The sequence below is a fragment of the Cinclus cinclus genome, chromosome Z, assembly GCF_963662255.1.
Source record: "Cinclus cinclus chromosome Z, bCinCin1.1, whole genome shotgun sequence".
Lineage (NCBI taxonomy): Eukaryota > Metazoa > Chordata > Aves > Passeriformes > Cinclidae > Cinclus > Cinclus cinclus.
Genome location: NC_085084.1, coordinates 4,297,529 through 4,369,617, shown reverse-complemented (window position 1 = coordinate 4,369,617; position 72,089 = coordinate 4,297,529). Strand labels below are relative to the sequence as shown.

The following is a 72,089-nucleotide window of genomic DNA, read 5'->3' as shown; positions in this document are numbered from 1 at the left end:
GATGGCCATGTGCAGACAAGTGGATCCTGCACTCCCTACTTCAGTGGGAGCTCCCTCTCACTTGGCACCTTCTGCAGCCAGAGGACAGGGACAGCTGCTGCTGTCCCAGTGCTGCCCCTCTGCCTCACTCTGTGTGACAGCAAGAGGCCACGGGTGTGAATTCACACCTCTTCCAGCCTGCCCTTCACTTCAGGGCACACGCAGTGCATTGAAGGTTTAACTCACACTTTCACAGCAAAAATGAGTCAGCTCCATAGCCGTGGCAAAGATGTAGGGTCAGTGAAACACAAACTTCTTTCTCCATTGTTGGGGTGTCCCCAAAGCTTCCTCTCTGCTCAAGGAGCAAGGTGACAGGCAAGCAAGGTGACATCTGAGTGCAAAACCCAAAACCTGCAGAATAACCCCACCCCAATCGTGTGTCTGTATCCATGACAGAGACTGGTCCATCCAGCCTCACCCTTGCCCTAGGTTGCCACTCATTTTCAGGTCAAACACTGGCATGGGTTGCCCAGAGAGGTGGTGGGTACCCCATCCCTGGAAACACTCAAGGTCACTTTGGGTGGGGCACAGAGCACCCTGATCTAACTGAATATATTGCTCACTGCAGGGAGGGTGGACTAGGTGGCCTTTAAGTGTTCCTTCCAACCCCAACTAGTCTTTGTTTTTATGAATATAGTCATAAAATTGCCCCAGGCACAAGCCAACTAGCCTTACTGCAATCACACAGATCGTTTGGGACTCATCCATACCTTTCTGCTCCTCCATTCACTTCCCCATTACGTCTAAGAAAGTGGAGTTTGCTGGGATGTTTGCTCTGGATGAACATAAAAGCAAATAGGAAGAACAAGATACCTGCCTATGCCCTGGAGCAACAGGAATTATCCTCGAGATACAAAGGAGAACAAGGGGTGGGGAAGGAGAAGCCCCAGCTCATCACCCCACTTTCATGGGGCAGAAAAACCTCTTCACCCAGGATAGGCAGCTTTAGGCACACTCCACCACTTCTCTCTGCCAAGTCCCAGGAAAGCTCAGCTATTGCCCAGACCAGCTCACCCCAAACAGTAAGCTGGCTCAGCAGTGGGCACCTATTGGGTTTTTAAAAGCGCTGAGAATGTTTCAGCTAACAGGATTGTCCCATAAATATTAATAAGCCAGCAGTGGAATGATGCGGTTGCTCTCTGGAGAGAATGAGCCTCTGGTCCCTGCCGGGGCAGAGCTGCTCCCTGCAGAACTCGACTGGAGGTTCAGCCCTTTCACACGGTAAATTAACAGTGGCACTACAGCCTGAAAGCTGTGTCAACCGCTTCATTTAGCACAAGTGTTATGTTAACTAAAGGCCCTATTCCAGAGGGGCCTTTGGCCTCACAGAAGCCTAATTTCCATGTAATTTACATTGGAGGGTTGAAGAGTGCCCCTCTCTGTTACTTCCTCCAAATTATTATGTACCCAAAACCTGCCCTGAGATGCTCCAGCCAGCGGTAGGGCAGCAGTAGGGAAAGGGGCTTGTAGGTCCAGAAAGGGAAGGGAACTGAAGCTCTTGATCCCTGCCTGCTTGGATATTTCAAAACCTGTCCAGACAAAGCACTATAAAATACACAATCAGGAAGGCTTCTTTCCCTGCAGGGAGAGGGATAGGATGGACTGCTTTTCATTCCCTCTCAGGAGAGGGTTCAAGCATGACAGCACTGTGTTCTGCACTGCTGGGGCACACCAGGACGCACTGCCAGGCACTGGGAAGGAGGTCCCAGGTCCAGAGCCAGCACTGGGAATGCTGATGAGATGGTAGAGGTTTGCTGACTTTTACACCAGCTTCATGGGTGTTCTTCACCCTGTCAAAATGCTCTGAAGGGGTCATACCTCAGAGTCTGCTTCACTGTGTCTTTATTAAGCTTCCTATTGAGCTGTGATTACTTGGCAGCCATGAACCACACCAGTCTCATTCATCTTCCTCTCCATAACTGTCAGTGACCTGGCAGCAGGGGCAGCACACCACCAATCCATCCCTGTACTCCTGGCATTACTTTTCCACAGACCAGCCCATAGTTACCAGGATAGTATAGCTCAGCCAGGAGCAAGAGCTGTGGAACCAACAATGCACCCTGGTCTTGCTCCTCATCGCAAAAATCTCTGCTGGGATACATCCAAACAGTTTCCCTGGAGTCTGGAGCAATTCTTTACCTGCAACAGGTCTGGTTTTCAACAGCCACCCATTACCAGTCCATGAAAATTGAAGTGGACACCAAATGCATTTTGTAAGATGTGATACTAGCAGGTCCCTTCAGCCACCTCACCGCTGCACCACCAGGAACTGCTTAACCTGGATGAAGTAGGACACTGTGAGTGCTCTTCCTTATGCAGCTGCACTTTCCACGTGTGACTCTATGAAGTGGGACACTTGAGATTTGGCCATTTCGAAGAGGTCAAGAATGTGTGGGTGGCTGCAAAGTGTGAACATCTCAAAACTGTGTCTCTTTGAATTTGGCATGCCAGGATTAAAATTCCAGCCCCTGAAACAAACTAGGGCCACAACCCTTGTTGTTCCTCTTCCTAAAAGAAAGAAAAGCTGTTTCTGGCGTAAAGGTCTGTGTGGTATGACAGCAGGACGAAAAGGCTTTATTCTGCTGCAAAATTTCCAGGACCAAGAAAAGCCTCTCCAAGACAGAGTGATGGTCAGATGGGCAAACAAATATTTATGGTTCCCACTGGAACACAGTCTCAAACTCTATTTTTCTCTTACTTGCAAGTGACCAGGATATTGCAGGGAATCCTGCCTAAATACCAGCAGAGATTTCAAAGGATGGGCCTGGATTCATGCAATTTTTTTTCTGCCTTGTGAGGTGACCCAGGTGAGCCTGGTGAAAGCAGCACACGCAGAGTGATGGGCAGGAAGAGGACAGTGAGAGGCTGCAAACACACAGCTGTGTTATCACTGTGAGTTCAGAGCCCTGCTCTACATATGCAAACAATAAGAAACAATTACGAACATCTGGGCTCCTGCCCTTTAAAATCATAATTTAGATTAATAGATTTTGAGTACATTGAGCTGGAGGAGGCTGCTTGAGGTTCAGAATAGCAGCTGCCTCCAGACTGCTGAAATACTAAACTTTTATCATCTGAAGCTTTTTCGTAGCATTTTGAATCTCTTATTAGTGTTAACAAAACACATTGGGGGGAGGTGTTTTAAATTCTGGCCACACTTTCTGGCTTAATTCCAGAAGCCAAAAATCTTCTCCTTTTTAATGCTGAAACTTGCTGATAGCATTGAAGAAAATGTTTAGCCACAGAATGAAGAGGCTGAAAACCTAATGTGCCTCTAAACCTTTTCACTAGGAGCAAGGGGAGAGACAAACAGCTCATTTTCCACTTGACACAGATGCACCTCAACATTAAAAGTTCTTAGAAATCATCTAAAATAGAGGAAAGCAAGTCAGGCATCTGAAAGGATAAGCAGCTGCCACTTTCAGGGGCACACAATGTGGAGCTCAGCCAGGTTGCATGCAGCAATAAGGCGACCACATCAGCATCACTCAAAACAGAGATTCAAAGAAATGCGAAATTGAATTTAAGAACATCTTTCCGAACAGAGTAAAAGCCCCTAAAGGTCTTTGCTATAGGCACGCCTTCCACAACAAACTTATAATTAATGACAAAAAGTTGTCAAGAGACCAAGAGCTTTAATTTCCAGTATGACTTCAGGCAAAACTCTCAACCCCCAGCCATCTGTATTTGATGTGTTGGGGATCTTCAGGATTTTCCACAGTCTGGCAAGTCCTCTTCCTTCATGTACAAGTCTTTGGAACCACGTAGCTTGTTCTTTGAGGTGAACTCTTGTAAGATAGGAGGGAATTTGCTCTGAATCTCTCCAACATCTCTTAGTGCAGGTTGCTGCATGGGAATGGCTGAGGTTGAAATCCTCAAATGGGAGGTCCCAGGCTTGGTCCCTGGGGCTGCTCCTCTTACAGGACCAGTAGTGCATGTATGTGCAAAGGGACACTCCAATGAAGCCAGCCTTTCAGGAGTTCATTATGATTACACAGTTCATTTCATATAGCAAAAACAGATGTGCTCACTATTCTAACTCTTAAGGCCACTTTCTTCCTTCACTTTTAAACTTATTTCATTGTATTACATTGCTGAATTATGAATGTAATCCCATATTGCTGCCTTGATGGTGGAGAGGTAGTATTATTTCAAATTTCAACAGCTTTGTTTCTATTATTTTTAAGTTCTTTCTGATAATTTTTTATCAATTCTTTTTAAAGTATTTCTGTATTTCAGGTGCTCAGCTGGTGCAAAGGGATGAACTTTCATCAGTTACAGCACAGAATGGTGCTGACTTGCAGCATGCAGCAGTCACCCCATTACTCTTTTAATTCACTTGTGTTCCATCACATGATCATGCTAAACATCCCTTTACTTTCCACTGCCTCTACAGAAGCCAACAGCAGACAGAGAAAGGAAGATGAATTTAAGACAAAATTCCTCCAAGTGCTAATTGTGCAAGATGCATATCTGATCACCTGCATTTTCAAAATAATGTTTCAAGGTCAGGCAGAAGCTCCAAATAGTTTGGATTAGGGCATTCATTTTTCCAACCTGGCCACGAATATTGCTCCTGCAGAGCTCATGTCCCAGCCTCTCACACTACAGCACAGGGAAGCAGCTCCACTGACACCAGAGAAGTCCTTTGTGTACACATCAGTGTGTCCCCACCCCACCTGTATCTGTCACCTGAGCCCGTGAAACTCTGATGTGCCCTGTGACCTGCTCTTCAATCTCATCAAATGTGCAGGATATGAACCCTGTTTGTACAAATTTTAAACAGCCCTTGAGACATCCCTGCCTACGCTGAGTGAACAAGGCATAAATATCAGGATGTGTGTTAGACAATGGAGAAGGATTGGGGAGCAAATTCTCTTGGCCATCTGTGAGTACCAAAAGCCCAGTGCAAAGCCCTGCTTGTACCTGCCACAACAGAGGCAGCCTCATCCTTGTCACAGATTGCATTCATTCAGGAGTCCCTTACCCACAAATGTAGCTCAACTTGGTTTTCTGGCTCATTTTCAGTGGGCACACAAACAACTAACAAGCTCTCAGCTCCTCTGTTTTAGTTGCAACTTACCTCTCTTTCCTTCTCCAGCTTTCTGGTCCAGTTGGTAAAAAAATACCATCAGTTCTCCCTTGATGAAAAATGTGGCAGCCTCAGAGACCAAGTGAGAGCCATAGGCCACATTTGGAGCAATGGTCAAACTTGGGGAAGGTGCTGGTGTGACTGACTGCCTGGGCTCCTGGCCCGTGCTTCAGGGAGACGCAAGCCTGTACCAAACCCAGAGCCAGAGGAGGTGATTACCTTGCCTGCATTAAAGCACGGGAGCAGGTTTGGGCCAATACAAGTCCATGCTTTGCAGGCACAGATCAGTTTTGGTAAGCTATCCTTTCCTTCAGTTCGATCACTGCACTCAGGGGCTGAGTCCAGGCTGATGACAGCATCTCTCAACCAAAACTTGTTTGAGGTGCTGGGTTTTCCACTCTTAATGAAGGAACTCATAACACATCACAAATGCAAAGTAACAGGCAGGAATCACAGAATAAGCTGAGTTGGAAGGGGCCCATCAGCCCAACACCTGGCCCTGCACAGTATTGTCCTCAGGAGTCCCACCATGTACCCAAGAGCATTGTCCAAGCATTTCTGGTCTCTGTGCTCCAAGGAGGTTGGGGATGCTCTTCCAGCACACCAGAGGTACTATCCTGGGGCAAAGTGCTGATCTCCAAGAAGGCACCAGCACTGCCCTCCCCAGCCCAGCACCAAGGCACTGTTCATGATGCACACGCAGCACCCACTCCTGACCTTTGCTTTACTGGTGTCTCCCACTGCTTGGCCAGGCCAGAATGCCTGCCTGCCTGCATGGAAACAAAGCCTTGCTCCCCTGCTCCTCATCCCAGCACCCTCTGCCCACCCCTTTCAGCAGTGCTGCCTTTTTGCAGTTTAAATGTTCCTTTTTAGAGTGCCTTTTATTTCCAGCTTGGAGAGCAGGGGGATGAGAGATGGGATAGGGATGCTGAAGTAGTAATTTACATAATCTGATTAACAGAGGATTATCCAATGGCTGCTGAACAGCCTTAGTGTGCTTGAGCTAAAAACCTTACTATTCATTGCTCTCACCACCCTGCAGGGCGGCTGCACCTGCAGCACCAGCTAATATTCTCCTGGGGACTTCAAGGAAGGAGAAAAGCAGGGGCATATTTTTATTATTATCTGGGGGAGGGTTGAGGAGCTGCAGCTCCTTGTGTGCAGCCCCTAATTGATCTGTCTGCATTAGTCACTGGGAAGATGAAATGGAAGCTGAGCCAGTTGGCATTATCAGGAAAAGCCATTACCTTTGAAAAGGGACAGCTTGTGTGGCTCCTCCGAGGTTTCCTGTGGCCAGTCCAGTGGGGCCCATCCTGGCCTGCCATGAAAGCAGTTGGGTAGAAAGGTCCTGCACATGCAAGGACCTAAAGCACAATTTCCCCTAAGCCTCACTCATCTGGGAGCAAACCATGCCCAAGCCTTGCTCTAGGACCTCTAGGATCATCAAGCCCAGCCATTAACTGCCAAGTCCACCATGAAACATGTCCCTAAGTGCCTAATCTTCATGTCTTTTATATCCCTCCAGGGATGGTGATTCCACCATTTCCCTTAGCAGCCTGTTCCAGTGCATGGCAAAGATCTCAGAGGAGAGATTTTTCCTGGTATCCAATCTAAATCTCCCCTGACACAACTTAAGGCTGTTTTCTCTTGTGTCCTGTCACCTGGGAGAGGAGATCAATTCCCACCTTGCTACGACCTCCTTCCATGTAATTGAAATAAATATAAGGCACTCCTGCCCCAAGCCTTCTTTTCTCCAGGCTAAATGTTTACTGTTCTCATAGTGGAGAGGAGCAAAACTCTCCTGTACAATTCGGCAGGCAGGCTGAAATAAAAAACAACCTGAAGGGACAGATGAATGCCATAACTCCTTGAACACACTACAAAACTCAGCGCCGCATAAGGGCATCGAGTGGGGCTGAGTCCAGCTCTCCCAGAAGGAATGGCAGACAGGTGAAATTCAGGTCTAGGCAAGACAAGATGCATTCAGCATTTGCTGGTTTCAGCAGAAGCGGGTCTGCACCCCAAGCATACACTCATGATGAAGGGTTGAAACTCCAAACTGAGAAACATGTGAACTCGAGAATGGAAAGAACTGGGGACACAGAGACTTTCAGCTCAACAGAAAAACCCGTCAGTGTGAGCTGGATTCTCCCACACACATTCACATCAAAAACGGGGAAAGAGGAAGAATTTGAATTCGCCCTGGCCCCATTATACAGAGGGACATCTGTAAGGCAGACAACTATAAAAGGTTTTAGAACATTCCAAAGATATAAAAACTTCATAGAAGACTTCCTAGAAGAAAAGAGATACATCCAAATTTAATCCCTGCCCCCAGTAAAAATGCTGCAATGTAATCACCCAAGACTAATTGTGAACCTTTGTTTCCAGGAGCACACTTCAGTCTCACAGCAAGGTCTGGAGATGCTTTGTATATTCACTGGTGACTCAGACTGCTGCATTTGTCTCTGAAGACCTCCTGACAGCTGCCATTCACAGGCACCACCTAAACAGATTTACAGCTCAGTGTGTCTTCCTTACTCCTACCTACAGTGTGAATGAACAATGGAACACAGTGGCCTAGTAAAGCACCGAGGTTGCAGAGTGTGATGAAGTCATCCTGCCTGTTTGCTCATCCAAATTTTCCTCTTCTTCTTAATCAAGAAGGGGAAATGCTTCTGACTTCGGGATAGAAAAGACAAGAGCAAAAGCTGAGAAGCAGCCACCAGGGGACACACTGTGTGCACAGCCATCACCAGTGAGCGGGTTGGTTTTTTTCAAGGAGCTGTGACACCGAGAAATGTCCTCTCACTGTCCAGCCCTCAGTGCTGCCTGAAAACAATGACCCTACCAGCTGCTGGCTGACCTGCCAGGCTGGGCAGCAATTGCACCTGTGGGATGTCCAACAAGGTGTCCGTGGCAGTGGTACCTCCATGCTCCTCAAAGACGTGTTTGCCAAGATATCTCCTTGCTTTGGTGTAATTATTATTCCCGGGTTTAGGAGTTAAGTAGTATCTACAGAAAGGGATAACACTGCATCCTGGGGGTACACAAGCTCTCCTGCTTTGAGAAAGATAATCTCTGTTGCTAAACTAATCCTTCACGGTGGCATCTTCCCAGATGTCAAGAGGATGAGGAACCAACAGCAACCCCATTAGAATTTCTCTATGCCACATGCGGTGGCAAACCTGTTTCCTACAGAGCCTTATTTTTCTGTACAGCTGCAGCTCTGTGAGGCCTCCTTACACCTCATGATTGTTGAATCTACACCCTTGTCTCCTGATCAGAAAATCATTCAGAATGGCAAGACACAAAATAGATGTGAAAGAGACTTGTATGTGCTGGTGGGCAAAAGCCAGGCCCCTTCTTCATCTGACCTTGTTACTTTGGTACAGGAATTGAAGGGCTAGAACCTAATGCAGATCATCTGCCATGTCATGGTATCCAGGAAAGCAGAACATTTCCACAGATCACAGAGGATGCAGAGACAACAGCAGCATCTGTGTACTCCGTTGTGTGTTCCCAGAGAGGAACTTTTATATATATTCCCCAGAGGCTCAGCAGCCAGAAGAAAAACATTTCCTCACAGCTGCTATTACCTTTTTCCATGCTTCTGTCCCCAGAAAAAGCAGCAGAGCTATTTAGCTGCCATCCGTTCCCCATGCACACAAACTTGTCCCACATGAGGCACAGCAAACACACAGCACAAACAGAATGAAGGAAAAAAAAGTCTTTCTCCTGAGCAGCGAGCACATTTCTCACGATAAATCTTCAACATACAAATAGCAGCAGCTCCTCCCCAGCAGACAGCAGGCAAAGTTATGGAGCAAGAATCATGCCATGGAGACATGTTCAGATGTCAGGGTTTGGGTCTGCTCACACTGGTGAGAGGGAGGGATGCATCTTCTGAGGAGGTTGTGCTGCTCCAGCATTAGGTGTCAGCTTTAACACGGCCTGTCCTCACAAAGGTGCCACAAACCAGGGGCTCTCCCCTTCCTCCCTTGCCCAGCCCCGTGCCCGGGCACCGTGGCTGACTCCAGCTCCCTGTGCAGCTGAACAACTGTTTGGGAACACAGGACAGCTCAGCTCTGCAGCCCTGCGTTATTTATGAGTTTGGAAATCAGAGCTGTTCGGTTCACTGCCAGTAAATGGCAGTGATTGGAGGGAGGCGGGGGGGGGGGGGAGGCTTGTGTGCAGCTCTTCATTCCCTATTCCTTGTGAAAAGGGAATCACTCCAGCTAACTGGCCCATGGAGATAAGGATTTCAGACAATCTGCATTAGCCTGATAAGCCAGGTTTGCATTTCATAAAGATTGTTTGTTAAGAACCTCAGTAAAATAAAATACAGTCTGAAGGGCTTATCAGCACAACTCATTTCCACTCACACTGCTCTGCCTGTCAGCGCTGACTTTTTTTCCCCCTATAAATTAAGGACCCTGCTTGTGTCCCGAGCCTCTGGGATGGAACATGGATCAGGGAGGAGGTGGGGAGGGCTGGAGAGGACCAGGAAGAATAGCCTGAAACCTCCCAGCTGTGACTGGTCACTGTTAGAGCCATGGTCCTGATCCACAGTGTGTGGGAGAGCAGAACTGCTCACCTGGTGGGTGGTTTGGATTTTCCTTTTCCAGTGCAAACCTGAGCAGCTAGGCTGGTATCAGCAGCCTTCCCTCTTTGCACCAATGAAAGATCAGAACAGAAACAAGGAGTTTATACACATTTCCTTCTATTTCATGTTTTCCCACTTCCTCACATAAAATAAAAACAAAAACAAAACAAAACAAAAAACAAACAAACAAACAAACAAAAAAAAACCACAGCCCCTAACATGTGAAGCTGTGGATGCTAAAGCCCCCGTCAGTTTTTCCTCTTCCCTCTTCAAATAGGTAATAGTCAGGCATTTTTCTATAAAACAGCCTTGGTGAATTATAAAAAACTATTAGAACATGCTCTCGTGCTCACCCTTTCCCCCTCTTTTTCCCAGCACCTGCAGTGTTTGCAGGGAGCACACCAAGGCCCTTCTGTTTGGACAGTGCTGCCTTTCCAGGAGATGGAAGCCCATTTCTGCACATTATTCAGGTTATCACACTAATTCAGATTCAGAAAATCCTTTTCCAGTCCCCTTTTGATGAAGAGTCCCAGAGAAAGGCTGCCACACAAAAACAATTAACAAACACAAGGGCTTCCATGGTTTGACAGCCACAGCAATTATCAAGTCACTTAATCTGTATCATTTGTTGTTTCCAGCTGCCCTTGCTGCACACACTTTATTAGGGTTTTTTGGCAGGAAGACCTTAGCATGGCAGAAAGCATCCTGGCAGGTCGTTGCATTGCTACCTTAGTCCTTGCTAATGCTGTGGAGTAATGCAGCAATTAGTGCCACAGGTAGGGATGACTCTCTCTCACATCATTTAAGGACTCCAACCCTCAGCATGAGCACTGGTGACCATCATAAAAGTTGCATTAGCCCCATTTCAAACAGGTTCCTCCTCTTCAGGCCTGTTTGTAGGTGAAATCTGGGCTCGTGTGGCCCTGCTGGCAAAGCCTTGCATCACTTCAGTGGAAGTTCTCATTATACCCCCTTGCCTCAAAAAGTGAAATGGGAGATGCAGCAGTCTGGTCACCACTCTGGCCAAAATCCAAACTATCCATCTCCAGGCTTCAATCATTCTCATGCCAGCCTGCCAGATGGAGACATTCACAAGGGCTGAATAAGAACCAGAGAATTTCAGAAGTGATATTGGGAAAGATTGGAAGATTTGGTGGTCAAAGAAAGAATAGGTAGCAATATTTCCTGGGTCTTTCCTTGTCTTGCTCACAAGAGATATCGTGGACATTTACTCAGAGGTCAGAACACCTCCACTGTGCTGGAAGGAAAAGGCAGGTCCCTGGAGGGCTGAGGGGCAGCAGATTAATTGGCTGACTTCATTAGCTGCTTGCAGCAAAGTGGCTGTAAAAGACAAGCAAGGAAGAGGCAAACGATGGTGTCAGCACATTGACCTCAACAATAGCTTTATCTCACAAGAAAGAACAGGGACTTTTTCTGATCAAACATCAAATGCATTACAGAGGCATCATTAGCCCAGAGAAGAGGTTGCAGCCAACAGCCAGGGCCTAAAGACACCAACAGTGCAGGAAAGTCATCACAGGTGGCTACAGGCAGCACATGAAGGGTGTTTGATGGGCTGAGGGAGCTGGGAAAGGGGCTCAGCCTGGAGAAAAGGGGGAGCAGGGGGGATCCTGTGGCTCTGCACAACTCCCTGACAGGAGGGGACAGCCGGGGGGATTTGGGATCTGCTCCAGGGAACAGGGACAGGAGCAGAGGGAACGGCCTTAGGTTGGGCAGATTTAGGATGGACATCAGGAAGAATTTCTTCACAGAAAGGGTGATTAGACATTGGACTGGGCTGCCCAGGGTGGTGGTGCAGTCACTGTCCCTGAAGGTGTTTAAGGAAAGGCTGGATGTGGCACTCAATGCTCTGGTCTGGCTGACAGAGTAGTGATCAGTCACAGGTCAGACTCGATGATCCCAGAGGTCTTTCCCAGCCTACGTGATTCTCTCACATGTATTTATGAGGATCACAGTGCAAAAACACCACCACTCAAGAACACCTCTAAGACAAGCCAAAATTCGTATTGCCATCCTTTTCCCAGTCTGTGCTGGGATTGAGTCACAGAAAAACACTTTTCTTCCCAAGCACAGAGCAGCACACCTTGTTTTGGAGTGAAGGCTGCATTGAACTGCTGCAGAGGATGTCAGACCCTGGGGCTGAGAAAGCATGCTCCAAGGAAAAAACACCTCATTTTCTTCCAAATAATGCAGGATACCCCCACTGCATTGCTTAACTGGAGGGTACAGGGGTATAATCTGCTCACCTCACACCCTCGCAGAGGGATGGGGAGGAGAATCAGGGGGAAAACCCTGTAAAATTCACAGCTGAACAAGTTCAGACAAGAACAGTTCAATAACTGAAAACAGAATACTAACAGTGCTGATAACAACAACGACAATAATAGTAATAACGAGACAGAGCAAACCCCAAAAGAAAGTGGCAGACAGCAGTTTGCTCACCACCCATAGATTGATGCCCATCCCACCCCCCAGCAGTGAACAGCCCTCCCAGACAACTTGCCCCAGTTTATACTCAGAGCATGATATTCTCTGAAACCCTTGGATTGTTCAGATCACCTGGCCCAAGAGCTTCTTATGCACCTGCCCACTGGTACATCATGAGAATCCAAAACATCCTTGATTTAGGGTGTGCATTACATAGCAACAGCAAAAACACAGGCATGTTATCAACATCTATTCTCATACTGAATTCAAAATCACAGCAACACACCAGCTACTGAGAAGACTATTAACTCTGTCCCAGCTGAAACCATGACAATGGAGAAAATTTTTTCCCAGGGGATAAGACACCAGATGTCTGGTCAGGCACAGAGGGACCCCTTTCCACATGACACAACTGTACCTAAAATAATATAATTAATTAAAACAAACCATAAAGAAGAAGAAAAAAAAAACAAACCCCAACAGCCAGGCCTGGCTCCTGTCTTTACCAGCTGTTCCCCATTTAATCTTCTCTTCCTTTCCATATTTGTTCAGAAATCCCTCTTCCAGTGCAGCTGGAAAAGGTTGTTACCAACAGATGACCAAGCCTGAATGCTGACAATGTGAGATAACTACAGAAGCCCAAAGAGCAAACACACAGATTTTTCAGCAGAAAATGCTGCCCAAACCAGCTGCTGAGACACTGCTCTGGACAGTGGCAGTGATAAAGAAGGGCTAGTGTCAACTCAAGAAGAGAGGCCACACAGTTCAACAGTAACTCCTTGTGGAAGCAGCTTTACTCAAGAGTTTTGACTTTTCTGACAGGTAGTGGATGGGTGACAGGCACTGTAATTATTTGCTTTATGTCAGAGAGAGCCACTTGGCTTATCCTGGATTTGAAGTGGAAGGAACAGAAATGGCTGAGCTGAGAAAACACAGTGCTATTAAGCAAGATTATCAGATGGTATAAATCATCTGCTGGTGCCACTTTACCAAAACAGCTGATGTAGATCAGTGAACACAAGTGCCAGGCAGACTTTGATGTCCTTACATGTCATTTCTCAAGTTCCTTTGCTCTGTTCTGCAATCCATAGTATGATGGAAACACATGAAGAGGAAGGAGACAACCCTGAGCAGTGAGGCAGCTGCCCCTGAGCTTCCTGAACTGCTGTGTGAACTCAGAGAATTCTGCTGGGGAGTAACAAAGGACAGAACCACATCCCTGGGAGCCACTGCACAGTGACAAGCCACTCCTTGGGAGGAAAGTGTCTATGTTGTTACACATCTGTGCAAAACACACAATTACAGTGGGCAGTGCAAAGCAGAGCCTGGTTTTCTCTTGAGCTGAAAGACTTCAGACTTCTGGAGAATTCTAAAGCAGCAAAGGATGCAAACTGTTTAACACCAGCAACCAGCATCTCCCAGGCTCTGCTTCAACAGCACCACGTTTTTCATCTGGACAGCAGAGAAGAACTCAGCCATACTTTCAGGATCCTCTCCTGCCTGTATCACCACCGTTTTTCCCATTTTCTGTGTCTGAGGTTAAAAGAGCAGCGTGGTGAAACAGGCACAGGCCCTTCTGTCAGAATATTGCTCACAGACAGGTGAAAAAAGCATCAGCATCTCCCTCAGACCCTCCCTGCCCTGTGCAGCCAAGCATTGTCCATCCCATGACTGTTCTGCAGCCTTAGTTTGGCTCACACATACCTTTTTTGGAAGAGCTGCATTTACCCTTTTGTTGCAAACAAAACATTTTTTTCAAGGGTTCAAGACGCTGCAGTTTTCTCTCATTTCCCATGCCAATTCACCATCACTCCTAGCATGAGCTCCAGCGTCCGATTCCAGAAAGTGATCCTTTGTTAAGCTCATATACAAACAATGATTCCAATTTCCACTTTGTAAAAGAAGAAAGTTTTGGAATACTACAGAATCATGGGAAATAGCAACTCCCTCCAACAGGATTAACTACAGTCAGTCCTTAGCTATAGTTAGCCTTGTCTGGCATTTTCCTGATGTGTTCTGAGACCCCCCAAAGTCACAGGTTTTACATTTTTCCACATGTTAAATACTTCCGTTTCTATGCAGGTGGATCAATTTGCATTCTTCCCATTTACTTTTATTTCCTGCCACCCACAGAAAGGGAGCACACATATCCCTTTCTTTTCTTGTAACCATAATTTGAAAATGGCCTTTTATGGTCCCTTCTCTTCAGGCAATGCTATTTCTTCAGTCTTTCCTTGCTGTAATTCAGGAGCTTTGAACACTTTTCTGTCTGGCTGTACATAAATAACATGGAAAACCTTGTTTGCCACAGGGAAGCCAAGGGACTTCACATGTGGCTGCTTAGAACCATTAGAAGAATTTAGGAATTCGCTTCAAGAACACTTCTTGAACCTCCTCTTCAGAGCACTTCCAAAAGGATGGCAGTTATTAAGCTAAGAAGGTAACACAGAATTAAGAATCTATTTCAGATGAGGCAGTTCAGGAAAACCCAAGAGGAAGCACACTTCAATCTGTCTATTTCTGTGGGAATGGCAAGGCTTCAGCCTCATGATGCGCAGCAATTCCATGATGTTCACATCACTCCTGGGCACCCAATCTGCATCCAAGCAGGAAATCCATGGCCAGAGCACTGCAGAGAGTGACAAGAGAGGTGCAGTGTGCAATCCTTTCTTCTACATGTGGGCATCTGCTTTACTCTGAGTATATTTATTGTATCCAAGTATCTTTATTAAAAAATTAATGCTCAAAGATAGGCGGTCAATAAGCAGTGTAAGAAACATTTCAGGATTTTCCTCTGTTCATTATGTCATTGTAACTGCAATGTAGTGTGTTAAATGCTGCCAAAGATGACAAAACAAAGGATGAAACAGCATCTCAAGCTGCAAATTAGACTCTCCTTTTAATCAGTGTTAAATACATACTTTATCTTCTGACGAGAAAACATTTTAACCTGAACACCTTACAGGTATAATCAACTATTCCAGACATCCTCCCTTTCAGGCACATGCATTTTTTTATCAGTCTTTTCATCTACAAAGTCAAAAATTTGACAGATTATAATTTTCTGAGAGCATCTTTTCTTTCACATTTATCACATCTGAGAAACTCACAGGCTTACTGCATGTTATTACACCAAGAATTCAGGACAACAGAGTTATGAACATGAAAACCACATGGACATTCACCTTTTTTTTTCCATCTTAAGGTAAAAGTACAAAAAAATTCTACCTGAGAAATTATCCCTTATGATGTCATGGTTACTTTAGCAAGTAAATGGTGTTAGCAGGATTTTACATCTCTCTTTTCTTAACCAGGCAGAGCAAACAAAGTTACCATCCAACTGAAGAGCCAGCCTGACAAGCTGTTGCCACAAGCTGAACAATTTACTCCAGTGTTTCAGTGGCAGGAGAAACTGAAACTGAGAGGACCATCAGAATTGCTGCTGCAAATTTGATGGAACAGTTGGTATTTGTACACATTTCTCCTTTCCCTTAGAGAGAAGCCTCGGTTCTGTGAAACAGAAAACTGTGAATAACCCCCATTTCCATCTATTTGAAGGAAAGCAGTGATAGCTGTAATTTTCTAAAAACCGGTTGAAACTTTTACAGGGAGACCACAAGGATTGGGACATTAAAACCAGAATTTTATTTCTTTTCATGGGAAAGCCATCCCAGCAGCATGCACCTTCACATTCTTAAAGAAGGACAAATTGAAAAATGTCCAATGTGAATAGTTTCTCCCTCCATTCACTTAGTATTACACCATTACGAGATACCTACTAGATGTAAAGCAGGTGGTCACAAAGGTTCTGTGCCACAGAAACATTCCACTCCCAAGAGTGACCCTTGCTAATGGTAGGGATGTACTAGCCTCAAATCAAGCACATTTGAGGTACGTGTACCTCTGGTGTTTTGAAGTTAAACAGTCACACAATCTCTTTTGAAAAAAGAGGAACTTCTCTGAGATTTTCCCATCCTAACCTTTTCTCAAGCTTGGGAATTGAACAGTCTGGAAGTTTTGATGATCCCAGGAATGTCAAAGCCACCTGGCCACTGTTTACATTTAAACAGTCAACTGCCCATGAGTGCACTGCAGTCCTCTCTAACCCCTTTGTACAGCTTTTCTTTCAGCTTCCCTTCCCTCCAGATGCTTTTCATATTCTCTTTTAACCACTTGGAAAAAGCACAATGAAGGCGAAGAAAATACCTGTTAAGCAAAAGGAGGTAAATGTCTCCTTAGGAAACACATGGGGTGTTACAAAGGGAATGGGATGTCGATGCCTTTGGGCACTGGGAAATCACAAACTGACAGTTCTGGGGATTGTCTCTGCCAGCAGCCAGGGGTCAGTAGATTTGGATGACATTGTCCCACTCATCAATAGGCCAGACTCCGTTGTCCTGCACGTTGAAGGGTGAGCTCTTCCAGTCCCATGTCTTCACAGGCACCTTCCACTCCGGGCCGTAGTTGGCCTCCACGTACTCCAGGGTTTCACAAGGCACATGGACCTTGAGTTCCACAAATTCAGTCCAGCACAGAGTAAACTTGGGAAAGAGATACCTGTGACAGAACAAAAAGGTATGGTCACTGGCAAAAGGCCAGAATGTACCTCTAGGTTCAAGGAGAAAGCAAGTAACTGCAGGAAGAGGCCATGTTACATTGATACATACTGTTTTTTTCTCTTACACACTGGACAAGGGTGTTACCAACAGTAACTGGTGAACATTGGTTTCATGTGCTTAGGAAGGAGCACTCCTAGTTCTCTACTGCTTGTACTCACATCATTCTGCCACCTGTAGGTTAGTCCCTGCCTCTGCTTTGTCTGTTACAAATGGGGTTTAATCACCCTTCTAGAAAGGTGAGGGTGATACATGCTTACAGCAGTGGCAGTTCACAGGTAAATTTCACAGGTTGATCAGAACACTACAGACGTGTCAGTCAAGGTTTTGAACAACACCAAGTCTGTCCACTATTCCTGCAGAGGATCACTCCCACTTTTTACGTTCTGAAGACTTACACACACACACACACACACACACACAAACAAAATTATCCTAGAATTCCTTTTCAAGGGTTAAAAAGAAACCATAAGCACTTCATCATTTTAAAAAAGGCTTGTACATTTGTATGATGAACTAGAACTTCCCCCTCCATCTTCCTGCAAGCATGAAGTTAATTTTATATCTAAGCTCTCAGCAAACAATATGAGAAAACAAAGCAATTTTGCTTCATGCATTAAGTGGGGGGAAAGAAAAAAGTCATCAAGCATTTCTTGGAAATATATCCAGAGACTACTAATTAAACTAAACTCTTACACAAAATCCTCTGTGTTAAAAACCTACATAATTAACTCACTTTAAGGATTAAAGCAAACAGTGTGGATTTGATTCCCAGACTCAGTTTTTGTAGATACTCACTCTCTGCTGGAGAATGCAACTGTCCAGTAAGAAATTTGCAAACAAACAAGAAGTCTCAATTGCTGCAACTCCAAGACAGTATCAGGAGGATGCATGTTTGTGTCAGGAATGCTAAGGAAGTGTTTGTGCACATGGAAATGCAAACCACATAGCCAGACTGTGAGGGTTAGAAACCAGCTCTCCAAGGAAACAGAGGCTAAAAATGGCTATGAGAAATATTTTAGGGACTCGATGAGAAATGCTTTAGGTCTCCACCCTCTAATTTAGATGTATAGAAAGTATGCCTGTGCAAAGATTTAGTTTTCTGAAGAAAACACCTTCTACCTTTCAGTTTTAATCTTAGAAGAGAACTTCTACACTTCTCAGTGATGACCTAGTAGCAATCAACATCTCTTCTGGCACTATAATTCCTTTAAAATTGTTAGAGTGGATTTAGGATTCAGCATGAGCAAACAATCACTTCTCCTCTGGCTGACTTTTGCCATTCTCCAAAACTCTTGACAGGCCTGGAGACTAATCAAAATTAAGGGCCATTCTGGTGTTGCACATATTCAGATTAAGCATGCAAAGTGCTCTCACATCTCACAGTAACAAAAGCTGTATCTCTCTTCTCTTTTTGAGGATGTATTTGGAATAATACGTCTGGAATTACTTGACTAAGAATTCTGAACAGCTACAGGTGTCACATGGCTCAGGGCCTTCATGGTGGTAAACAGGCAGTTTTCCTATTCCTTTTCTGTGCGTATTAAACTAAGAAACACCAGCTCAGAATTAGAGACTTGGCTTCCTTATGATTCTATCCCTAAGCAAAGTTATTACTGAACTAGAAAGCTATGTTTGGAACTTTCAATAAGCTACCACCAAAAACAAGTATGAGGCTACAAGGAAAGGAAAGAGTCTTGTGGAAAACAGAGTTCCTAAAGAGCTGTAATATCAAAGGATACAGAAGCTGGAGTGCAGCACAGGGTCATATTTACCCCCTATTCTCATGCCTTGGATGAGTCATTATCAAAAAAAACAAAAACGGGAAACACATCTCTCAAATATCCAAGGTCTGATGGAATTTTGAAGGAGCAGTATCAACTCCACTGACACAGAAAGAGCTACTGTGATTTAGATGCAAAAGGAGCACAAAGAGAAGGAAAAGAATTTATTGGTCAGCTTGCTTTTCAGAATGTATCACACATGAAAACTGGAACTGCTGCTGTAGTCTAAAAAAAATACTTTGCTACATGGCACATTTTCTGTGGGAATATTCCAAGAGCTCTTTCTTTAGTCTATCTATCTCTAAATGTGCCCTTTGAAGCTGGTTATCAAAATATCTTTCCCAGTCTTTGTTTATCACTTCAGAACAAAGATAATTAAGACAAGAATTTAGACATTATCTCCAACAGGATGACAGTGCTCACTAAATTCCCATTAGCTAAATACAAAAAACTGCATTTCAGGCAAAATATTAAAGATAAGAGAATCCTATAGAAGCCTACAAGGTTTTCAACTGGTCTGCAGCTATCTCCTTCTGAGTGAAGGTGAGACTGAAAGAAATAATCTAATTATCAAAACCTATATTCAGTTTGCTGAGTTGTTTGGGAAGCTTGTTTGCTGATTTAATACTGAAAAGTGTGAAACAAGAAACATGGGATCCTATCCAAAATTCCATTTTCAGAACATGAACAGTAAGGCCTGCAAGAATTGTCTGTGTTGCTGTCACAATACTACAGTCAACCCAGGATTACATTGCTACCTCAAAACCCCAAACTGTGGGTTTTTCTGTGCAAGGACAGTTGAGGCTTTTCTGCCATAACATTTCCTCATCAAGACAGACGCCTAAGGATTAATTTTCTACTACAAAATTTGGTTGTGCAATAAACACTGTTTTAGAGACTTTCTCATCTTGGGTGTTTATGTAACTGAGAGCCTGTTACAGTCAGATAATATTTGCTTGATATATGATATGCCAGGCTTACTTTTGATTTCACAAGAGACCTGACATTTACTCTCCAGTAAGGCAGAGGACTGTTCTCTCTCTGCTTCACTGGTCTCAGAGTGCAGAATCTCCACTCATTCCCCTCTGACATCCATATTTCCACAAACAGCAGAGACTTTGCCAGGCAACAGCACATGAAATTACATTAGTAACCACTAGCTTGTTCAACTTCTTTCCTACTAGTGGTACAAATTCACTTCTTACTTAAATTTCTTGCCAGATTTGGCCTGAGTTCCTCCATTCCATATGTGGTCATCCTCTTCATAGAAGAAAAAAATATCAAGTTTCACATCATCTTCTCCCTGGAAAGAGAGTTCCAAGCTGTCTTCTACCTGGATGACAAAAATACACACTGTATATACACATAAAAATACAAAGTAACTTATGCCAGCAGAAACCAAATTAATTTTCATCAGATATACAGGGTGACTTCTTTTCTAATTGAAGAAAACACAGTAACTCTAAATTATTTTTAAACTTTTTATACACTTCTGCAACTGAAGTTGAAGTTACAAATATACAGAAACACACACACAAAGTAAAATGTTCATTTTCTATGTACCTTGCCAAATTTGTGCTTCAGTGGCAACCCTGCTTTCTGAAAGGCTGGAATGATATCTGCTTTGTAGTCCCTTATAAAGATGCCCAAATCCACATCTTTGCTGTGAGGAATGACATTGCACTGCCTATACCAGCCTGGGTTGGGGGGTGGGGGGGAAATAAAACAAAAAAATCCAAAACTAGTTAATTCAAGAACATGAATACAAAAATTAACTGTCCTAAAATCATCAGGCAAAAGTCTTTGACTGAGGCCACAAACAAGACTTCTGCCTTATTTAGCAAGGGATGAACCGCATCAAAGGAAACAAGTATTACTGCACTTACAGTCATTTCTCTCCCTTCAGAAAGCCAAGAATTTGAGAGAAAACAAAGATAAAATATCTTCAGTTTCCTAATTTAAATATATTTATATAAAAAAATTAAAATTCTTTATGTGGGCCCAAATCTAATCAGCAGTTAACAGCTACTGGGCCACAGTTGTGCTTCTGATTTGCAACTATTGTTCTATACTGCATCCAAGATGTTAATCATCTTTCAATCACCACTGCAAAGCAGAAAGACACAAAGTGGGACATCCTTTTGTCTGTTTCATTAAGGCATCTTTTAGTAACTGTTCATTCAGAAAATTATATTCCCTAGGATTAAATAAATACAAGGCAAATGTGCACACACGAGTTTTCACTAAGTGTTTCAGTAAAAAAAGAATCTTCACCAGTGATAAAACACTTCTACCTTCAGCAGAACTGAACACTTGCATTACCTACTCTAATGGACTGTTATTTTATTAAAAGTTTGTTTTGAAGGAAAATACATTAATGTAAACTGAACTTTAAAAGTCGGTGACAAGGATCTAGTTCCATGTGAAGAAAAACAGGGTTAGAGTGTACTTGGACAGCAGAAATATGTGCTCATCACTGCATTCTCCAACTGACACTTCAGTGAATTCCAAGTCACACAAATTAGGGAACTGTTGATTACTTCCTTGATGAACACAACACAGATAATTGCTAACAATACTAAATGCCTCACTGGAAATTTGCCCAGCATCTCTGCAACTCAGGTTTCTAAAGAAAAAGCATTTTTTTTTCAGAAGCAAAAAAGGCCTACTGCAATACAGTTATTACCTTCCAACCTGGTATGTTTGCCTCTGTGACATCACAAGCAATGGAGGATGAAGTGTTCAAAGTTTCAGATGAGTTTAAAAATGCAACACAACACAAATTTTTACCGAGACATGTTCCACTGCTCAGCCAGAACTTCACTCCCAAGTTATTCAGTGTCAGGGCAGCCAGATGAAGCAAGGATTTTGCCTTTTTCCTGAATTCCACTGCATCAAGAGAGGCATCATCAGGATACAGCTGGAAGGCAAGAGTAAGCAAGATACTGTCAGAGAGCAAATTTGTCTCTTCATTTTTTTCAGTGTCCTAGGGTAAAATGACCTTAAAAATTTTCTTAACTAACACCTGGGCTAATATCTGTTTTTACATACACCTTCCATTTTCAGAACATGCACTGGAATGACGAGTTGAAATTGAAACTGAATCATCAATCTTCCTTTTTTTACTAACCAGAGTGAAAATTCACAGTAGACTAGAATAAGCAAATATATATTAGACACTAACTCTCAGCACTTGGCAGCAATACGGGTGAGCCCTTGCTCTGCACATGATGAAGTCCATTCCTGGCATCCAAAGGGAACACGAGGACAGAACCAGTCCCTGCTAGACGATCAAGGCTTTTCCAGCCTCCAGAACTCCATGATTAATTTATTTGGCGCCACCAAGTGTCAGAATTGGGTGTTGAGTTTTTAAGGAGAACTGCCAAGGAGAAACGGCGTGAACACAAAAATCTTCCAGACAGAGCTGTGGCAAGGTCTGCTGTCCATGCAGAGCCAAAACCGACACGGGGGCTAGGCAAACATTACCAATCCTAACAAAGGAACAACCACTCGGCTTTGTAATGGGTTTCTTCAAGAGCTCTTGGGCAACAAGAAGCAGAAATGAACTTTTCAAAAGCCAGCTGTTAAAGTGGCTCAGTGTTAAAGCTCCAGCAAAGTTCAATAAACATTTAGGGGCACGCTTTCTTTGCCTGTGGTGATTTCTGCATGGAGGCTGAAGTGGACTATATTTTTCTGTCTACCACACATGCAGGGACAACACATGGATGTCCTTGTGACCCTCCAACTACCCAAATAAGGATCTAGATAAGCCTACTAGAGTGAACAGAAGTGGTCCTCCCTTTCCCTAACACCTGAATGACTGAAGACAGGAGCCTACAGTGCCCTTTTTCCTCCTTCCATTAACTCACAGATGGCTCAGCTTCTGTGGTCTGATTCTGACTCTACAGTCTTAACTGTGAACACTTCATCACTTTAAAACTCATGTCCTTTCAAAGTTAGGACAAAATGCCCCCCACACAGCAGCAGAGACTTTTATATCTGCTAATCAAGTAGCAAAATCCTAAAAATAATGCTCTGAATAGTGGTGAAAACATTAGCTTATGCAGTCAGAAAAGCAATTAAATCAGTCACTTTGGAATGTGACGATTTCAAATAAGCCAAATGAGTAACAGGGAACTGCAGGACATGGTTCAAAAAACATAAAATTAAACACTTCTCAAAATTTTGAGGACTGCCGTAAGGACAGTGTTCAGCCTTGAAGATACACAAGATCTTAAGTTTTATTTACATGAGATCCATTTAACAGTAAAGGTGTGTAAGAACTATGGATATGTTGGTCCCTTCTTGGAAAAAATGTGCTCACAAGTTAAAAAACAAAAAGGCCGTGATCCTCAAGTAAAGTTTTGATTTCATTACCACTTAGTAAGCTCTGTGGAATGAGAATCAGGGGTTGTATTTAGCTTTGTGCATGTCAACAGTCCCATTTAGATCAAAAAAGTCCCCCCCAAAAAAGTGGACTGTTCTTAGGTTTGGGTCAATCAGTGAAAACACACATTTTCAGCTCAGAGACACCACCCAGTTACCACTAACCTGAAAGAAAGCCCGAGCTTCTCTGTACCTACATTCAAGAAATCTAGAGTGGGATATCTCCTCTAGAAAACTGGACGGATTTTTTGGAATTTGAACTTTTAAGTCATCAATGGAAACAAGCAGAAGTTCTGGCCTGTATGGAAAGAAAGATATTACTCTATTTAATTCCTTTACAAACCACATGGCACTTTTTCCATTAACTCAGGTTATAATCTTAATATACACAACTGGCAGTGATCCTTCTGTCCAAATACAGCCAAAATAATTTTAAAAAGCAACAAGAGCTTCACCAAGCTCCCCAAACATTTCAAAACTTTGTTTAAAAATAATTCCTCCACCTCCAAACCCCAAGTCAGCTTGCCAGATCGTTGATTCCTTTACTGACTCATGAGTTGAATTCATTCAGAGATACTGTTTAGTGCATTTTAAAATTCAGGTTATTTGGTTGTCTAAGTATGCAACTAAGAATCAAATTTTGTTCTGTACTTTGAGGCTTTTTGCTTTTAAAAATTAAAAACTATTCAGCCTTCATAATGATTGAAGTGGTGTTATTTAATATCTTACACAGTTTACTTCAAACATTTAGGAATATAACTCACACAGAATCCATGTGTAAAAAAGGACAAAAAAAATGGGGTCAAATTGAAGGAAAAAGTTAAACAGATTTGTTTTGACATATGAAATGTCTCAATACTTTTCTCATTTTCTCAGAAACTATGCTCTCAAAGCCTGCACTTTGGGGTCTGAATCATACCTGAGCTGAATTTTAGAACCTGACTACAGGAGAGAGGGTAGTTTAACACACAGAATAAGTAATTTTGGGAGTGTCATGATGGTTTTCTCCTCCCCCTGTTGTGAACTCACTTTTCATATGCCCCAGGGTAGCGACCAAAGTGAAGTTTCCGAAAAGGCACAAACTTTCTGTCCATGTGTTGCTTGAGTCTCAGGGGCCCATGCCAGAGGAAATTCCCACTCCTCTCATAGAAGACCACCACGTGAATGGCATGGGATGCCAGTTTGAAAATGTAGTGCAAGGGAATTTCCATTCCAGACAGGTCATCCATCCCATCCAAGCGGGGGTCCTTGTTTATAATCTTTAGCCACTGGAACCCCATCTTCTCAGCAGTTCTAAAAAGGCCCACCTGAAAATGAGAAAGACAGGAGGGGGAGCAGGCAAAACATTAGAGAAACCAAAATTGCAAGCTAAATGCTTATTATTAATTCACACCATTCCCCATTTTCATTTTTTAATCAGGCTTAGGTACAAATGAATAAAACTCTCTAAGAGCCTGAAGACCAGCAGCCACAAGCAATTCCAACCACCTTCTTTCCTTGTCTTGAATTTTGTCTTTCAAACTACAAAATAAAACAACAAAGAAATGTTGTAAGCCATGCTTGCACTAGGTTTGTTCCTTGTCATAGCATCCTACCCTGCACTCTCAAACTAGTCTCTCAGATCTTCTGTCAAATGTGATGGTCCTAAGTACTTGAATAACACCACCACAAACACAAAAATGATTACTCCAAAACCTTCTTTTGTGGGGCAAATAAAAATCTCACCAAACACAGAGCACTGCACTCAGGTAACAGACTTTCATATTTCCACAAATAAAAGGAATTAAATTCTGGCTGATTTAATTAACAAAAACAAACAAACAAACAAACAAAAAAAAATTCACTATCTGAAGAGCCTTTCAATTTCCCTCCTTGAAATGTTTTGTGTAAGCATATCAGCTTCTCCTCTGAATGACACAGAAATTATCACTGAGACACAAAGAAATGGGGAAATGGATTTATCTCAGTGTGCTGCCACACAACTTTATTCTTAGTTTCTTGAATTCCTTCACACCTACGAGTAAAAAACAACTGCCTGATCAGACCCACAGTGACACCCCTCTTCACTCAAGTTCTTCAGCAAAATAGTCACTGACCACTTCAATGTCTCCTGCTTTTTCTAATTAAAAAAAAAAAAGAAAAAAAAGCTGTTTGCCACTGGTATCTGCAGTCCGTAGAAATTAATCTAATAAATATTTCCAGATTACGTTTAATTGATGAAATAATCTTGAATTTAATTTTGTCCTTCATCACCTGCCACACCTCTATTTTTAACACAGCCATTAAAAAATGTCCTAACACCACAGAGAAGCAGAGATACCAACACATTAAGTGAAACGGCATTGAGTACAAGGATGTGCTAAAAGAAATGTAAACCAGCACATAATAATTCTTCCAGACTTGTCATATCAATACCTGCATTTCCTTCTTGATAAATCCCCAAGCTCCAGATTTATAACAGATGCATCTACATTACAGGCTCAAGGTTCTCCTCCTTCCTTTGTAATAGACCCTCTTTCTTTACTTTTGGCATAGACTCAGACTACCAGTGGGGTTTTTCTAATATTGCAGACAGCTTCTAAAAAGTTTTAGCTAAATGTATCCTATAAATATTTACACCTAATGTATCCAGGCTAGTAAATGGGCAACTTTTACTTTAAAATGAAATTTCCTCTGCCTACAATATTACCACCACATGAACTCAGATACAAACATGAAAGAATTAAGTGACAACATCAAAGAACAGCTGAATGCATTAAAATACACAAATGTGAACTGAAAACATGCACTTACTTCATGTTTCCATGTTTTGTCCAGTAGTGCAAAGGTAGTGAAGTCTCTTGGAGCACAGAAGTATTTGCATTCTGGGCTGGGGCCATCAGGAGAGCTTCTGATCTGCTCAATGTCTTTATCAACCAGCTCCAGAATCAAAGGATCAATCAAATACACTGGAATATTGTGACTGGATATTAATCCTAGGAACTTCCTAACCACGTGCTGTTTGACAGTGGACAGAAACACCATTTTAGCATTAACACTCTTTGACAGAAAGAAACCCCAACCCGCTGAAAGAAGTAAATCTTATCTCCCAATACATCCTCTGAGTTACATCTCACTTCCATGAACAGTTGTGAGACTGAGTGAGAAGGTAGGATGTAAGTGCCACACTTGCAGAATTTGGATTCTGGTCTACCCAGGGCACTCAACATTGCATAAGGAGTTAAAAGCTGCAGCAAGAAGGTTCTATGCCTGATGCAAGGGGTTATGAACTTGATTCAGTGGAGAACATTAATCAAGCACATTTAAACATACATGGCACACAGAAGCCATTTACAGTAGTCACAGCCACCCTGCTACTTAAATGTATTCAACTGCAATATTTTCACTTAATGATTTTTAAGCTCTGGCTTCAGAGAGACATAAAAACATGATGATGGGATGTGGGTCAACAACAGAGTTTTGGGAGCAGCATTACCTGTGTGGTACAGGCAGAAGCAAGGCCACCCTCACAGTGATTTCAGCTACATGGAGCTGAAAGGTAAGTGATGTGCTCATATTACTTCTGTGATTTAAACTGGCACACCAGAATGATGAACAGGAAAAAAATCTGTGTAAAAGTAGCCAACTTCCCAACCCATCACTACTCCAGGAAAACAGATGCTTTCAGCTGAAACTTAAATAAGTTTATAAAAACATAAATAAGGGTATAAAGACATGGCCTTGATGTTACATCATCAAGAAACATACTCAAATTTAGTATTTTGAGCACACCACTGCAGGGACTCTGAGGAAATCTTGGAGAGCAGTAGGCCCCTGGCAGGGTCATGGAGCATCCTTTATCTTACCACTAAAGATCTCAGAAGAGCAAGTTCAACCTAAAGGAGAGCTCTGCCCACAGACTGGAAGCCCCCTGTGACTGTGACACCTCACATCTGGTAAACAGCTCCAAGGGGTGTCACCTCCAAGAACAGCAAAGCATTCCTGGCACAAGCAAGCAGTCCACAGAGCAGTTGGTTTGGATTTTTTCCAGGGACAGCCCTTAGCCAGAGTACCTTCCTTCTTGCTCAGCAGATACCAGACCTTTAAATGGCCATTCTGCTAATTAGCAACATTATCATGTTGCATCCAAACCAAAAGGCAGCCAGCTCCCAGCACATCCTTCTCCTTCACCATCTGTGCTGTTTTTCCACTGGGAGATCAGTTAACAAAAAGTCTGTAAAACTGTTTCCAAACAAATCCCAACTACAAATATGATAGGGGACGTTATGATTCCCAAGGGTGGGCATTTTGGTTGCATTCAATCTTGCAAGCCTGAAGCAAGACACAACAAATATCCCATTTCAAGCACCTAACAGCACTCCCAGCCCTGGTCACGAAGGTTGGAAGGCAGCAGCTGGTGAATGCTGAAATGTTACGTTTTCCTGCTTGGGAAGAGCTTTGCAACCCAGCACAAGCACGTAACAGAACAGTGACCAGCCGGTTAAACACCTGGAGTAGGCAAAGGAGGATTGTGTGACCCAAGACATTCTCAGACCAACAAAGAAGCTGCATGACAAACCAGCCAATCTGTTCAATACCCAGCCTGAAAGGACACAGAAACCTGCATCAACACTTCCATCTCAGAAAGAACAAGTGTTGCTTCCTGACACATCCAAGTGCAGATTTCACAAATGCTGTGAAGCTGTAATTGTTTCTCATTTTTACTTCACACTGATGTTTTGATAATCTTATTACTGAGCAGAGTTACAAAGTGTATCTCTTCATCCTTGAAAGCAGAGAGCAGCCAGTGAAGACTGAGAAGAACTAGACCCTGAATTTGCAGTTCAAAGTGAGTTCTGAGACTTGTGTAAGAGCTGTATGAACCAGTGACATTGTACATACCCATCTAGTGCTGTCTTGGCCTGACTGGCTTCCTTTGACTTTGGAAAAAGCTGCTCCATTCTAGATATATATAGGAGGAAAAAAAAAAAAAAAAAGAAGGGGAAGGAGAAAGAAAACAAAAAAACCCCAAAGTTAAGTTTCAGTTGAATCCTTGTTTTCTTAATATGACATTCAGGGGCATTTATCTACTTTACGGTTATGGCTGGGGTTGTGCCTCTGGTCACTCAGCTACAGCACTGAATGTGAAATCATAAACTGCTGTGGCTTAAATATATTTAGAAGGACAACCCAAGCCTCAAGAACCTCCAGACATGCAAGGATTGAGTGGTGAGGCCTCGGGTTTCCAAGACAATATGCCAGCAAATGTAAAACAGGAGGATGACAAACCGTGTCAGGGTTTTACCACAGGGGCAAAGACAGCGGGACTGCCCCATAGTCATCCCAGGAGTAATCCTAGACAATTTACTTTTAAAGATAGCATATTCACGTGAGAGTCACAGCAGCTCCTAGCTGAGCTTTTGGCTTTTCAAGAGCACGAAGGATTTCTCAGTTGTAGTTAAAAATAAGCAACAATGAGAAAGAAACTGAAGGTTGCAGCACCACCTGTCACTGACACTGCCTCCAACTAATAAGGAAAGAAAAGGCAAAAAACAAGTCAGGGCACTTTGAAACCTACAAGGTTCTTTTGTAAAAATAAAGGGAGTTCCTTTTTTGAATCAGAGTTGCAATCGTAAACTATGAAGCCACCAGACGATTTAATTTACAGTAACATTCACTTCTTTTGCTGCTGCAGAAAATCCCTCCCCTAGACATTCCAGGTCAGGTATAGAAAGAGGTACAGACAGCATTCCAGGTGTAAAAGCAGGATTTAAACTAAGACATCCAGCATTTTAGGAGCACTGAGTCACAAAGCCGTAAGACGACTGCAGAAAAAGTTGGAATCCCTCTCCACCACCCCAGTGATGGAAAACCTGCACCCAGCAGATGCTGCGTCTCTTCAGCAGAGCTCTCAGCGCTCGGTGCCACTTCGGCGTCAATAAAAGTCACCGAGCAACGAGAGCTGAGGGTTAAGAGCCGTGGCGGCTCGAAGCTGGCGGGGACATCATTCCCTCGGGGATAAATCAGGCGGCCCTGGCTGACACAGTGATTTCGATGCCAGGCTGGGATTTCAAACCCGACTGTACCTCTGCCACCGGACACCGGCCTGGGCTCCCCGCGCGCCCCACGCCCACCCAGCCGGCGCTCCGAGCGGCCCCAGGGAATTCCGGGGCCGGGATTAGATTCACGCCCACACAGCGCCCCGCAGGGAAACGCTGCCGGGCGCTGGGGCAGCGCGCTCCCGGCTCTCACCTTCTGAGACAGGTAGAACTTGTAATAGCACAGCTGGAAGAGCAGGAAAACCAGGCTGGTCAGCGACAAGAGCGCCAGGACCACGTTCCTGTTGATTTTCTGCATCAGCCCCGGGGCGCTCCGTGAGCCGCTGCCCGGCCGCCCTCACCGCGATGCGGCTTCAGGCCGGAAAGCGCCGCCGGAAAGCGCCGCCCGCCGTCGTAAAACGCCCCCCCCCCGCTGTCGTAAAGCCCCCTCACGGGGGGGTCTCTCACCCACCCGAACCCCCAAAACCCCCCCAAAACGAGGCGACGGTAAAACGACACAGGGAGAGACACGCAGGGTTGCAGATTTCTGTATTAGTACAAAACATCGCGTCACACGCAGACTGTACACCCACATCCCCCCCCCACCCGCCGTGCCGGGGGGGCTCGGGGCAGGGACCCCCACAGTGCGGCCTAGGGATGCTCGGGATTACCGGGAGCACCGGGAACTGCTCCGAAGGGAACCCAGGGCCGGGCTGGGCCTGCCACAGGACACCCAAAAAACAGCGACGCTGGGGCACGACATCAATGCAAGTCACGGTCAGCGCCCATCCAACACCCCGCACTTCTCAAAATATAAATACGGACAAGCCCAAGACTTTCCCCGGTCTCCATCTGAAACGTGAGGGGGTGATGAACAGGATTGGTACACTAGCCTCTGCTTTCCTGCATTTCAAAAAAATGAACCTGCTACCTCTGCCCTGCCTGTTTGGTATTTGCAGAAGCATTTATATCCCCGGATGGTTTTTTTTGTTTGCATTTTGGTTTTTTCTTTTTTTAATTAACCTCTCTGACACTGACAGCCCTGGCTGCAGTTAACACAATTCTCCTTAGTTTTCCACAGGACAATGGCAGCTATGCTCATCTGATTTATTAATACCTCAAGGAAAACCTTTAGCTCTTCAGAAGTCAAGCTTTTGGAGTTAACATTAACTTCACAACAGCAGTCAGTACTTAAAAAGAAAAAAAACATTAAGCATCTCCTTTTGGTCATTGAGCAGAAAACCCCTGTTTAGCCACAATGCAGTGTCAGCTTCAGAATAACTAACAATAAATAAGCCTGCTGGATTGAACTACAGACCTCCAAAAAAATCTAATCCACTGCCAAAGAGCCAGTCTTCTCCAAATCCCTGAAAGTGGATTCACAAAGGGAAAGGTAACTCCACAGACTCCAGGCACCCCTGTCCAGCTGCAGGCACGAACTCTGCACCAACTGCAAAAAAAAGCATCACTGGGAACAGTGTGGTCTTGCTCATCTTCTATCATGATGGGTGCTGGAGAGACACTAGTCCAGAAAAAACCAGTCTAAAAATATATCTAAAGTGCTTAAGGCAATTCTTCATATCCCCATATACTAAAAACAACTGGACTAGATGTTAGCAGCAAGAATTTGACATCTGTGCAAACTATTATATAACAAATCCATCCTTTTAAGCGTAAAAAGATCGCATGTTAAGGTACACCTAGGACATCAGTTAAACCAAAACTTGCAAGTCACAAGTCACAGTGTGAAACACTCCCAAGCTTTCCTCTAACTAACTGTTAGAAGAAAAATTACATTTTTACATCGATGCATATAAAATTCACCTTGTAGGTTACACTACAACTGGCTAAAAGGGAAAAAACCAAACAAACAAAAAAACCATTTAAATGCTCTTGTAGAGGGCTGGAAAGTACTCATGGTTCTCACTACACATTAGCTGGTTGTAAACATCCCCTTTCTTTCCACAAAGGGAAATTTGAAGAGGAACTGCAGCTGAACACCCAAGATCAAGACAAGTGGATGGATGGTGACGAGGAGGTGCCAGTATGTCCTGGAGTCTGTGCACCACAGCCCTGGACTAGAACTGGCTGCAAAACTGAGTTTGTAGCAATTTATCCCCAAGAACTCCTAGTCAGGTGTCCATTGCAGTAAAATGGAAAGAGAAAAGATTATACACAGATTATTTGCATAACAGTAACATCTGCAGATAATGTGTGAAGCAGATTCAGACACTGTTGACCAAGAACCACATCACTTCTGAGTATCTTTGTCCCAAAGCCCAAGCAACAGAACAGGCAGAAGGAGGTACAGTTAAACTGGGAACTGTTTTGTCCTTTCCTCTGCAAAGAGACATTACAAGTTCACAATGCAAATAACTAAGATGCTCGAGTTCCAGATAGAAAATAAATATTTAGGGCTCAGCCAACCTGTCAACTTCATGATTCCTCAAGAAAAATAACACTTTCCAGAGCAAGTGATTACATTTCCTTAATTTTAACTTTTCACTGAACATCAAAGCCAGTTTATTAGAATGTGCCACAAGGAATTTCTCCTTCTCTTGAGAAATTGTGATGGACAGAAAGGAGCCACTGGTAATACTGAGGTTCAACATGATTAGATGTTCATGGTTTTACAGGCTAAAAGATATACTAAAGGAAAAAGTATAGTGGCCCAGCAGCAAATGAGCCAAATCACTATGGACCATGACTTTGTTTTCTAGTATCACCTGAAAACTGTTACAATCTTCAGTTAGGAAATACCTGATTCAAGAGTGTACCTGAAAACTATTTATAGGCTCCTTGGCTTGATTAAAGGGAAGAAAGCAGACTAAAAAAGCCTATAATAACCTAGTAGTTCCCACTGACAAGCTGGGATTTTCCATGAAGAATATAACATGATCTTTTTTCTTTTTTTAGCTCTCCCATTACTATGAATCATTTCACTACTGTTTTACAAGACTTGCTAATAGGAGTCAAGGTAATGGAACATCTATACATCATTTTCTAATGTAATTAGAATGCAATTAATGTAAAGGCAGCAGACGGGAGCCAATATCAATATAGATGTTTTTAAAAAGGAGTTACCCATGAAAAATAGGAAGATTTTATACTACTGGGGGAAATAATCACAGCCTGCTCTTACTTTTTCTTCATACCAGGCCTACACATTCTAATATCCTTCTGAAAGCTTGCTGCTGAGGTACTCTGCCAAGCTAAGCCAACAAATCAGTCTGTTTTTCAAAATGCATCTCAGAAATGACAATTTCTAATGGGAAACCCAGTAATAATTAAATACATAGTTAAGTAATTCACATTAGGAGAGCTAAAAAATGGTATTTGCTATATTCTTCATAGAAGAATAGTATTTGTAACAAAACTAATATTCAACTCTGTAACAAAATGCTTGAATACAGTATTAGAAAAGTATATAGTTACAGCTCTTTGTGTCTTTTTTGTTGGGTTTTTTTTTAAATAGGCAACAGTTCAGCTGACATTTTTCTAGATTCCCAGAACTGGTTCTTAACACTTTAGCCCCAAACCTTTACACTATCAGTACCCAGGCCCTAAATAGCAGAAGGTAGCAAACCCAGTGAAATCCAATGCTCACAAGCTTCTCTGAGTAGTAGCTATACAGAAAAACAAAAACATTCAGCAGTAGAAGTGTTGAACAGACATTACTAGGCAACATTATTTAGGCTGCTTGTTGAACCACTCAATTCATTTTCACTCTTCTGAAGAGTTTTCACCGCACTTGGCACCTGCAATCCAGTACTCACTGTCAGCCCACCACACCAGATCTGGGGAGGAAGAGAAAAAAATCTGCATTATGAATCAAACATCTCTCTCCTCCCATCCCACAATTAACTAGCACAAACACAGCTGCATGTCTTCTGTCACAGCACTCTGTAAAATGTTCTGATCACAGACATACTACTTTTTAAGTCCATAAAGTCTAAGACGCTTTACATACTATGCTTCATAACTAAGTTTATAACTAAGTTTATAACTAAGACCTAGTACAAAATAACTTGCTCCTAACTAGAAAAATTCTTTGAAGGCTCAATATGCCAGAAGCAAGTAGAGTGGCAATGAAATGCAACTCTCTCACTATGCTCCAGTGCCTGAAAGCAGTGGTTATTTTTGCCATGTCATGCTAAAATTATGTCAGAATAAACGTATTACAAAAAAAAAAAATTGAGAAGCTTCAGGGGCACAGGTGCCAGTGACTTCTACACATGAAAGAATGCTGCATTTTCATGCTTATAAACAAGTTTGAGAGCTGTAATTAACTAGTTTGTCATTTTCACTTGACCTGTTCAGTCAGTAAGGCTGTTGTCACTCTGTGAGGGGCTAGCTGTGAGAGGTGCAGAGGGATAGCCTGAATTTTGGCAAACAACTGTTTCCCCAGGTGACTTGGGAACTGAATTTACATGAGTTGGCCTTTGCTATCCTAGGGAATGGCTAGCACATATATTCCAGTAGCTCTGAAGCTATTATTTTCTGCCCATGCTGAAAAGGATCAGCAAGGCAAATAGACATGAGAAAACTCCAGACCTTTTAAAATCCCAGGCCTACACACCCAGCTCCCAAAATGTGAAGCATCTGATGGCAACTTACAAAACAACTGAGGCCTCCCAGTTCAGTTAAATAAATTACTTAAATCATTAAAGAAAAACTAATAAACTGTCCATTTTGGGCAAGGTTTGAGCCTTTAACACTGCAGAAAGTTGTTGCCAATTACCTTAGAGCAACAAAAAGGGTTATGCAGGGCAGTGCAGTGACTGGCAAGAAAATCTCCCACTGAGCTTTTAAAGATGTGAAAGCTGGAGACTTTTTTTCCACTGGAAAGTATCGAGTGCTGTTCTGTCCCATGACACCTTCTCTGATAGCTCAGAGCATCCTGGACTCCCATCAGTTTGGATTAGTTATTGCAGTAGCTCATCAGACACTGCAATGTACTATTAATTTCCTATACACAAATTTAATTACTTCTGTTTACATAGCTGAGACATCCTGCTGGGATGCTACTATAACCATCACACAAAATCCAAAAGAAAAGACTTAAAGCCTTCTAAAAATTACTAGTCAGCCAAATCAAGTGCTTCCATTTTCCTTCTTTAAAGATACAATTAAAACTGAATTCAGTGCTAGAAACTGCAAGGTTTTATTGATACTGACCATGAAGCCTGGTAGCAATGGCTGGGTAAACTTTGTTCTAAAGGTATGTAACAATGCCTTTGAGCTTGCATTATAAAATGAGAGCTGACCTAAGAGAGAGAGAGAGAGAGAACAAATTGAAATTCAACTTAAGCATAGTTTAAGCTAAGATGCTGTTGCTGTCTAACTTGTACAGAAAAATGGATTCTTTTCCAGGACACACTAAGTGCAGTCCACAAGGGTGAAAATCCAGTATTTTCACTGAATTTCACTACCTCTTCACACGGATCAACTCAGGTCATTTGACATGACAAGCACTTAGGGTCTGTGCTGTTATGCAAGACTGGATCAATCTGGAAGCAGTGCACTTCTTCAGCCTTAGACTGCCCCAGCTCAACAGAAATACTAACTTACTCTTTTTAATAAATCTCTTAAGGTGTAATTTACCTCCATCAAAGTTGCAGTATACTCCTATTCTGTCAGGGACAGGTATATCTAGAGTCTTGGCTTTATTGTTATGCTTTGCTGAGAACGTGATTTGCAGCCAGTTGTTGACATGGATGCACCAGCTGGAATTAGTCTTTCCCAGCTGGTCAAACTTCCCCAGGTTTCTGTATGTTACTCCCACGCTGTAGGATTTGCAATCCTTCTGAGCTCTCACTTCCCAGTAATGCTGTCCACTTTCAACAGCAGTGTCTCCTATCAATAGAAATACATTTAATTACAACTGTGTGTAGTTAATTACAATTGAGTGTACCTTACAGTGCTGCCTTATTTATTTTCTCTATTTAAGGCGAAGAAATCTGAACTATAAGGAATAAGAAAACTGTATGATAGAATATAAATATAAAACAATAACGAGACTGTATTTACCCATGCTCATTACAAGATGCATTTAACACCAATTTATGTTTAAAAGCAGTGCATGTCAGTCACTGAGAGTTTTGTAATACAAAGCAGAGTTGAAGACACAAAATTCTGGTGTTATACTGGCAAACTGATCCAGACAGGACAATGTTGAGTACACAGCCTTGAACAATCACAGACTTTCCCTCTAATTCTTACCTGATCTGCCCTTTCCTAACAGAGCAAATAAGTTCAGCTCACCCAGCACTGTGTAGGATTCACCAGCAAAGCGATCCCGGCTGCCCCTCGCCGCAGCTCTTGGGCCGTTTGTGGATCTCTTCGGAGATGCTGTGTTGCTTCTAAAGGAGAGATCAACCACTCAAAACCTGAACACTGCCACAGAATTGCACACTCAGGTGTCCCCGAGTCTATCAGGTGAAAGAGACACACACAAACACTCTTGAAACACATTAGTTGATGCCTCTAACAGCATGCATGCACAACAGCTGAGAGGGAAGACGTCACAGAAGGAAACATACAGAATGTTTTAAAAAACGAAAGTTCAGAGGCAGCTGAGAACAGAAACAGAGAAGCGGGGGGAAAAGCAGATGTGTGGCACGTGGTTTGAATGAAACACTTCAGGACAGAGAATATTCTAATGAGCAATCAGTTGTATGAAAGAGTAATTTTAACCTAATGAGGTTTTCAAACATTTTTTTAGCCTCTGTTAAGCCCTCAGAAATAATTATCAATAATTTAACCATTAAACCAAGTAAAGGCTACTTGCAATATTCCTCAGTAGACAGAAAAATCACATCTGATTACTACTTTAAAGGTAATCAGTAGCAAAGAATTCTAACTTCTCAGAAATAGCTGTACAGTTTACAGTTTAATTTCATTGACAAAACCCCCCCAAAAAAGTACTATGTCAGTCTCTGAGATATACTTGAGAAGCCATTTTCAATTTCTCATCCTCTGGAGTCTATGACACATTAGCCTTGGAAGAAATACCACCTTATAGAAGAGCTTTCTATCCAACTTCTCCTTCAGCTGCTATTTGGTAAAGCTACTTTTATGTCCATTAATACAGTGAAGTTCAGAGTGTTTTCTTTCCAATTAATTCATTATTCTCAAACCATTCCAGAAAGGGTTAGAACATGTTCCTTTTTCCTAATACCACCATGAAATATGGGAATATTTCACATGGGAAATCAAAAGCTAAGTGATACTAAGTTGCCAGATGTAAATATACTAAAATCTAGTTCATAAGTAAGTTTCTTATTCCATTTACAGAAGTCTACAGAAAAAAAAAAAAAATAACCTCAATGAAAAAGCTGTTTACTTGAGCATCACTTTTTAGCATGTAACAAGACAACTGTGCCTCCAAATGGCTCACACGAGATACATGAAGGGGATAAGGGCAGGGGATTGTGCAGGTGCACCACATCAAGTGCTTTTGAATTTTTTAAATATGAGGGATGCTGCAGTTTACTTACCAAAAGAAAAAGTTAGCAAGTGATAGCATGAAATAATAAAAAAAAGCAAAGCCCAGAATTAAAGCATAATTTCAGAGGGAGGCACTCTGCAGATTCCATCCTGCTTTATGTATGTCAGACATCATCCACTTGCATTCTCAACAAATGCTGCTGAAAATTTTCTATTAGACCCAGTACAAATGGGCTATGCAGAAAGCAATGTAGCAGTGTGGCCATTTAGAGAATCACAGTAAGAAAAATGCAGCACTTTGCTAGAATTTTCTCAAGGTTAAGAAAGCATTAAAAGCTTCTTGGTATAATTTACTTTGTTCAAGTCTGTAAATGGCCACTGCATGGGCTTTGTCCTCAAAATTTAATAGCCTTTATCAGTTCAGAAAATTACATTGACTATTTGACATAAAAGCTTCAGAAAAAACAGTTGCTCAGGCTTTTTTTGCCTCCACAGTGCTTACATTTCCCTTTCAATGGAAGGGAGCAAATTTCATAGCAGAAAGTTTTGTGCCCATTTTCCATTAGAACACAGTCCTTATTAGCCACTAACTGACACATTTCTTCCAGCATTCAGTGGCCAGATATTCTTGTCTTATGGTTTAGGATTGTTGCCTACAGCACTACAATTAGTCCCCATTTCTTCAACCATTTCAGAATATACTCCACACAGGATGTATTCTCTTCTGGAGAAAAAAGGTCAAGGAAGGAGATCAAAAATTATTGAGAGGTTGTTTTCTGGTCTAATAAATGAAAGATAATTAAGAATTTTGTTTCCACTGTGAATTTCTGACTCTTAAAACTGCACATATTTTGTTTAAAATAACTGTATTTCAATTTTTTTCCCCACCTCCAAATTTCTCCTCTAGCATAAACATCTCACAGGTGTGTTTAGGTGGGAACAAAAGCCTCCTACAAGAACAAAACTCGCCTAAATCCCCTGCTAGAAAAGGTCAGTCTCAGATGCAAAATTGAATATGTGACCATGTCCTTCTACCAAAGCAGAGTCAAGAACTAGGGAAGTTCTCTACTGACAGCTACAAAGAGACCAAGGTGTAAAATCCCCTGAGCTGAGCAAGTAGAAGCACATCCAAGCAATTTTTGAAAAATTAGTTAGGTTTCTAAAATCCAACAGTTTGGCACAAATTGCTATAACTTGTGTAGCAGACCAATTGAAATAGAATGGCTTCAAGAGCATATTTTGCTTTTTACATAAGCTATTCTTTACTTCTGATTTTGAACTAGAGATGGGTCCACCTGACAGATGAATACAGGGGAGTAAAACCTGTAAAAAATTAGGATCCTGGGTATTCCTTTTGGTCCCACAACTTCTAGATAAGCAAAACAGAGCAAGAAATCAACAATGGGAAAAGTAAATTCTCAAAAAGGTGTTTCACCAGAAAAACAATTAAAAAATGTGACACTAAAAAACCACAACTGCACAAAGACTAGGAGAGTATTTTACATTGCAAATGAAAAAGAAAAAGTATCTCTCATTCAAACAGTTGGTTCTGCAATTGGAATGGCCATGAAGCTTTGAAAATATGCTTCAGCCTCTTCAATCATGTAAAAACACTTGCTTGTTACCCTCTGATGTCTAGTAACAGCTACAGCACAAGTTCAAAAGCAAAGAAGTTTTTGAGATTCAAAAATAAGAACAAAAAATTATTTTAAAGTTTTCAGAAAGGAGATCTTTACCGTATTTGTAAAAAATGTGCCCAAGGGTTAAGAAAGCATCAAAATGTCCGTAATCCTTCCAGAAAGACTCTTCCAGTCACTGGAGAATATATACATAATCTCTATGAATCCAAATTAAACTGCAAAATAGCTTCTAAATGCACATGTGCACTGGCACTGATAAAGGCTATTAGATTTGTTTCTAATGGCATCAAACAAAGGAAAGTAGCAGATTCCCAACAAAACTAGGCACTAGATCCTAGGAATAAGAGGTATATTATCACCTTCTATTGCTCTTCAGCAGAGGATTCTGGCCACTGTTGACAGAAATAAGTAGTCATTAAAGAACTGTTCTATTTCTACATTAAATTATCCCCATTTTTTTTAAATGCCAACGGAAGTTATTATATCACGCTTCTGGCAGTATCTGCCTGTGGCGAATGCATTTGTTCACAACTTATCTCAACCTGTGAATACAGAAAGCCAATGAACCATGGATGAGGGAGCAAGCAGTTGTGTGGACTCATTCCCAGAGAGTATCTCCAAAGCCCAAGTGGTGAGGTACACTGGGAGCAGGGCCATGGGTTCTGTACAGAGCCAGCTGAACACCAGGCTCACAGCCTTTCTCCCACAGGTGAGAGAAATCCACACAGCAGGACAGGCTGAGGGACACCCAAGGGAAGCACAGCTCTGCAGAAAAGCCATTGAGGGTTTGGGAAGCAGAAGCTGACAACAACAGTGTCCTGTGCCCTCGTGGCAGAGGTGGACAGCCACACCCAGCCTGCAGCCCCAACACAGTGACCAGGAGCCCAAGGCAAGTGACCTTTCCTTTTGGCAGCTGTCAGACTGACCCTGAAGCCCTCCCGTGTCCAAGTCTGGGCCTCTCAGATTTACACCCTGACATACCAGAGCAAGTCTGTGGAAAGCCAACACCACAGTTAAGGGTCTGGGGCACAGAAAGACAATGAGGTTTGCTCAGCGTGAGGAAGAACCAACTGCTGCCTTTAATGAGTTAACAGGAAGGGGAGCAGAGAAGATCAAGCCAGGCTGTCCTCACAGGGGTTACACTGATGGCTCAGAAGCATCTGGAGTCACTGCAACTCAGGGAATTCCAGTCAAGTACCAGGATATTCTTCCCCTCCCATAACAGTGGCCTGAACAGAGGGCTAGCAAGTTAACACATTCTTCATCCTTGGATGTATTCAAGGTTCAGAGTAGACAGAGTTAAACATTCTTCCAACTGTGTTTATCCAGTGACTCAGAATAGCAGACATCTAAAAATCTACCAAGAGCTCTGCTGAAGTTAAGTGCTTTTTCTGGATGAAAGCAGTATGTTTAGAGCAGCCACATCCACAATAGTTACGTTTCATTATCCATTACCTTTTGCTGTCTGTTTTGTTTTATTGGTACCTCTTCCCCTCCAATGAGGGTCTGAGATAAATCCAGTCACTGCCTATATATAGCACCAATTTTATTTAACCTTTTCTTTCTCAAAAGGACAAGACAGTCAGCTCTTTCCTTGTTTTTATAGTAGAAATGCTGTCTATTCACCAGAACTGACCTCCAACACTAGTAAACACAGAAGTGCATCAGCTGCCTGTTTACATTTACCTTATCTATAGTCCTGGCCTTATGTGGCAAGGTTTTTGTACCAGAAGGAGAAACCACAGAGCAGGTGGGTGGGCACCTGGAGTGTAGCCAAGGTCAGTGCACTAAACCTACACTTTAGCTCAGTACACTGAATGATAACTTAACAAATGTATTTTTAAAATAAATAAATAATTATTTAACAATTACAACACAATTCTATCCTCTACATCAGTGTGACAGAGGAAGGAAAATTAAAAAAAATAATATTTTTCCAGAGAAAGATTTCTGAATGAAAATTCCTTTCATTTCCCCAAGTGGTTTAATTCCCCCCTACCCCCTTCCTTTAACTGCCAGATGAGATATGCCAGACACTCACAAAACAGAGTTCTTACCTGTTTTTATTTTCCTTCCCTTTTATTTTTTCCTGGCCTTTGCCCCCAGTAGGATCCCATTCAATATAAGTGTCTTCAACTTTCAAGTTCAGATGAGATGAAGTACTGTCCAAACTGAACACAAATGCTGGTCAAGACAAAACAGAAAACAATGAAACGGTGTAATGGTCATTCACAGAAAATGAGAGAAGCTGTAGTAAAATTGCCACAAAGTTTTACTGAGCATAATGGAAACACCAGCTTTTTAGTCGGACGTGTGGAATCAAAAACACTAATACAAATGGCTGAGTTCCCTAAATATTTTCACAGACTGTTCTATAAATGTCCTAATACTATCAGATATTACAGTCTGACCCTGAAAGAATGTACACTTGAGATTATTAAGAGTTTAGAGCTCAAAAATGCACAAGTATAAGCAATAGTCAGGTTAAGCATGAGGAAAGTGATTTTCACTGGGTTGATTATTAAAGGACATGAACTAAGTGTTCACCCAGAAATAATGAAGATAATATGGGAAGCATTGTAACTGCCCAGACAATCAAAAACAGAACTACTTTTCTGGTACTGGAGTAGGGAATTATGTAACTATAAAACAGATACCACATCTCTGACAATGACTGTTGCTTAGAAGTATTAAAATAATTATAGAAAAGTTACCAGAAGGCTTGTCAGCTCATTCAAACATCATACAGCTTTATTCTTATGAAATAACATTCAAAAGGAACAGAATTTCTACTTATATAAATTTACATATTTGATACCAGCCATTTTGCCCTTTACACCCGACTTTGATATAAATCAAACCTCAGGATCACTCTCTCCCCTTAACAGCTAAGATCTGTGTTCTGACACAAAACATTCCTTGCAAGAAATTTATTTTTCAGTATATTTACAATATGATGTTAGGAAGCCACTCTAACAATTCTCAGATCACCTGACTCCTAACATCATGACTACACACCTTCAGCAATTTGAAGCTGCCAACTTTTAAAATACCGGCAGTGATTAGAAACTGCAGCTACAAATTCGAGAAAATCCTTTCCAGCACTTTCTAGTAACAGAATGCTGTGTCTGCCACTAGTAACAGGATAATCACACCAACTGCTCAGATGCCCAAAGAGTCATCCACAACATTCATCCATCTTCTTGCTGTATGTTGGCATCACCCAGCAGCACATGGGACCGTCACTCCACAGTTCAAAGCAACCAATGCCAAGCTTGTGGAGAAAGAGGCATTAACTGCCCCATTTTTTAAGGGTCTGAATGCCAAAAGAGAAGCTTTGTGCCAATAAGCCTCTTAATCCTTCACAATTGTTTCCCTTTCCACTTGGGAAGTGTTTCAGCAGGGCTCATGTAGAAGCAGACTGAACATAACAGGTTCATGTACAAAGGCAGAGAAGTTTAAGTGCAGGATTTTCACCACTGAGAGGGTTTAAGAGTTTTTCAAATTTTACCTTTGGTTTCCAGAGTCACAGGATCGGAGTAGTCACCTGCCACAGCTTTGTTGCAAGCTTGTACTCTAACGTTCATGTATTTTGTATCAAATTTCAGACCTACAAAGCGAATGTTTACAAATTTTAAATTTTGGCGATTGCTGAGGACTCCTACAGGACTAAGATCTATCCCCATGCCACTGTCTTTCATTTATCTTAATGTGCAAAAAACATGCTTAATACCAGTGTGAACTTTATTTAACACACAATTTCTGATAAAAACCTCAAAGTCCAAATAAAAGACAGAACTGTTATTTTACAAAGCACCCAAAACTGATGATACAATCTCAGCTTTATTACATGCTGAAAAATGGGCATTCTGCAAAACTTTCCAGCATAAAGAGTAATATCAATATTCTTGGGTTTGAAGTATAAAAAACCTTTACCTGATAATGTGTATTGAGTAGCTTTAATGTAGTCAACCACCTCCCAGTGCTGTTCCCCTTTTATTCGAGGGAGCCCATCAAAGTTGGTTTTCCTATACTCCAGCACAAAGTGATCAATTCTGCTGTCCTCCTCAGGCATTATCCATGATATTGTTATGCAGTTGTCAGCGACCAGACACGCTGCTACATCTATCTCTGGAGCTTTAGGGACTGCAGACAGACAAGCACACAGGTCAGTTTGAAGAAGAGAAGATCAGAGTGGACTTAAAATTATGAACATGCATTTGGAATAAACACCACACAGGAAGAACATCAGGAAGCCAACTTCTGTTCCTATGTCTGTGGAAAGTAAATTCAGCTGCACCCCTCACATAGAATCACTTATATTTATTTCCATCGCTACAGACACTATTTTCCACTAGCTTCAGTTACGCAGTTTTCCTTTCACCCCTTTGTCTTGAAAGGAGGGAGAAACAGTTCCTAAGGTCCACTAAAGACTGACGTTTTGTTTATAGGCATCAGAATTCTACTTCCATGAGATCAAACAGTACTTCAATCTGTGGAAAAAGTTTTTGAAAAAGAAGGCATTTATGTACTATTTGTAGAGTCTAAAGGACATGCAAGGAAGACTGTTGCTGCAGAAAATTAAAAAGAAGTTTTATTGTTTTCAGTCTGAGCTTTTGGTGCCTGAGTAATTTCAAAGCATGGCACTACAGTAAAAAGTAATTAAAAAAAAAAAAAAGAGCAAAATTGACCCAGACAGTCAATTTTCCAATTTACAAATCAGAGGCCCAATTTAAATTCCTATGTACTTTATAAGAAAAAAATTAAGAAGGGTCACTGTCCTAGGTTACTTTATCTAGACGCAAAACTTTGTTCACGCTTGCTGTTAGATCTTTACACTCCCACTGCTGTTAAACAGGTGCACTGTGAAATACAGGGCAGTGACTGACATCCAGAGCCTAAGACTAGAAGGTGAACTTCTGCCTGGTCACTGCCAGCTGACCACTAGGAATAACAGTGGTCATTTACTACACCTGCTACCACATACTGTATCTGAAACACACAGGGAAGAAATGAAAACTGAGGCTGCCAAGTCCTTAACAGATTTGGATTAGTGATCTAGAGATGAAACAACTTTACATCCCTGCCAGCAGCGTTCTTGTCAATATATTCTCAGTAACAGCCAAGGGCAAAGTGTTTTAAATAGGAAAGCAACAGCATTAAAAAGGCATGAAAGATACACACTGGTCTAATGCACCCAAGTTTACTGTCAAAACAGGAATAGATGGATTAATATACACTTTGTAATATGGTAGTATCACTGCACTTGTAGACTGTCCCTCTCCTGTATATCAGACCATTTCACCACTCTTGTAAGCAATGTGTAAGTTTACAGTTCCACACGTAACACTCCTGCACGTGAGCAGGACTATGGGGTGTCACTCAGGATCAAGCTTGCATGGACAGTCCTAAGAAACCTCAGGTAAATTCACAGAGTACAGAGGAACTGACAGCTCATGAAAAATCATGCTCCAGAAGACTTACTCTCACTTCTGAGATTAATACCGTTTTCCAAAATACTGTCTTGTGTTGAAATTAACACAATAAAGCTAGAAAATGCTCATCCTCAAGGTACTCAATTTAATATATTTAACATACAATGATTAAGAATGAGTTTAGGTACTCTGAAAAATTTGCTTATTAGGGTGCAAGAGGTGTGATTTTCTTTAATTTGGTCGGTTTAAATATAGGAAGCTGTTCACATAGCAACAGATTAAACTTGCTGGATACAGTTTTTACCTGGCAAAAACTTCACAGCTTGGAGCATGCTCTTTTCCTGGGCGAAGTCCACCATCATATGAGTCATACTATCACTGACTTTTGGCTTCAGAGAGAGGCGGAATGCTGAAGCCACCGTGACACTAAAGCAAAGAAGGCAGCATTAGCAAATGTATTTCACATTGTCAAGTCCTATATCCCATTTTCCAAAACAGCAATCATTCTGTATCACTGACATCAAACAAAGATTAGAATATTTTTCTAACACATAATTGTTTACCATTTAGCACACTCAAAATAGAATGTTTTGCTAATGTGACTGTCTCAGAATAAATGGTGTGAGCTACCAGCTGTTCCATATTACTGAGCAAATAAATACTGACAAGGTGACTAAAGATGAGTTTAAGACTTTTTAGTAGTGACAAAAAAAATTGATAAGAAACAAAACAAAATTTCCACCATTTGATATAAATTCAGCAAGTATGAAAAGTTTGAAGTAGTGCAGACTCAGGATCAGGTTTAGGCATTTCTCAACAGCAATTAACAAGCTGACTATGCTGATTTTGTATCTATCTGTCTTTTACCTTACAAAAGGATGAAGAGTTTTTTCAAGCTGCAGATTAGAAGATGCAAGCACCAGACCAGTTCTATAAGATAGACTAAACACTAAATATTGTTAATTCAACAAAGGCAAACGCAGAGTCCTGCACCTGGGCAGGAATAACCCCAAGCACCAGCAGAGTCCAGGGTGATCTGCTGACAAACAGCTCTGCAGTGAAGGACCTGCAGCTGCTGGGGGACAAACAGCTGTCCCTGAGCCAGCAGAGTGTCCTGGGGACAAGAAGGCCAGCGGGATCCTGGAGTGCACTCGGAAGGGCATTGCTGGGAGGTCAGGGAGGGATCCTGCCCCTCTGCCCAGCCCTGCAAGGCACCTCTGGGGTGCTGTGTCCAGCTCTGGGCTCCTCAGGGCAGGGGGGACACAGAGCTCCTGGAGTGGGTCCAGCAAAGGCTGTGGAGGTCAGGAAGGGCCCGGAGCATGTCCCTCATGTGGAAAGGCTGGGGGAGCTGGGGCTGTTCAGCCCGGAGAGGAGCCTCAGCTGAGAGGGATCCTCATCCCTGTGTGTCCCTGTGTGCAGAGAGGGTCAGAGCAGGGCCCAGGCTCTGCTCCAGGGCCCAGCAATGACACCGGAGCAATGACACGGGCAGGGAGTGAGCCCAGGAAGTTCCACCTGAACGTGAGGGAGAACTTCTGTCCTGTGCAATGACCAAACATTGAACAGACTGCCCAGAGAGGATGGGGAGTTTCTCTCACTGGAGATATTCCAGAACCTGGACACAATCCTGTGCCAAGAGCTCTGGGATGACCCTGCTGGAGCAGGGAGGTAGGACCAGATGATCCACTGTGTTCCCTTCCAACCTGACCCATCCTGGGATTCTGTGAAGCACAGCTCCCATTTCCACTCCTGAAATCTCATCTGAGTACTATTATGAATACTCCCAAGACATTTTTGTACTTCAACTATACCACCAAAAAAAAAACCCCAAGGCTCTCACAAAATTCTCAAACTCTCTCTAACCAGGCCATGCAGCACATTTTGAGTAACATCGATTCAGAGAGACAGATCCCAACTCCTCCTTTAAAAAAGATTCTCAACTACAAAGTAATATATATGCCACAAAAGTCAACTGCCAAGACCTGAATCCATTTTAACACCCACTGGTATGTGGCACTTTTAGAACACCTAATGTGTATCTCATCCTGCACTCCAGCAATATGTAAGAGAGACTGTATGCTAACCACAGATACATTGAGGAACAGTGAAAAAAAAAAATCTGGTAGTGGGAAAGGAGGAGGAAATGTGAAATTTAATATTAAAGATATACGCATCAGGAGTCATTACATTTTGCAATTTTGGGATTATTGCAATTATGATACTGAGCTGAACATCATGAAAGACAATTCAATTGATTTCCCAAGACAGAGCTCACGTTCTAAATTTCAGTATGGGCTGCCTAGCACATCAATGCTCAGCCATATGGGCAGAGAAAATCTCTCCTTAAGGAAGAATAATCCTCTGATTAGCAGCAAGAGAACACCAGGGAACAGTAGGCTTCAGATAGCTTTTTAACTTCTTCTCAGAAACCAGTCTTGGACAGAGAGCCACAAAAGATTTCATGATAATTTCAAGTAACCAGAAGAGGATGCTTATTACTGACAAAAAGTATTAGAGTCCCATCACCGACACTATCCACGCTCTCTCTGACCTGTGAAGGATACAAAATCTTTACCTTTGAAAAAGCAAAGATTAATTTAAACTCTAACAATTACTAATTTTACACAGAAGTTCAGAGAATTTAGTAAATGAGAGCATTCATTGAAAAACCTGTAAATTGAAAGCCACCCTGTTTGGTCCACAAAGGCAACAACATCCTGTGAGATGCTTTTGAAAACATTATCTACATCATAGAAGATTTTCTGAACCAGAAGGTCATACTCTTGAAATCGTTAACATTCTTCCAAGTAAACAAAAATGGCCTTAGTATTGATTTTGAAACAAAGAGAAGTTTTGCTTTTCAAACAGTTGTTCAAAAAACAGCTACCATAAATAATAATTTCATGGTCACTAGTGTCACCAGAAGTATTTCAACAGCTACAAGACTTTTATATTCTGCAGGAAAATTAGGTAGCAAAAGTCGAAGTACTTGAAAAATGAAAAAAACAATATTTTCTCAACTCAAAGGGGCATAGTCAGCTTGAAACATCATTAAGTTTCAGCCATGAGGTATTAATAATAAGCTTTTCAACAATAATGATGTACATATATATTCAAAGACATAATAATTACATCAGCAGCTGACACAGAGGTCCACTCCCCCGCATCAAAAACATATTTTTATTTAAAACATATTTATTTATTTATTTATGAAAAGCCAGGAAAAAACACTACATAATCAGCACAGAAGATTTTAGTTCCCTCTCAAAAGTTGTGATAACTAACATTTAGAAAAGAGTCAATGAATTTGATTAAAGCTGACTATGGCCCTTTCACAGTAAATTCATTTTCAAGGATATGATTAATTCAAAGACACAAAAGTGATAGATTTTGTACTGTACCTATCTTTGATCTGTCTGGCAGCCTTGATGCATGTCAGGGAGAAGAGAGAGAAAGTAGTTAGTATTTCCATGCAAGTATCAATGGCAGTAACATGCAGGAAGGCCAAGAACAATCTCTGCTGCATTCCTCAGATTTGAAGTTCAAAAAAAGTTTAATATTTTCCTCAAAATAAACTGCCCTGTGAAGCATGTTAATAGCATGGGTTAGCACAGCAACACTGCAACATCTGGGGGAAAGAAAACAATCTGATTTCCAAAACCACACCAAACTGATTCCAAATTACTCAACTTTCTCTGCGTGACTCTCTATTTTCATATTTCTCTTAATCAGTTAGTTTCTTCCCATGGCTTTTTAAAAGAGCTGCAGGACCAAGCCAACAACATTTAACTGCCATGGTATTTTCTGTGAAACTAAGAAATGCTTAATAGTGGCATATAACCATGCCTGACCTGCTGAACACTGCACACCACAGGACAAATGCCCTCACAAATAAGAAAAAATAGGACTTATTCTAACTTTTCCTCTGAAAGTTAGGAAGCATTTTTGGAGAAGTACAATAAAGGACTCTCTCTGTATGTCAGCACTCAAAAAGGACAGCAAGTAGTTTTTCTCAAATAATAACAATGATGCAGATGCAAAGGTGATGACATTTAAAAAATAAACATCAACTGGCATATGGAAAGACAAAAATCTCTCTCCTTCACCAAAATGAGCTGCAAACCTAAGCCTAGAGTTTATTGTTTAAGTAGTGAGGGCTTGGTTGTGTCTGTTGAAGTCTTGCTTCGACTCTGCTCCTTGATCCAGTTGCTCATTCAGCTGAATTATTTTCCCTTTCAAAGAGAAGAGAATAATCAGGCAGCTTCCCAGTTTGAAGTCAAAAGTGGAGAACACCCCAATTTTTCACTAAATATAAATCACACCAAAAAAAAAAGTAGGAAATCAGGCTATCCCTGCTACAAAACTGATTACATATTCCCAAAGTGGAAAGCAAAAAAAAAACCAAGCCAGGTGCTTAGAAATAAGTTAGCTTAAGAGGTAGTTTTAATAATCTTATGCTAGTTGCTCCTGAACTGATTTACTGGAGTATCCAAAGAAAATTTGTCAATATACAGGAGTCAGGGCTGGAGCTGCCCCTTCAGGACCACTCGCTATTCATTCCTACGTAATAGAATTAGCTGCCTAATAGCCAAGGCAATATTACCTTAAAATGTCATCCCCAAATGCACAAGTGTAATACCAGTATCAAATCTTACATATTAGAGCTCACTGAATTGGATTTCAGTATCTTAATCTTCAGACTCCAAACCTGAAGAGGTTTCCCCCCAGCAAATGCTCACACAGCTTTCCATGTTGTATTTGATTGGGAAAAAAGCATTAGAGAGATGTGAAATAGAACAACTTCCAAGAAAGTCAAAGCTGCATTTTGCACAGAGTTCAAAAGCCAACTTAATTTTTTACTACAAGCTAGAAAGGACTACAAGTCCAGCTGAAGAAAAATATTGTTTAAGAATTGCTGCTTTTTGAGGCAAATAAATCAAAGCTGACATCCAGAAAACATGACAGCACACAAACATGCAGCCAAAAGGTAAAACTATCACAGGGAGATTTCCCACTTGCACTTTTAAACTAATTTGTGTTCTTGTCCCTATTAAAATGTAGAGAGAAAAAAAGTAAATGGGCTTTCAACTTTGCATGGCTGATCCCACTGCTATCACTGGGATTACTGTAAGCAAGCATTAGTGTACTGATTCAGTGGATATGTGGAACTGTTTCCTTAATTTGCAAGTATATTCTTCCAGTTAGATATATGTTATTTCACCCTCCCTTTCCGGGGTCATCCATGCAAGTTTGATTAACAATGAGAGCTGTCGAGCAGAAGGTATTGTATTCCCTACCTGTCACCCTAAATAAGAAAAAAGACAACTTGTTTTATCAGAAATTGTATAAAAATTCAGGACTACAGTGTTTAACTTGGCTTTTCAGCAGGGCAGTAACTGCATTTCTATATACCTATCCTCACTCTAAATACACCTGGTAAGTTTGCAGTGTCCAGGAGAGTAATGCAAAGAGTATTTCAAATTGAGACAGATGTCAACACCTGCCTCACACACATCCAGTCAGTGTTTTCTACCTCTAACTGCTCCATGGGGTTCTTTATGTCCAGTGACTGCACAGCAAGTTCCAGCAGCTCTTCTGAGCTCTCCAGGGCACGGCTGCACTGGCTCAGCTGATCCTGGAGCAAAACCAGAAAGAATAATGTGATGTACTCCCATTAAAACAGCAGTTTGTGAGGCACCACTCCTAGGAAGTACATGGATTTGTTATGCATTTGTAACAACTTACTCCCTTATATAACCAAGGCCTCTGACAGTGCCCTAACTTCACTGTGCTTGACAAGTGCACAGTGATACTTGGCACATCCCACAACTCCAAGGGGGGAGAAGCTGAAGTCTGACTTAAAAGCCAGATTTAATTTCAATGCCATGTTTCCCCCAACTTCCGAGTTTCAGAAAGCAGAGAAATAAACACTTATATTCACGTGCACTACATTTTCTATTTGTAGGACTGTACTTCATCACTGAATGACAGTGTGGCAATAGCCTTGAAGAAGGCAGTGACTTTACCAGCTCTGGAACTGTGACAAGACAATCCTGAAAATCAATACTGCTGTGCAACAAATGAGAATAGCATAACAGGAACAGAGGAAGTTTGAAAATGCTTATGTGCAGCTTCAAAATTTTTCAGTTGTTTATTTACCTTCAGAGCTTGAATTTTACGAGCCTCTTCTTGCTGAATAGTGTTGGCCATGCTCCCCTTCATCTCATGCAGTATAGAATACAGACCATCAAACTCCTCATCTAGCTCACTGATGGCATTAGAAGAGTTTACCTGAGAGGAGAATTGAAAATGCTGTTTACACTTTAAACAATGCAAAGAAGTTGAAAGTCACATAATTCCCCACACATGTTTTGCCATGACCACTGGGTACCTTGTGACTGGTTCTCAGCTTATCAAAAAGGGAAAAAATATTAGGAATGATCAGTCTCCAAAGCAGACTCTACATCAGGACACTGAACACTGCAATCTGTGAAAACTCTATGACATTCAAACTTGCACAAAACCAGCATACTTGGCAACTTTGTTCCATGCCAAAAGCCTTGATTTTCCTCACACAATTGTATATGAATTGCTAGATGTTTGGAAGAAGGAAGTTACCCAGTACCAATTAAAAATATTTAATTTGTTACTAAAAACTGCACTCAAGAAGGCAGTTTAAAGATTTGCTGGATAATCTTCATTTCTGCAGCCAACCTGGCTCAGCTGTAGGACGAAACAACTTTTGGCTGATTGACAGGCTGAAGGAACCTAAACCTCGTCCTCATGCAGATGTTCTAACAACATCATCTAACTCTAAGCTTGAGCCCAAATTTTCAAACTGCTGAAAAGAGAAAAACTAAAGAAATTTCTCTCCAGTATAATTTTTCAGTCCACCAAACAGAGCAGAAGTCTGGAAATACAGACTATTTCCCACTAATAGGAGTATCAGATCTTGCATTGGATAAAGGTTATCTTCCCCACACAAACAAAGTTCTACAAAACCTCTTCACACAAAATGCAAGACCACCACACCTGTCATCCAGAGGCAGACTTAAAAAAAAATGGTTTTTTGTGTTGTTCCAACATGAAGACGTATTTTGAACTGGATTCTTACAGCCCATGTTTTAGACACTACACAGTTTGAGACTAACAAAAGTGTCCCACTCCCAGATAGAAGCTATGAACCTTAAAATAAATACCTGAACATTTGTTATTGTATGGTTCAGCATATCAATGAAGTTGTGGATTTCATCATTTTTGTTCACTAGAGTACTGACAATCCTTTCCAGAGTCTCCTAGAATTACAAAAACAAGTGACAGAAGTCGTAAAAATTTGTCTTGCAATTTGTTTTCAAATCATCACCATTTCATCACACACATTCCAGCTGCAGAAAAGTCAGTTCTGATGGGATCAGGAAAAGCATTTTCTCAGGACAGAGAAAGAATATTAAACCTTTCAGAAGCATTCCACCAAATTAAAGCTCTCCAGGTGTTTGTCACCAAAATACCCAGTGGCACCACAGCTTCTCCACACGAGAAAGCTGGTGCTTGTGCAGGCAAACAGAGAACTAAAAAAGAAAATTTTAAAAGCTGGTAAAAGGAAACCTAGAAGAAAAGTTCAGATTTCCTCATGCCAAAGGAAGCTGGTGTGAAATAACCACGCTGATGCTTTATTCTATATGCAGAATAAATCTGTAGAAGTGATTTGTAAACTTATTCCACAAGTGGGAAAATATTTTGGGCAATTTCTACATTCCAATTAAAAGTGACCTCCAAGAAGAAAGCTTACTGACAGCTGCTAAAGAGAACCAAGGTTGTTTCACTGATATGCATCCCAGCTGTTCAAAAGGCAGCAGATTCAGTGTTCAAAACATGTACCAAGCTAGCAAAACTATTAAAGTACATCAAAAATTTAATTTAAATTAAATAAGACCACCAAGTCTAATTTCGTTGAGCAGCAAGTCATATATTTTAAGAATTTAAGAAAAACACGTCAATGCTTGGTACTTAATTTTAAGTGAAGTTTTATTATTCAAGAATTTTAAGTAAAGACCTAGAGTTTCAATTGCTCATCCTAATTCTGTAACTTAACAAAATTTAGGAAACCAAGGCAATGAAAGATAATAAGATACATCTTGTAAACAGCCAGACCACCAAAGGGATGTTGCAGAAGTCCCTCCCAGAAGCAATTTCTTAATAACCGTGTACTACCTGGATCACATTTGTTTGCTAAAAAGCAAGAAAAATGTTTTATCCTTTCACAACACCCACAATGAACCTCAACACTACATCAGATTTAAAGAACCTCTTCACTAGTCCTAAGATGTGCTCCTTCCTCTTTCTTCTAACCCTTTCCCAGGCAATTTCCAACAAATCTGCAACAAGGTATTAAGGGGTACTGTTTAATAGTGTCATACTCAGGAAGTTAAACCATAAGTAGAAAAAACAAATTTTAGTGGTTTTACCGCTTTTTACAGGTGTTGATGGTGTTACATACAGAGGTAACACAGCAAACAGCAGTGACTCAGGTCTGGGCTCTGGGGAAACAGAAACAACACCTTGGCTTCTTTCAGAAACAGAGGAACAGAAAATCTTGACCACTTCATTACTGAACCTTCTCCTCGTCTAGTGCAAACTGAGCATGTTTGAAGGCAATTTTGCACACACCAGATTGCCAGATGAATAGCCATTGTCCAGCCAGCTACTTCTGCATTCACCACTGACCAGAGGCAATTGTTTTCACAGACCAGACAGCCTGGAGATAAGCCTTAGATCCTATGAGCACAACTGTCAATTTGGATGAACACGGAAAACTCACAATCCTCTTTCAGCACAGATCTTAGGGCTTACTCAGCTGCAACACATGGGGGAAAAGTGTTCTTGTGTGCAGTGCTGAACAGTGCTGCTTGGTTTTGTAGCTACATCCTGGTTAAAGGAAAATATCTACATGTGAGGAGCATTTAAAAGGTCTTTACACAGCACACAGCAGCAACTGCAAGCCAGCTGTAAAACAAGATTTTCACCTAAAGTTACATTTAACTGACTAAATGTGGGTTGATATGGCTCTTTTTCAGTAAGCTACCAATTTCTCTGCTAAGAAATTCAACCAGGTTTGGTGAAATTAATGAGTCTGAATGCCTTTTTCTAAAAAAACAATGTATAAGCCACCAGAACAAAAAAGGAAGCTTTTAGGAACCACTGTCTTACTCTATTTTCCAATATAATTTTCTCACCACTATTATGCAGTAAATAGATTTTCTTCCAGATATACCATGCATGCTAAATTCAAAAACATGCTGCAACGTTGCTATCTCTTCATTTAAGGAGTATTTCTGAAAAGTCAGTGTAATTTCACGAAGGGTTCTAAAAAAATTACCAATGTAAGCAGCAGATGAGGCCTACATTCTACATTTGGTTATTAAAGAATTTCAATAGCACTAAGCCCAGTAAAGTTTCTTGGTATTTCTGCACTAAAGAAAATTAATTCTATTGCCCACTGATGAATGCAGTATTTCATAGAATTCTATTACAAGCAATTTTCTTTGAGCTTTCTCTCTGACCTCTATGCGAGGTCAGTGTCAAATGGATTTTCAAAGCATTATGAAATGTTTATTACAGAGGTAATTTTTGCTGCTGCCAGAGAGTGTCATGCTGCTCTTTCCTTTTGTGTCCTAGTCTTACTCTCTAAATCTAATGTACCTTGCTGGGGAAAAAGAAGAAAAAAACCAAACATGTCCCCAGTAAAGCAAGAGTGCGGATGAGCAAAAGATGAAGAGTAAAAAGGGATAGGAAAAAGAAAGGAAAGCCCTATAATATGTAGTTTGTAGTCTTGCCAGGCGGATAAAAACAGAATACCCACCTTTGAACAGTGAGCAACTAATATGACATGGCACCTCTTAAAGCAGACAGGCAGCTCATAAAAACTAAATTTTGATAAATTAAACAATCATGGCAGTTCTGCATAAGAAGCAAGTTACAAAGTTGCTCAAGATCACACTGAAGACTCATGAGCTAACTGCATGCAGAACAGCCTCTGAAGCTTAGGACAAAATCATGAGACATTATAACCTTCATACCCAGATCAAATTTCAAAAAGGACATGCTTACTTAGCTTCCATTAATTTAAACTCCTGTACTTGTCAACACGGTGAAGTTGCCAGAGTTTGAAGAACTTCATACAGTACAGGCAACATTACCAAATTAACCCTTGGTAGAGAAAGTACTGTAAAATATAAGGTCCACTGCAATTTTACTGCTGTATTCAGAACCCCGGGAATTCAAATACCATCAGTGACCCCACTCAGAAACATCCACCTAGAGCACCCATAATAGGGGCAGCCCTCATTTACTCCTACTCCAGTGAGAAAAAAAATCTCACATAGAGCAGGAAAAGGCAGACTGACCCAAACTGACAGTTTCTACCAGAAGCACACTTCTTACGGCATTTCACATCTCACCTTCCAATGCACACTTTCAGAGATATTAGCTGCTTATGCTATTAGCATGGATAAGTTCTATGTAAAATGAGTTACACAGAATTACAGTGTTTTGTGATTTAGGATGTTGTTCGTCTAGGATGAGGATATGGGTTTGCTGAAGCCTTGTTCTGCCAGCTGCGAACTCATACCAAAATCTGTTGTGGCTGGCATACAGTTAGTTTCCTCAGTAATTTCCCAGTAACTCCTACAGTGCTGGGGCTTGGCTTTAGCAAGAGAAAATTACACCGATTTGTAAATTTCAAGACATTATCAGCACCAAATTACTCAGGCTACACAAACCCCTTCCCAAGCTGAGGAAAGCACAGCGTCCACAGAACACAGAAAGAGGAGCCCTTCTGCAATGATGGACTGGAAGCCAAGAGGCTGAGCCACAACCTTTTCTGGGGGGGTATGTGTTCCACAATGCCCCAACGCTTGGGTGGGCACATCTCTGCCCTTCAGTGACATCCCCGAGGGGCCAGATGGCAAGCGAGGGAAAGAGGAGAAATTACAGGGCAGCAACCAGAGGGGGAAAAAAAGAAAAAAAAAAAGAAGAAAAAAAAAAAAAAAAAACAACCAACAAAACAACCAACCCCCCACCCCCTCCAAAAATGAAAAAAAAAAAAAAAGGCAGCAGAAAGAATCCCCAACAAAACCCTTTTATGTATTAGGTCCCTTCAACACTAGATTACATCAGTGGCAAACAGAAGGGCTTATGCACACACCATAATTACTTATGACAGGAATACACAGAGTGAAAGAGCTCTACAACCGCTGGAGCACTTAATTCCAGAACCGCGGAACAGCCAGGGCTGGAAGGGATCGGTCCAAACCCCCCCGGCACAGCAGGCTCACACGGAGCAGGTGACACCGGAACGCCTCCAGAAAGGGAGAGACACATCCAAGAGGGAAGCGGACCCGGGATCCCCCAGAACTCCGCCAGCATCCCTTCCCCGTGCCGCTGCCTCCCGCACCGCCCTTCTTCCCAGGCCGAGCGCCGGGAATCTCCGGGAATCTCCAGGGAAACGCCCCGCCACCGTGCCGGGAGGCCCGCAACCCCTGCCCCGCGGGGACTCACCCGCTCCTCGTCCATGTCTGCGGGCTCGGTGCGGCAGAACCGGCGGGACGCGGGATGGGGGATGCGGGACGCGCTCCCGGCGCCGCCGCTCCCGCGGGATTAGCGCCCGCCCCGCCCCGCCCCGCGCGCATCGGGCCTGCGCGCGCCTGCGCGCCCGCGGTGCCGCCCCAGGTACCGCGGGTTCGAGTCCCGGACCCGCCGTGGGCGGAGGGCGCGGCGCTGCTCCCTTCGCCCTGAGAAAGCATCTCATCTCATCGATCCGTTGTCGATACCTCCAATCCATAAAAAACGCCCCCAAGCTCCTCTTGGTGGTGCCCAGTTGTCGCTGTTGGGGCGGGCGCTATGCACGAAAGGATGTGGTACATCTCAGAGGGCTAATATCTGTTTATTACAACAGCCAGCTGTCTTTTATACCCTCTACAACTGGTTACAACAAATCAACATAACGTTCATTGGTGTAAACCCATCTGTTTTTCACAAGGCTTTTCTAAAAATGCTTTTCCCAGCTGCAGGTTTTTTCTTGCTTATCTTCTTCTCTTTTCCATCTCCAGACCAACAGCCTTGATAAAATTCCTTTCAAAAATGAACATCCATTATAACTTTCTCTGGCTCACAGACCAGCTATACACCAGCTTCTATACCTGGTGACATAAACTTAATGCCACGACTTCCACCTCAACTTTCCCATTGAGGGTGACAGGGCATCAATCAGGTCACCCACTGACATTCCTTTGAACCTCCTCCAGCAAGTGTTTTTTTTTGGAGAAGCTGCTTTTGACCTGGGGTCTCAGTCACTGCTATGTAACAGGACAATACAGAGACTTTGTGGGTGTTTATTCCTGTCATTACTTGTTTCTTTCAGTTTAAAAGGAAATTTAAAAAGAGTGGATACTTCCAACAGAGTATGCCCGAGTATAGCATGGATTTTAAGGGGGGGTGACATAATTGTGCAGCCAAAGGAATAATGATGCTTAAGTGCAGGGAATTTTGTAGAGGTGAAAGAAGAGACCTAAAGATAATAACTGTGGCATGGAAAAGGCTGTCAAAATTGTGCTCCTGGAGAACCATTAAACATAAGAAGCAGTGATAGCTGTGTGAGAAATTACTGTGCAATGCAATTTGCCTGTGCTCAGCACTTGAAATGCTCAAGCTCTAAGTGACCAAGAGCTTTGGAAGTTGCCTAGGAGATTCTCTGACATATTATACATCTATAATGTCATCTTTCCCCAAACTTTTGTGGAGGGCTGCTTCTCCAAAGACATTTAAACCCAATGTGGACATACTCCTGTGTCATCTGTTCCAGGTGCCCCTGTATTGGCTGGTCCAGCTGGACTTAGGAGCAGAGCCCAAACCTCCCCCAGCTGTCCCCTCCTGTCAGGGAGTTGTGCAGAGCCAGAAGGTCCCCTCCGAGCCTCCTTTTCTCCAGGCTGAGCCCCTTTCCAGCTCTTACAGCTTCTCCTGGTGCTCCAGACCTTTCCTCAGCTCCATTCCCTTCTCTGGACATTGTTCCATGATGTTTGTGTGAGGTCAGATGTCCTGTGAGGCAGCTGTGCTTTACATCACAGCTCACTATTCCAATCTTAGGAGGTTTGGGCTTTGGTTGTTTTCTGGGGGGGTTGTTTTGTTTTGTTTTGTTTTGTTTTTTCCAAAGCTGAATGATGGCATTTGGCAGAGATGCAGCCACTGGGCTTAAGTGCAGTGTGGTAGTTTCCTGGCAGCTCTGAGTGCTGTGCTGGAATTAAAATAGAGCACTTTTGGCATGGACACAGCAATAGGAACCCACTTCCAATGTGGAAATCCATCACCGTGGGGAGATTTTGCTCCCTGACAGTGAAGGTGGCAAAGGATGCCTCTCTAAAGCTATCTCTGCTTCTGTGAGTCCCCTCCCACCACAGCTGTGCCTTCTCCATCAGCAGCACTGCACAAATCAAGGGCAAGAGGAAGCAGCAGCATTGCTCCAGTCTTCCCAGCTCCATCCAGAGACCTCCTGGGGCTGCATTCACTGGCACCAGGCTGGGCCTTGCTGCAGTTTGAATATTCATGTTATCTTCCAAATACCTGGTATTTTGTTTTTTTTCCAATAAGTACCCTAAAACCTGGGCTGGTAGTGGTAGTTTCAATTTGCAGCCAGTCAGAAGAGAAGGAGAGGAGATCATGTCTGGTCATGCCATGCCTCAGGCTGTCCAGAGGCAAGGACACTGACCATCACCCTGAGCCCATGAATCAAGGTTTTTCCCCGAACAGTTTAGAAACAAAGTACTAAAATCCAATAAGATTTTTCATCTCTTGGCCTGGGAGGCAGCTGGGTCAGAAATAGTGCCTGTGGTCAGACATGGTGGGGTACCAGTAACCACGAAACCTTCTGCACTGTATTGGGGTGGGTGGTTAAATTGATTTCTGCAGCTGTGGGCCCACTTTTTAATTCCAGATTGGATTATGTGGGAATAAGACACAAATTCCTTTCTACGCTGCAAATACAGGGGAAGTGTTAAGAAATATTTCCAGTTTTGTGCGTTCCTTCAGCGCTCTTGTGAACATGAGTCTTGAGGAAGTGATCAGAGGATTGGGGCACACCTTATACAAGGGAAGGCTGAGAGAACTGAGATTGTTCAGCCTGGAGTGGAGGAGGCTCTGGGGAGACCTAATCCCCATACCTGAAGTAGCCAACAAGAAAGATGTAGAGAGACCATTTACAAGGATTTGGAGTGACAAGGGCAGGGGGGAATGACTTCACACTGGCACAGGGCACGGTTAGATTAGGCACTGAGAAAAAATTCTTCTGTCTCAGGGTGGTAAGGCCCTGGCACAGATGGTCATGCTAGAGGGGATAAAGAATATCCTCAAAGTTAACACTCTTAGTATATTTTAGGCTGAAAAGAAATGTCACAGACAGAAGACTCAAAGGAAAAATTGGCAAGAAGTTGTAGGAGGAAGAAATACTTCAGGCCTCTAAAACAATAATGGACCAACTTGGGCAAACACAAAATAATACAAGCAGAAGTTGCATTTAATCTTTCTCCATGCAGGGTGGTGAGTTAGATGCATCTCTTTATAAATTTACAAACAAAGGTTAGAATTTTAAGGAAGGATTTTTTTTTTTTTTCCCCAGAGCAGTTTTCTTCTGCCACCAAACATAGTGCTTCCTTACACTTAATACATGAAGCATAAACCAAGAGCTAGTCTTACCTGGCCACTTCCTAAAAGCACTTACTATCTTGAAATTCACAAGTAGAACATTCTATTCTGGCTGCTTCAGGCATAAGATAAGGCTGTGTTTGTATTTTTTTCAAACAACAGCCTGACAGCAGCACTATCTGAGAAACCAAGCTAACCAAATAACAAGGAGGGGAGAAGGCCTTGATGACACAGTAAAATTTCCTTTGTGCTGGCTTGGAGAAGGGCTGGACCCTGTGACAGCTGCTACAGACATGAGAGCTGCTTATGTGCAGCTCAGCGTGGCTGTGACACCAACTAACCCCACTCCTTGGGCAGCTCCAGGTCACTGTGACTTTGGGAAGGGCTTTTTTTGGGGTGGTTAAACCAACCCCACAATCATCGACCTGGAGCCCTCCTGTTTGTCTGTAAGTGGACAGAGCAAGGAGTGAGTCACAGAACTGTCTCAGCAGGCTCTTCACTTGTGCAGGCTTTTCTTGATGCATCATTCTTTTCTTGTTTTCCCCGATTTTGTCCCTGTTTTGGGAGCCACCAGCACAACAAGCCAGCCAGAGGGAGATCGTAGGAGCAGCGGGGAAGCCTCCGTGTATAGGGCATGAAATAATCTGAGAACAATAAAGACTTCCTCGCCTTTCCTCCCATCAAACTACCTGAAAATGGCTGGGCTGCACAGCAGGGAGTCACTGCGGGTGGACTAAGAGATCACCACAATGCTTACTTATCACTTCATTAATCTGATGAACATCAAAGCCTCAGAAGTCAGTCTGCTGGTGGCTCGTTGTCTTTGGATGCAATTAATGCAGTTCCTACCGTAACTCAAGAAAACAAGATTTGTAAAGATCTCTGCTCTCCCATTAACAGCTTCTGCTGCCTTTCTCAGAGTGGTTCTGCAGAGCAAGAACAGAGGACTGTGCACAGAGGAAAACAGGCTTTCCCTCAGTTCTCTGAATCCCTCATTGCACTGAAGGAGACACAGTAAGGTTTTATTTATGTGCACGCAGAGAAGGCTGTGACTATCAAATCTGCTTTATTGTTTCTACAGTAGGCTCTGCACCTATTTAAAATTAAAATCTGCACACAAACACAGCTTTGTGATAAGAGCTGTGTGTTATGTACGTATACTTAGTATAGTAGAGCTTTGATTCTTCGTGGATTTTCTTAGTAGTTTTACAGTTAGGAGGGGAGGAAAGTAAAATGTCTTCTGAGATTTGAGCAACTGTTTCTCTCCCCTGAAATTTCCATTAAAATCCACTGCCTTTTTAGTTTTATACACATATTGTAGTTTTAAGCCAGCTCGCAAACAACCATCACACAGCCATGCACTCACTGCCCCATTAGCTGGTTAGGGGAGAGAATCAGCAGCACAAAACCAAGAAAACTTGTGGGATGAGACAAAAAAAAAAAAAAAAAAAAAAAAAAAAAAAAAAAAACCAAAAAAAAACAAAAACCCTGAGATTTTAATTGCTCTTCACTTAGTGCCACCTTCATGCCCAGTATAAATGTGGTGTCAAATGAGGGTTTGAATCTTTAAAAATAGTATTTTTATTATTTTAAAACACTGTAAGTCAGTGGTAAAGCTGCCTCCAGTGGAACTGCAAGGAGGGAGGAGAAGAATTTAGTGTGATTGATGTAAAACCCTCAGTCATCACTAAGTACATCATCAATCAGGATAGGTGGGATGAAATCTTTTTGTCCTCGACTCCAGTTTGACATCATCAATGTGACAGGAAAAAGTGGAGTCTGAATCCTTTAAGGACACATCCTGTAGCTAGTTCTCTTCCCCCTGCTCCCTGCAGCCTGGAGTTCAAACTTTGGGTATTTCTGAGGGGAAGCAGAAATAAGAAAAAAAAAAGTGGCATAGAGCACCTCCTTTGTCAGTCACAGCAACTTGGAAGTTTTGCTGTTTGCCTGGGTAGAAACCTGATTCCTGTAAGCACAGTTAGCTGGGAAGGCAATGGATGCAGGGCAGGCTGCCCTACAGGAGCCCTGTATCTGCTGGAGGAGAGTACTTCTGACCTGGTGTTGAACCACAGCCTCTTCCAGAGGACAAAAACATCCTGCCCCATGCAGATTAATTTTGTGGGTTTGTTGAAAACACCTGCATATTCTCTGGGTACTCCCTATGTTCTTACAAAGGTTATCATCTGCTTAAAAAAAAATCCAGAAGAAGTAGCAGAGAACCATGCCTAAGCTAATGAGTTTGACACTTGGTGCCAGTGTTTAGTTAAAGTGTTAGAGCATAGGCTGGACTCAATGATCTTGGAGGTCTCTTTCAACCTTGTGATTCTGTGATCCTGCAATTCCAAACTTCCTGGCTTCTACTCCATGCCATGGCACCAGAGGTATCACGGACACTCAGAGCTGTGCCTGGGTCACAGTAAAGTGATAACAAAAACTGCATGTGGCTGCAGGAGAAATAGGTGCTGCATATTTTGGGTACATCTAAGCCTTCAGAAAACAGTCCTTCAGTGCCACAAGTTGATACAGAGCTCATGGTAGCCAGTTCTGAAAGAAAATAGACGTTGTCCATCCTTGGAAATTGGCCTGGCATTAAATTACATGAGCTGTGGGAGTGATATAAGGGACTATCCAAGCCCCATAAAATTATTTGTGCTCATGCCATCCATGGCCCTGTGTTGCTCTGGTAAAACAGCAGTGCCTTGACAAGGCTTGTGCCATGGCTGGGACACTGCCTTGCTGTGAATTTCATTTTCCTACTACTGGCTCTGTTGGGTAAACTTCAGGGGCACCCTCTTCAGTCGAGTTTGTCCTTCAATTTCACTTAACTACTGTGAATTTCTTTATTTTCTGATCTCTCTCACTATGTGCTGTGAAACAGCTTCAGTCCCAGCAGTTAAAGACTTGGGTAGTGGCAATGTGACTCTCAGAGAGACTCCTGACTTCTCAGGCTGGAAAGTTCCCTCAACAATCCCTGAGAGAGAGAGGTGGACTCTTCAGGAGAGAGGACATGTTTGTGTGAATAGGATATACCCACACACATGGCTCAAATTAACCAGAGGAGTTCACCAGAGCTGCTGGGAAGAAACAAAAAGACCCACTACATGTACATTGCTCAGGAGTCACCCACCCATGAAGCTGAAGCCTGAGTCCTTGAAATTACATCACTTTGTCAGTTTCTGAAGATGCTCCTCTCATGCCAAAGCACCTACTGGAATAAGCTTTGACCCATGTCAGAGAGCAGGGAATGAGTATATTTTCTTAGCCACTGCCTGTGAAGTCTTGGCCCAGAGCCACACAGTCCAGAAGTCACTTTACATTTTAAAACCAGGTCTGAGAAGCCCTGCAGCCTGCCAGCAGGAGAAAGAAGACAGGCAGTGAGGAGATAAGCTGCAGAGGAGCAGAGGTAACAAAAAGAGGGGAAAAAAGGAGAAAAGGGAGGTTTTTGTACCTGGAATAATAGCAAGCACACCTGGGGAAAAGGGTCAGCAGCTGCCTGTTTTTTTCAGGAAGCAGGAGGTAAGAGGAGAAGAGAAAATAGGAGCTCTCCCCTTAAGGGAGAGATGTGCTGACAGCATGTACTCACTGGAGAGGCTAGTTGTGGTTTGGAAGAGAGGGAGCATAATTAATGAGGTTTTCAAGGCTGTCTGCACTTTGCTGGGCTGTACAGTCAGCTGCACTCCTCTGGCCATTCAGGATTAAGGAATACTATTTCTCCAGCTTGTCACGTGGACCACACATTTCTTTTTAAGAGGTCCCAAAGCAAATTGTGGGCAGAAGTTTTTTCCCTCCATGGCAGACTGCTGCTAGGGCCAGGGCCACCACCACTGATGTCACTGATTTAACACTGGCCAGCAGCGAGCCCCATGTAACTGCTCACTGTCCCTCCAACAGGACTGGGGAGAGAATTAGAAGGGTGAAAGTGAGAAAATTCATGGGGTGAGATAAACACTGTTTAATAAGGAAAAAAAAAACAACTGCGCACACAAGGAAAGCAAAACAAGGAATTTATTCACTATGGGCAGGCAGGTGTTCAGCCATCCCCAGGAAAGCTGGGCACCATCAAGGTGGCTTGGGAAGTCAAAGGCCATCACCCCAAACACACCCCCTTTCCTCCTTCTTCCCCCAGTTTTGTGTGCTGACCCTGACACCATATGGCCTGGAATATCCCTGTGTTCTTTGGTCAGTTTGGATCAGCTCTCCCAGCTGTGCCTCCTCCCAAATCCTTGTGCATCCCCTCACTGGCAGGGTGATGCGAGAAGCAGGAAAGGACTTGGTGCTGTTCAAGTTCTCTTCAGCAATTAAAAAAAAATAATTAAAAAAAAAAATCCATGGGTTATCAACGCTGTTTTCAGTGCAGAGCCAAAACAGCCCTGTCTAGGAAGAAAATCAACTCTATCTCAGCTCAAACCAGCACACGTGCCATCCTCCAGGTAACAAGTGCTGGAGGATGGCAGGGTGCACCTCGCAGGACACAAGGTCCCCAAAGCTCCTTCGCAGCAAGGATTAGCTGCTGTCCTCTTAACGGGCTCAAGACCTCCTAATCCCGGTTTTGTGCTGCAGGCTGGCTTGCCCTCCTCACCTAGGGCAGGCACAGGCTCTGCGTGTGCTGTTGTCTGCCTCAACGGGCTTCTCCAGGGAAAAGGTGCGGCTGTGTGGAACCCTTGCCTGCGGGTGGGAAAGAGCTGGGCAGGTGGCTGCAGGTGTCCAGCTGATGGCACTGTGTCCCCGTCAACCTGCCCGGCCCGGGAGAAGGCGATTCGACCGTGCCTGGCTGGAAAAGCCTGCCTTTTGCTGGCCAAATGAGTCACTGGCTTTACTCCGACGGGCATTTATAATTAATAGTGTTTTTACCCGATCCTCTTGGGGGCACGTCCTCTTGTGAAGTAGCTGCGGTTTTGCTCAGGCCAATAGAAGTTGTTTGGCACATTTGGACAACTTTGTCAAAGAAGAACAAAGACAAGACAGAGAGATGGAGGGTGTGAATTCGTAAGCATTTTTGCTGGCTTTGACACGACCTGCACCATCCCAGGGCTTCTGCCCACATCACCACAAGACCTGAGTATAGGTTTTGCCTCTGAATGAAATGCAGACGAACTGCTGCTCCTATTTATGTTTTTTTGTAGTCTTGTGGAGAATGTAGTGCTAATAAGGGACCCTTCATCTATTGCTTCCACCTTAATGGTACTTGAAGAGTGAAGTCCAAACCCACCCTACGTAAGAGTCCTTGTACAATTAATTTTAAGGCGAGGTGGTTAAAAAAGTGCATTTGGTTGAAAGTGCATTTCTGCTCTCCACTTTGCTTGCTGAGGGGGTCAGAGACAAGAGGAATTGAAAATCCCACCATGACATTTTGTAGGGAGTGGTACCACTGGTTTCTTCCACAGAGAGGAATTGCAGCAAGGAGGAAGCAATCCACTTTCACTGTTGCCAGCAGAGAGAAAGGAGATTAAAGCTTAAAATAGAAGCAGAACTACATGGCCATCAACTGATCTTGTAAAAGGCAGGGCAGAGATTTCAATATATTTCCCACCTGCTATCAGGGCAAGCCAGAGTTGGAAACAGCTTCCATTCTTATTTTCCTTTTACTCAAGTGATGTTTAATCTGTGAGACAGACAGATTTTATATCTGGCTTGACAAATGACAGAGAGAGGCAAAGAGAGAGGGGTGGAAAGGTGAGGAACTTTGTCCCAGGTTTCAGGAGCAGAGTTGGGGTGTACAGCCATGGCTGTGTGACACCTCAGGTCTGAGATGGAGAAGTGATATGGAGAGAAGGTCTGGGTGGAGGAGAGGTGTGGATCATACATGGTGTGCAAGGCTGGGGCCATGGACTTGATCTTGGAGAATGATGGGACAGCAGAAAAGAGAGGGAGGCACAAGCAGGCAAGGGTTAGGGCAGAGTGTAGGGGGGGAGAGAAGGGGCTTAAGGCAGATAATGGAGAAGGAAACTGCCAGCAGCCCAGACTGAGTTTTACATGTGGCATGAAGACCTCTTGTTTGTTCAATTAAAAGCAAAAATTAGGACTACAGTGACTGAGGTAAGGTAAAAAGCAAAAATCAGGGTGTGTGGGACTGGGGGATTAGAAGATAATTAAAAAAGTGTTGAAAGTCATATGTCTGCACCTCACTCCGAAATCCAGGGACTTCTGTGTATCCATGCATGCTGTGGGAAGCAGTTGTACACTGCCAGGACATTAAATTAGATTCCCTGATGAGCTCTGAGCTGCTAGCAGGATTCAGCAGTCCCAGAAAACTCAATTTGCAAGGATCTGCAGTGAAATGAGCAGGTCTGGTTTGGTTTCCGGGTCATGCATAGGGTAAAGAGCAGACCAAGAGTGTCCCAGAAGAATAAGTATGTGTCAACACACACAAAGTTGAAGAAAATGGAATTATTTATGGAGGATATTTTAGAGATGAGCCTAACACTGGGTGGCTGCAGGTCCATGAGGGTAGCTGGGGGCAACCTAAAACCTTTGCAGGTGACTTTTGTAACTGTGCCCTCCTGCTGTGCTGGGACAAGGGTACCACACAGAAAGCTTGCTCTTAAGCACTGGTCTGATCACAGCATCCTGCAGACAAATTCCTTTTGCTGGCTTCTTTGTGACACTGCTAGAATAAACACACAGTGAGTTTCAGGGAAACAGCATGCATTTACTGTCACGCTGTTTTTGTGCAAAAATTACTCAATCAGCAGCGTGTTTAAAACAGGGTTATGATGAAGCATTATCATACTCATTGATTTTACTTGCTATTTGTGGCAGCCATGGCTGGCCTGTGGTTGCGCAAATAATTTGGCCATGACAAAACCCCTATTTAAGAGATCTCACCTCAATAAACTCCTGCTATTACTGCATAACCTCAGCGTTTGTATGTGGCATCCCTGTCTCCACCATCAGCGACAGCTGATTCCATGGGTGTGCATCTCACAGCCACGTCACAACAGATGGCAGTGTTACATTGGTTATCTACCCATTTCTTGTGGTGCTACATGCTTCTCTGTAATGAAAAATTACTTAGTGATGCAATATTATCATCACCACGTTATTTTATGGCAGCAGAATATGTAGCTGGGGAGCACAGAAGCATGGTGAAGCTTTAACATAGCCTATAAAGGCCCCTGGAGAAAGAGTCAGGTTTGGTGTTTTGTTATTATAGCACAGACCAAAAGGAAAGCAAGTGCCGAGGATAGCAGAGGGTCTAATGAACTTGTAGACCAGAAATTCAACCTTTTAGTATTTCAAGGGAAATGTTAAAGAAATTAACAATTAAATGCATAGTCCTTCATAATTACAAGTAGGGAATGTATTATGTGACAGCCAAACTGTTGTGGCAACACTTACTTTATTGAAAGTTAATTTGGTTTGATATTATCTTTTTTAACAGGATATTGTGTAATAGCGTTTAACCAGTGCTTTCAGATTGTGAACGAACAGCAGGTTTCTTTCTAAGTGTACCTTGTATATACCATCAAATACTTCCAGCTTTTAAAGAGTTAAAGATCACTGTGGGCAAGGCTGCCAAAGATTAGAGCATATTAAAGGAAAACAATCATTAGCACATCTAAAATGTTCCTGTACATCCTACTAATGCGTCATAAAAGTTGTGCAAGCTGAAAACACTCAACTTCATGACAAATATCCATTTTAGGGGGCTGCTCAGCAGGCAAAATTGGGGTGATGTGGCATTGCTGGGAGATGAATGTACCCAAAACCTACATGCTGGAACCTGGAAATGGGTTCTGAACTGGAGCCCTGGTTGCCTTCCATGCTGTGATGAGAAGGGTGACAGCAGAGGGAGGTGTCAGAGAGGAATTTGCCTCTCCTGTGAACCATCCCAGTGATCTGTGCCCAAGGCTTGGAAGCGTGGCTCTCTCAAAAAACGGCTCCAGGTGTGGAAAGTCTTTTCCTTGAGCTTTTCCAGAGCATGAGGGAATTTGGATAATTTTGGAGGAGAAAACTGAGCCAGCAGGTGAGTTTCATTGACCTTATGCTTTAGGCAGGTACAATTAAAAATTATTTTAAGTAATAAGTATAATAACACCCAAAATAATTGTGTGAAAGAACAGTATTATTTTCCTATGTCTTTATAATCACAATAATAGTCCCTTTCAATAGATGTTAAGGCTGCTATAAGGAAAGCACTTCATAGCTTGGAAGGGTTTGTTGTCACATATATATATATTTCAGTCTGGAAACATATTACTAAAAGCGACATCTGGCTGAAATCAGCAAGATTTAACCATGAAATATTAATTCCTCTGCTATTGAGGGGGAGAAATTTATCTTCTTCAGCTGTAAAAGTAATCAATAATTTTGAAAAAGTGACTTCTCATGCAGTCTGCATCTATTGTATATGCAGTAAAAGCAAAGTTTCTATCATTTTCCATGGCTGTCCCATGAGAAGAAGTAGTAAATATCTTTTTGAAGAGGAAAAAATAATAAATCACCATTGAAATTATTTTTATCCAATCTCCCAGAGACATTTTCCTCTCAAGGGGTTGCCTTAGTGATGCATTAAAGTGACCTTTATGGCATTAAGGAATGTCGCTTTCTGCAAGAACCAAGAGAAATAAAAAAAAAATTTAAAAAAACCAAACAACTAAACAAAATAGAAAAAAAACCCCACCAAAACAAAACAAAACCAAAAAACCCCTCCACACTTAGTTCGCAACTCCATTGAACAGTTTTCTGTGAAGTGTCACCTCAAGAGGTAAATGTAGCCTAAAAACTGTGGGGATGATCACTTAATGGTTTCTCTACAGCTGGTGGGGGGGAAGCTAAAACTTCTCTATTCATGTTGTATTGCATCTCTGTGGAAAATGGTGAAACACAGAACATAATTACTGTATTGTAGTTAAAGTGATTGCCTAACTGACATTAAACAAAGTAAAACACTGTTTATGAAGTTCTTTGTAGATGAATGATATTTAAATAATCTAGTTCAGGAGTATTCTGTGCAGTTCACTTCCTTCCTTCCTTCCTTCCTTCCTTCCTTCCTTCCTTCCTTCCTTCCTTCCTTCCTTCCTTCCTTCCTTCCTTCCTTCCTTCCTTCCTTCCTTCCTTCCTTCCTTCCTTCCTTCCTTCCTTCCTTCCTTCCTTCCTTCCTTCCTTCCATCCTTCCTTCCTTCCTTCCCTCCTTCCCCAGGAGATCATTTAGTGGCCACAAAACAGAAGAAACAACTACAAAGCAAAATTCTCATCTAAGACTACAGCTGTGCAGTAATTCCTGTGCATTACCATGGCATCAGCTGTGTCATTTTATACGGAAAATTGTTTGGGTGGTTTTGCAAAACAATTTCCTGGAAAAGCTCCATAATTATTTATAAATATATATATAAATATATATAGGTTCTCTTTGTTCAGAGATAAGTTAAATTTAGCACAGCAGCACTATCCAGCAACACAGATCATACACAGAGACGTCAGCAGGCAGAGCACACCTGATATATTTCAGAACAAGCAAGTTTTGCAAATTGCTCCTAGGAATGCATTCTTAGAAAGCAATAATAGAGATAAATAATTCATGCCTATTAACAGTTCTTGTGTCATATTTTAGTGTTCCTGGGTGTTTCAATATTTAGCAAGGTTTTTCTCTGAAAACATGAGTCATGTGCTGTATGAATTATTTCTGAGAACTATATTTGCCCAGGAAAGCAGTCACTCAGGGCTTCAAGTACTACAGGGAATGGAGATAATTTCTCAGAGGAGATGATAGGGATGGCCAAAGCTGAGGAATTACTAAATTTCTAGACTGCGGTACTTAAGAATTCCAGAAGCTTGCTTCAGGTTCATCCAGTATTTTCCTTATGTAATTAAAGGCATTACTACATGATAGCAAGTTTCTGAGCTTTGTACCACTGTCCTAGGTTACGATGTAAAGATGTGCCCAAAAGTATGTATTCTACCAGGATCCTCTGAAACCAGGTGTGGCAGTGATTCTTGTCTCTGTGGGAAATATCATCGACTAACAGGCTGAAAAAAACCAGGTGGGGCAGTTTTCTTTATCTTTTCCAGGACCCATCCTTCCTCCAGGAAGATATCTTCTGTTAATGGGACATGACTGATATAAAATTACATCATCCCATTGGGAGATAGAGACAAACATTTCCTACCTAGGTAAAATCTGAGATTTGGAACATCAGACTCAGCCTTTTTCCGTTGGATTCCAGAGGACAAGAGCTGCCTTCTACAGGATCACTGCTTCGACAAGACCACTTCATCTGGACTGCTACCACCACCTAACTGGCAGGGTGTCAGGATGTATTCTGACTCTGTCAGTGGTTTTCTTCTGTACTATTGCATGTATTTTTATTTTTCTCTCTTCGTTTTTTTCCCTATTAAATTGTATTTCTGACTTGGGGTCTCTCACTGGTTTTGCTTTCAAATCATTTCAACCACTAATTTTATTTTGTCAAATTGGTCACCATATTTAGAAAAATAAATGTAATATATTGTGCATACCCTTCAGGTTGGAAACCCTTTAAGCTCCAGGTGAGTGAGCATCTTGGCCAGTCTCCAGTACAATTTGGAAATGGGCATCAAGTAAACGTGCAGTCCCACCCTGGCTGCAGAAGTGCTCAGCATCCTTGGTAACACTCTGATAACAGATTTTTTGCCTCCTTTTAAGATATCTTTTAGAGCCAAACTTATACTTCAGGGAAAAAAAATAACATCTTGACCCAGAGGTATAATTGCAGGAAAGTCTGGAGGTGGGTGGGCAACCTGGAAATTGATGAAGGTTTATTGTATGTTTTTTTATGTATGGTTTAATCCTGACATGGACCTAGGGAAGGCTACCTGTTTGATTAATTTGAACTTAGAGCTTTTAGACACATTTTCCGCATTTGTTTTCCACTTTGGTTGAAATTTAACCTCAATTAAATTTCCCCAGGAATGTGCCTATTTAATCAAACAGAATACTGAAGATAAAATAAGGTACTGATTGCACAGATTGGTTGGTTTTGTTGATTTTTTTTTTTTCCTTTCAACTTTTAGTTTGTGCTGAAATATTTCATTCAGAAACAGAAATGTGGAGACCTTTGGGCCTGCCACAGCTCTGCCCACAGCCCTGCCCTGGAGGGATGCCCCTTGAATGGGATGTCCCTTGAATGGGCTGTGATTAGATTATCTCAGCACTCCTGGAAAGATGGTGAGATATCCGCAAAGGCTTCAGTGATCCCACCATGCCTTAGTACCCATGTTAATCCTTTGTAACCCATTGTTCTTTCCCCCTTTTGTGCCAAACTTTCTTTCACCCATAAAAACCCCAACCTCTGCCCAGTTCTCCGAGGAGCTGTTATCCCTGGCCCACTTCACAGACATGCTGGATAATAAAGGAATCTCTGTGGAATTGCTATATGACACTTCTGTCTCTCTGTCCCTGTAATAGCCTGGGATAGGACCTCCACGGACCCCCAGGCACCTACACAGAAACTCAGAGGTACCCCATTTAATAGTTTAACAATAGGATTCTCCTTTTGAGTGATTTTTGTGCACTTGATGCCATCAACGATTTCTAAATGTCTTGCTTCAAAGTGCATTTGAGTCCCTAAAAGGTTTTACATTTGGTGTCTTGACTATTATTATCTTTTTAATGATCATTCAAGAGAAAATTAGCATTTGAAGGAAAATAATCTGATTTAATTCCCGGCTTAGCTTTCCCTGGAGCTCCGGGACCATCTTGAATCCCTCATTTCTCTCCTGTGAAACACCATGAGTGCCAGGCAGGTTGTTGTTTGTAGCTCAGAGGGATGTTTTGATGCCCATCTCCTGTAGGAAAGGTTCCTTGAGGAAAAGGATCTTCCTGTGGGTAAGGAGCAGATCCACCTAGAAGGTGTGGATGTCAGAAAGCACCACTTCCTTCTGCTCAAAGGAAATTTCCATATACATTTTGTAAATGTATTTATCCATATATAGAACAGGAATTCTGAGAAAGCTCTGTGCCACTCTAGTGACATTTTATGCTGTTCAAGTATTGTCAACTACTGCCTTAAAACATTTGAAGAGCTGAAAGGGGATTTGACACAGAATGAAGTTGCAGATGATTTTAGCAAAGATCCTCAGTTTAGCCATTTTGTGGAGTCATTTCTTCTGCTCTTCTGAGTGGCGATTTGCATTGCTGTTTTCTGCTTTATCTGCTCAGTTTTGGGGCAGGTTAAGTGGCCTTCCTTGTATGCCACAGCCCCTTTATTGCTGACCCCCACAACCTTTTCTTTAATTGAGGGCACACCTCTTGGCCCATGTGTGTGTGCAGATGCCCCTTCCAAGAGCTTGAAAATAGGATTATTGATGGGCAGCTTGGGAGGGAGCAGGACACGGGTGTGGGGACCAGGAGGCACAAACGGGGAGCCAGGAAGATTTGGGGGATATTTTTTGGGTTCTCTCGCGGGGCCAAACCAAAGCAAAGGCAAGGCCCAACACAAATATCCAGGCCACTGTCACCTGGCTGGGGAAGGGGGCGCATAGAAAAGCCCCTCTAGGGAGCGGATCAGGAATGTGGGAAGGTGGAGGGGAGGATGGAAGGATGACTGAAGCACTTGGCACTGGGTGGCCACTTGCCAGGGTCAGAATGGGGGACCCTTGTGTTAAGGACACCCACCCCTTCCAGACCCCACAGCCATGGGGATCCCACAGAGCTCTGTCCCCCAGAAAATTATTGCCACAGCCCTGGGGGTCCTGCAAAGACCAGAAGCGCCCCCCTCTCATGAGGGTGACATGGCTTTGGGGGTCCCAGGCAGAGGGATGAGGTGTTACTGGCCTGGGGGTCCTGATGAGCACAGCCACACTCACAAGGGGCGTCAATACCTTGGGGATCCCATGGACATGGGGGCTTAATCACTACAGGAGGGTCTCAGAACATGAGGGATTAATGCTCCTGAGTGTCTTGATGAACCCTAACCCCCAAATGGGGGCTGCCACACTTTCTGGGAGTCCTGCTGGGAGGAATGAGTGTCCCAGCTCAGAGGGGAATGCTGCAAAGTTCAGGAGACCTCCTGAGAAAAGAGAGTGTCCTGGCTGCGGGGGTCCCACAGCAGCCCCAAGTTTCCCAGGGGTCCTGCCAAGCCCAGCATGTCCAGGAAAGAGGGTCCCATGCGGGTCCAGGGCCATACTGCTGCCGCCCCACCCTGCAGGAGCAGCAGCCAAGGGGCCAACACTTGCCCCTTCCCCACGCACCTTGTCTGTGGGGAAGCCACCACAGCCCAGGGAAACCCTATCCCTGTCCTCTGCCAGCAGCTGTCCCTGTCCCCAGAGCCCCAGAGTCCTCCATCCCAGCCTGCCCGTCCCCCCACCCCTCCGTTCCTATTGCAGAGCCCTGGAGTGGGCAGGGACAGCTCAGGAGCCAGGTTTGTTCTCCTACAATAGGAGTTTATTAACAGACATTGTAATTAAAAAACCATCCTAGCAACAGACAAACACAAAAATATTAATAACAATAAAGTATTTACAATAAACAAAAAATATGGAAGACCATAAATAAAAAATACTTATAGCAAAAAACAAAACAAAACCATTTGTAACAATAAACAAACGCAAAACCAATCTTAACTCTAAATACCTTCCCAAACACATCCTAACAAACAAGAGCAAGCCGAGGCGCATCCCTGGCCAAGGGAACTCTTCCTACAGTTGTTCCCCGGTGGGATGCATGGATGGATGGAAGGATGGATGGATGGATGGATGGATGGATGGATGGATGGATGGATGGTCACAGGTCCCGCCCGCGGACCAAGAGCTCCCGCCGGCCGCGCCGGCTCTGCCCGCGGAATTTGCGCAGCTCCTCCTTGAACGCCGGGTGCGCCATGGGCCGATAGTCCCGGGGCTCGCAGTGGCTCTGCAACGCACGGCTCCGTCAGCCCCATTGCAGGGAAGGGGCTCAGAGCCAGAACTGCCCC

At 42.7% G+C, this 72,089-nt stretch overlaps 2 protein-coding genes across 2 annotated transcripts; both read right to left on the bottom strand.

The window, feature by feature from the left end:
- Positions 1–16,455: 16,455 nt before the first annotated feature.
- On the bottom strand, positions 16,456–29,307 carry FKTN (fukutin). Its single transcript, XM_062513308.1, has 9 exons — positions 29,203–29,307; positions 27,853–27,912; positions 25,765–25,968; positions 24,001–24,278; positions 23,137–23,269; positions 21,376–21,505; positions 20,149–20,282; positions 19,791–19,918; positions 16,456–16,742 (listed from the first exon to the last, which is right to left on the bottom strand). Exons 1-9 carry the CDS (start codon positions 29,305–29,307, stop codon positions 16,529–16,531), a joined length of 1,386 nt encoding a protein of 461 aa, XP_062369292.1. The 3' UTR covers positions 16,456–16,528.
- Positions 29,308–32,665: 3,358 nt separating this feature from the next.
- Positions 32,666–55,080, bottom strand: FSD1L (fibronectin type III and SPRY domain containing 1 like). Its single transcript, XM_062513294.1, has 14 exons — positions 55,066–55,080; positions 50,709–50,804; positions 49,669–49,800; positions 49,043–49,144; positions 46,911–46,933; positions 43,817–43,938; positions 42,014–42,223; positions 41,589–41,687; positions 40,135–40,261; positions 38,437–38,469; positions 35,253–35,350; positions 34,593–34,844; positions 34,167–34,255; positions 32,666–32,785 (listed from the first exon to the last, which is right to left on the bottom strand). Exons 1-14 carry the CDS (start codon positions 55,078–55,080, stop codon positions 32,666–32,668), a joined length of 1,518 nt encoding a protein of 505 aa, XP_062369278.1.
- Between the last annotated feature and the right edge of the window lie 17,009 nt (positions 55,081–72,089).

Bases quoted from the DNA above. Each gene is read 5' to 3' on its own strand.
- FSD1L (XM_062513294.1), bottom strand. The intron at 46,934-49,042 runs GTAGAAAACACT...ACATGCATCAAG, and splicing joins ACCCCATGGAGCAGTTAGAG to GCTGCCAGACAGATCAAAGA. The intron at 32,786-34,166 runs GTCAGTATCAAT...CTTCCTCCCCAG, and splicing joins CATTGCTACCAGGCTTCATG to ATCTGGTGTGGTGGGCTGAC.
- FKTN (XM_062513308.1), bottom strand. From the start codon at position 29,307: ATGCAGAAAATCAACAGGAACGTGGTCCTGGCGCTCTTGTCGCTGACC. The intron at 24,279-25,764 runs GTAAGTGCATGT...TCTCATTTTCAG, and splicing joins ACAAAACATGGAAACATGAA to GTGGGCCTTTTTAGAACTGC. The intron at 21,506-23,136 runs GTTAGTGGTAAC...CTTGCCTTCCAG, and splicing joins AAGCTCGGGCTTTCTTTCAG to CTGTATCCTGATGATGCCTC.